Here is a 72,089-nt window from a genome sequence, read left to right on the forward strand (position 1 = left end):
ATAGCTGGTGTTGAGCACAGCCTGTTCAAAGCAGAACACGGGTATACTGATGGCACAACATGGATTTATATCTATTGTTTTCTTTCAAATACCTCCTAGTGCTCTAGGTAGAGAACAGAAACTGTTATTTCATAAACATTAAAACCACATTGTTCATTTAGATAGGTAAATGCAGGCACAAATATCAATCCTAGTAGCACAGACTTACTAGCCTCACACCATATATAATTACAGTTGCACACCGTTTGCAAGGAATATTGTATTCCCTGACTTCCAGCTTCGCTATTATGAATACTGTTACGTACCTGGATAAAATGCCAGTGCTGACAATGTTGGGAAGGTTCATACTTGTTAAACTGTCAATCAGTAAGTGATTTTCTTGTCAATCTGGGTGCTGCTGAAAAGAGCCAGATTGACAGGCTCATTCCATTTCAGCTTTCTTTTCTCTCTTTTGTACTTCCTTTCTCAGTTCTTTTACTGGACTTATAGGAAATTAAACTGTAAACTTGTCCACCTAAAAGGCTTTCTTATAACAATGCTGTTAGTCCTGGCTGAAATTGTTGGGAGAGCAGCATGTGTGCGCACAGATATGCACCCACGCACATATATGGGTGACTAAAATCTCATCCACAATACTGTTTTTTCTATTACTGTGATGGTAACAGTAAAAACCTTCAACTTCTCTCTAGACTATTAAATAAGGTAAATATAGCAATGTGGGGTTTTCCTTCAGTCTCTCTACCCTTGCCTGCAAATGTGGTTTGTCCTCAGCAGTGAAACACCTACCACTTTCTCTCAGGGTGGAAGGAATTTAAAGCTCTGGAAGTTTCAGAGTTGTTTTCCTCAGGAAGGTGAACGTCATCAGAGGGAAATACCTTGCCTTCCAACATAACTAGTTTGGCTAAATTAATTTCTTCTACCTCTGTCCACCTCAGCTGCTTGGGTTTCCATTCCTTGTCCAGCACTGATGTGGACATTTTTACCCTGAAACCCAAGCTCTTGTGATTGAATGGTCATTACTTTTACTTTTATGTTTGTATGTACATTAATTTGTGATTCCCTTGAGCATTTCCTGATGCTCATAATTTAGGTCTCTGTCACTATGGGGCTTTCAACTCATGCATTGCAAAGAAACTGTATTACCTCAGACTAAAAGAACGTTTCTAGGCTTTGCAAGTCCACCAGGTCACTAAATGCTCCCATAGCAAAACTGAGAGGAGCAAAATTGAATTTCAAAGGCTTAATATTTGTTAGCTCAAGGCCTTGAGTACAGGAACCGTCATTTATTCTAATAGCTGTGAGTACATGAGAGAGTTTCATTAACTGAGCCACTTTGGAAAATGATACATCCACAGGGTGCAGCACAGTGACCGTGTTTCCGCAGAAGATTTTCTTCACTGGAGTATCCATGCACTGGTGCTGCCCATCTGGTGAACTCAATTATCTCAAATCAAAACTAGCCTGAAGTTGCAAATGGCACAGAGCGGTTCCAGGGGCCACTTGGCATACCTGTGGCAATGCACAAGCCCCAGCTTTGGGCAGCCGCCCGGAGCGCTCTGACGCGGGACGTGGTGACAGTGCACCCTCCTCTGACGGCCGTGGGGACACTTGGGTCCCATCACGAGAACGCCGCAAGCTTGCAAGGCTGGTTGCAATGTTTGGTTGGTTTTCTCCTGTAGAAACAGCACTAGAGGAAACTGGGAGAACACGAGAGTTATAAAGGGGCGGGTTGGTTGCTTTTAACCCGTTTATGGTTCGCTTCTCCGTACTGCTCTGCTAAACTGAACCAGAAGCTGCCTGGCCCAGGGGATGGCTTCGGCTGGGCACGGGGCCAGGCTTACCCACGGCAGAGCTCTTGGGGCGAAATGAAAACGTGCTCGCTCAGGTTTTTTGTTTCAGTAAGGAGAGCACTTTAGAAAGCTGACCGCCGATTTAGGTGCCTTGAGTTGTCCCTTTGAGTTCCTGGCACTCTGCTGGGGAGAAATCCGGCTCAGCAAACGCATGGTGCTTTGCAGAAGGGGTTGCTGCCCAGCACGGGCAGGCTGGGGGACACCTGGGGCACAAGGGTGGCACCGGGACCTTCTGCGGGTGTTACTGCCATGGGTAATATCCACCCCCTTCTGAAATTAGAAGCAGGAAGATGTAAAAATGGGCCGCAACGTACAGAACTGCAGTTTTTCATAGCAAACAGGTGTTTCCCAAGCCTCTTGTGCTAATGGTGATTCTTGAATAAGAGAGTATCTTCAATTTATAGGGCAGGCTTTGGCTGCGGTGTGGGTATGGCTGGGATTAAAGGGAAAAGCCTTGGCACTTTGGAGGTTGGTCAGCTGCAAGACGCAGTTCCTGGGGCTCAAAAGCAACAGGGCTTTGATCCAGAAGGGCACGTTTTAGGGTAACATGACCTTCCTCTACTTCCACATGAAAAACAGAATGAGGATTCTTTAATGGAGGAAACTGTAGCCTGCCTCAGACTTCTTCATTTTCAGCTAAATCAGGGGCACACACAGTTTGAAAGGCCAAAGTAAGTAAAACTTCATAGTTACTGAAATCTTTGAAACCCTCCTCTCATGTCTTTGTAGAGATAGGGAACATTTCCCGTCACCTACATGTAGCCAGCCTTTATGTGGGGAAAAAAAATGAAAGAAGCAATAAAAATAAATCCTCTGTTGGGATCTGCCTACACCAGAGTTTGTGCCTACAGTTTTAATGTTTGTTTCTGTTTACATAAGTAAAAGGAGAACTGTGACAAGCTCTTTAAAGTGTGAATATTGTACACTCCTGGGATGTTGTAAAGATCTATTGAAGCTGTAAGCTTTTCTCCAAGCTCAGTGTTATTCCATAAAGACTGAGGATGGGATTTGGGTCCCCGAGGGGGGGGGAGCTGTGATAATCTATTATATTTTATGCTTTTGAAAAGAAAATAATGAATCAATTCCCTCGCATCTTTAGGTCAGATTGACAGCCAGCCAATGGTAACGGTTCAGTTTCCTTGCACTTATGTGCCCTGGCACATTATAATGTCAAACAATAGTAATTGGATTTGAAGTTGTTTTTCTAGATTTTAATCAGTATTAGAAACGAATCAGGCTTATTAATTTTGATACCGATTTATCTGTAACTCCCCATGCACTGTCATATGTATACTCTTGTTTTATGCTCTATAATTTGATCATTGCTTTAGCAATTATGAGGTGTGAAAGCCTTCTTTTAAATTCAACACACATAGACATTAAATGACCAGCCTTCTCATTGCATATGTGTAACCATAACAGTCCCTGTTTAGCAGATGAGACAGTCACAATCCACGTGGCCAGATGCACAGGTGAACTTCAGTAGCTCAGAGAGAGCCTCGTGGTTACTGAACCCACCAGGGCAACTTAGATTTCAGCCTTATTCCAAAAACTACTTAGTACTCTGTGTTTAGCAGACTAGTGTCAAAAGGAAAAAATAAATGTACTCCAGTTCTAATAGGAGAGCTGCCCTCATTCTCCACTCTGCCTAATATAAAGGTTTCAAACATCTTAATATTGGCAGGATGAATGCAAGGTGCCACTCATTTCTCGCTCTTTCGTGTGGGAATAGCTTTACTCTGAGCACCCCTAGAAACTGGAAGCCAGATAGGGTAATGCCTTATCTAAGGTATAGGTTTATGGTTATCGTTAAGCTACTCAGCACTGCTGAATGCTGGGCAATTTTGCCTCCAGCAGAAATGGGGCGGCTAGGATTTTTTCTGGAAGAAATTTAGGAATTAAGAGACTTAAACCAACTGTTTATATACAAAGAAGCAGAATGGTCATTTTTGCAAATGCTCACCTCAGCTTCCTGTCTTGCAGAAGTACGTGCAGCAGTATTAATGCACACGGACCCAGAAGTGTTCCCTGCTCAGCCTCAAAAATGAGGCTACTCACGTCTAAGTAATTAGCTGTATTCCTGCAGAACATACAGTCAGGCGTTCAGAGTCACTGTGCCAGACTCTGTCCTGGGGGAAGGAGACAAAACATAACGGGAGGGAGCTAGAAAGGGCCGTGCTGCCATGCTTTTAATCTTTTTTTTATACGTCTCTTTTGAGGACATTCACACATAAAATCTTGCTTCTCTCACATCCCCCCTAATCCACATCACAGTGCAAATCAGTGGCCAGGAGGTAGACTGGATAGGGGAAACTGGAAATATGACACAGTTCTTCTTCAGGTGGGGCCATTGACCACCAGAAGAGAAAGGCGAAGCGAAGATGGCTTTCTGCTTTGTGATGTCTCCCAGTCAAGCCTGGAGTCTTTCTGGAAGACTTGCGTTGGCTTTGGCATCACTCATGTGACCTGTCGGTGAGTCAGTTTAGAATCCTAAATTTACAGAAAGCTGAACTATGTGGGAGAGCAAACAGGTTATTCTCTGCTTCAGTCCCTAAAGTGTGGGCTTGCTGTAGGGTCAGATGTATGCCAGAGCCGGGGCGTATGAAGGAGCAGGATTAGATCTCCAAACAGGGCAGCAGAGGAGCAATACGCGCGTGACTACTGCTCAACCACAGCAGCTGGATCAGCTCAACTAGGCTGTGAAAATGTAGTTTTGGTGACCGTGACCACTTATTCCAACTTCAGAGTGTTTATGGAATTTTAGTCCAAATTGTAAGTCATATTTGCAATTAGTTTTTGAAATTTCAACGTCCAGTGATCTAAACAGAACATATGCCAAGGGATTATCTTGAAATTTGTAACAGAGCAAGACTCCTAGCACCTGAAGCACCATTCTGGTTAAATTTGCTGGAAATACCAATTTGAGTGCAACTTTTCACAAAGTTCAGACACATCCAGAGCTGAAGTTTACCTTCATGATAATCTCAGCTGCAAAGAACATACATAAAAAAAAAAAAAAAGCAAGGAGGTTGTTCCATGCTACTTTCTCGGGCAATAGAGCAAACATGAGAAATTCCCAGATATAAGAACTCCTCAGCCCTAACTGCTTATTTCTATTCTCAATTTGCACTTTGTTGCTGTTACAATTCTGTTTATAGCGCTGTGCAATAAACCACATTAGTGAAATGATCCCATTTATACGGAAGCAAACAAGCAACTGCTTTGTTGAAGGACAGGGACAAGCGGGAATCTCTTAATGAAACAATTTGATTAACAAAGGAGCAGAACCACCACAGCAACAAAACCAACCTCTGTGGATGCTTAAAACAAATAACTCAAATTATTTCATAGGACATTCTGTCAGCGTAGCCCTGGAACATGCCACAGATGAAGGGACAGTAAAATGTTGTTTGGGGCTAGAAGTGAGTTTGGGAGGAAAGAGAGAACTGAAGGACAGCGGGAAACACTTTTGCTAATTGAGAAACAGTAGTGTGGAATGATAATCTGATGTAAAGGATCAGAAATAAGTCAGAAACTTAATAATCAGTAAAGTCCTGATTAAGTCACTCCTTTCAGACTCTGACATTATGGCACAGATTCATACTTGAGCTAAGTAGTGCTTGTCTCACAAGTCCTAAGCCAAGTGATGATCAGGTAGACAAAGGTATCTCTGCAGTAGATTTGATCCAAGAAAGAAGCAGAGTAAATAAATGCGTTCAGCATTTTACCAAAATTCTGCACATGGTTAGTATAAGTCTCCTTTCACAGGGATAGGTCAGGTTGAAAATAATGGTGTTTTGTAAGAAATTCAATATTTACTCTTCAGCCTTTACCCACATGATTTGTTTGTAAAGGACTATCACACTGTTATTTGATTTTTATTAGTTTATTGTTTTCTGGGGCTTGCGGCATTTTTTAATTAATGAGAAGCATGTCCCTGTGATTTTCCCATGTGTTCTCTCACATCAGTGTGTGAGAGAGAACTTATGTACAACTTTGTTATTATTTCAAGTGACAGAAACAGATCAAGTTCAGAAAGTTACTGCTTTTCCAAATAACAGTATGCCAGCAACTGGGACATAACACATGTATGGCTTTTCCAAGAATAATGTTACTGATCTATCTGCATGTCCAAGGGAAGACAGTGATATGACCAGTATACTTAGGATGGCTCTACACTAGGAAGGAGAGAACAAACTTCCAATCAGGTAGGAAATCACAGACCCAGCCGCTGCACTTAATGGCATCCACAGGAGCCAGCTTGAAACGGAAAGATCCAGAACTGCATTCATCACATCTGAGCTCAAAAAAGCAGATGCCAACCAGCACCACAATGCTGGGTGGGACCATACTGCAACAACATCAAGCCTCCTATCTGCCTCTGGACCTGCTGCAGCAGCATGAAACATTTTGGGACTTGGTGAATAGACGTGTGATTTGCTGGTGAAGGTCCTCTCCAGTACCCTGACCTTCAGAGCACATGCCGTGAAGAAGATTGTGGCCATCATGGATGCCTGATTGACAAGGCTGCACCATTACACGTTCAGGGATTAAATCCTCAGAACAGATTGCTAGAGCATGTTTTTCATTTGGCCTTAATTATGCAGGAAGGTCACTGCAATTGTAGTCATTTTTTACACATCTCCTGGCATCTACCCAAATCCATCTTTCTCACTACTTCTTAGAAGCAGTTAAAATAGTTTCATTTCTTGCTAGAGTGGTGCTCTGTTGGTATTTTCCATAACAACGGGTGTTCAGATTGCTGCCTGTACTATTTTGGATACTTGTATTACTGAAGCATTCCTTATTCTAAGTATCATTTACCCTCCCATCCCAAAAAGTTAGCATACTTCCAGAAGTACAACTCTACCATAACACTCCTTTGAAAGGCATAATAATGAACAAAATATTTTTTTCTGCATTCACTGTTTTCCAGAGATGCTTTTTAATATTCAAGGGGAGGATGAGACTTACATTCAGCCTCTTCCCCTTTCTTTTGCTAGAAGAGCAATATGATCTATTTCAGCATTATAAAACCCAAAGTCCCATTACACTTAAAAATATTAAATCCATCCAATAAATTATCATTAGGATAGATAAATGCACTTTAAGCAGATCTCAGAAGACTATTCAGGATTCTCCCACGGAGCTAATTTTAAATGAGTTTTGCCCTTCCCCTGAGATTCATATCTTTTTCTTCAAGGTGGCTAATTACAAATGTAGCTGTAGAAGTATGTACCTATCCATAATAACATTCCTTTCCGTCTTCAAGGAAAAGATCCTATTACAGATACTGGCACAGAGTTTCAGCTGTCAAATGAACAGATTACATAGTATATAGAAACCATGTAATGTTTATTCATGTCTCTGCCTTCCACACGAGAGGCAGGCCAGCTCAACAACATCTGGAGGGCTAGTATATTTGTACGCAGTTAATAAAGAGAGCAACCTGGAACCCACGTGCAGCTGCATAGATATTCCCATATACTCACACCTTGAATATAATATTGCATTATATTTGCCCTTATATAGATCCCCATATGCCTAACGTGTTCAAATCTTGACAAAGAGAACAGAATCAGGAGTGATCCGAGCGCTGCAGGGAAAGGGGAGACAAGTCTACAGCCTGCAGCAGCAGAGCTGTGCGGAAGGTTGCTGGGTTTGCTTTTTCATTTCTAATCAAAGTGAGTATTTGCTGTGTGGGTTTCCTTTGGGTTTTGTTTTGGGGGCTTTTTTTGTCCAACCTTAAAAAACATGCAAAGAAAACTGCTTTTTCATGACAATAGCAAATTATAAAAGCAATACACACCACTAATTCAGGTTCACTTCTAGATTCAAAATTTACTTAAATGTAGTTAGCTTGCTAGGAAGAAGATTTAAAAAAATAAAAGGAGATATTTTTAAATGAAATATTTGACTATTCTGCATAGTTGTAGCTTTTGGAAGTGCTCAAAATGGTTTCAGTCAATTCTAAGTGACGTATTTTGGGAATAAGATCTGAAAAACTTAATCCTATTCTAACTCTGAATGACCTACTTTTTACACCTAGAATGAGGATTTTAAAAAAATCTGGAAACAGTTGACAAGTCTAAGAGCTTAAGTGAGGACTGGGAGACTGGTTAAGTCTAGCAGGTCATGGTATCTGCAATGAGAAAAAGGGAACAGCTTTGCTGTATACAGAGGTCTGAAATCTGTAACTTGTTGCATGTCTAACTGGTTCGCTTGAAATAGCAAGCAGAAGGTTTGCTGGGATTGCAGAAAGCCTGAAAAGAATTGGCTCCAAAGCAGGAAGGGACTGCAAAACATTTTTGATTTTACAAAGAAAAATGAAAGAGAACAGAAAACTTTTCATAACACAGAATTCTAGGCTTTGCTGCTTAAGTGAAAATTATAAACACATATTGGAAAGCTGCAATTGCAGCATGTGATGTGCTCTGCAAATAAGTATCAAGCAGAAAGCATCACATAAAGAACACATGCAGGTCACGTGTTTTAATACGTCAGTTTCACAGCACTAATGCTTTTCCTTTCAAGAACAAACACTATAACAGAAACAAACAAAATTGTGAAGATGTTCGGTTGGCCCAGAAAGCAAAGCTATCATTTTAAGGCCCCTACTTGAAAATTTCATAGAAACACCCTTCCTCCTGCTAATACAGATTAATTGATAAAGAACTGTGTAACTTCTCCACTAACTCTTCAACTTCAAGCCCAATGAATGAACTTGATTGAGGATGTGCTGTTTCAGTAATGCCACAGCTTGATTATCTGTACAGAGAGAGAGAGAGACAGAGATGAAGTTACAGAAAACTTTGGGTCTTCCAAAAATGTACAATTCCCATGCAAGGCTGCAGAGGGTAATATACAGCAAGTGTTAAGTCGCCAGGCTATAAAGAAGAATATTGTGTTTTGTTTGGCAGAGAACAACAGCGAGCCCCAGATAAATTGGCAAAGGACTGAATGCCAAAGGTTTAAAGAATTACAACCTCCAGCCAAAGGAGAAAAAAAAATGAAGAAGGAAAGTGATGTTTTTCAGGATTGTGCCAGGACCTTAAGACTTGCTAATGTAAATTGGTTTTGAAGAGGGAGAAACATATTTTGCAAACAGAGGGGAAGGCTAGAAGTAGGACTTTGGCATTTTCAAAGCCTTGAGTTATTTGCAAAGACTCCCAGAGTGAGAAGGGAACCCACCAGCAGCACCAGTGATGGAAAGAATGATGCTGTTCACAGATATGGTGATTTCTGTATTAACCATTAGCCTAAAATTACATACGGATCATTCTTCCTTAAAACAGATAGTATGCTTGTTCTCTAGACCGATGAGTATTTCTTCATGACCTTCCTAGATCAACCTTGCGTGTAAAACGGACTGAAGATAATTGCGAGGTACTCTTTGTGACTGACACACATGTACGCGCCCTCATGGCCTTATTTTGTACAACAGGAAAATGTTATCTGTACATACAAGCTGTTCCAGGTACTGAGTGTTTCTTGGAATAACGTCAGTCCCATGAGACCATTTCAAAAGATATTTGCATCCAAATGCAGTCTTATGTTAAGAAAAAGCATTTTTTTTTCCTCCCAAAATTAATGGCCTGCTATGGCCTTACAAAGAAAAGAAAAAAAAAAAAAAGAAAAAGAGAGATGTCTTAGTCACACCAGAAAAACCGCAGCTTATTGTACATTCTGCTAAACCAGACCATTGGTGGATGGATTGATAAGATAATTAAAGCTTTTATCCAGGTCTTGAAAACCCTGACCTACAGTAGTCTTTCAAAGAAACAGTGAGCACAAACATTCACACAGAATTCAAGATCAAGCGGGTTCAGACACCCACACACTTTTCACATGGAAGAAAAAGTCTTAATAAAATAATCCTGAGCTAATACATAAAGACCAGAACTGATACCTAGAATCAAATGCATCTGCTGACCAGTGGAGCAGAATTAGTGCATAATGCATCGGGGAAAAAAAAAAAAAAAAAACAAAACAGACATTCAACCCAACTTTGAAACACACACATGGCAGACTATTCTCTGCCGATTTACAATCTTGAACAATGCAGCTTTGCTGTCTTCTACAGAAAACAACACATCCAAACTCTGCTATCAAAGTGGCAAAGGCCTGTATATTTGAAGGTAGTAAATAACTACTTAGGGAGCAAATGTGTCAACACATTTTCTTGTTTTGTGAACACTGTATAGCAATAGCAAGGATTCAACAGGCCTGATGTCAGTATAGCTGGGTTTATACACATCAGCTGAAATTTTCCCCGGTGTCTTTTTTCAGTGTGCTTTTACCACCACTTCCTGAATGAGTGCTTCCTCATCGTCTGTGGTTGACCTTTTAAAAGGCGTTTTGCTGTAGTTTCTGTATTACCCAGCTACTTAATTTTGAAAGATTTGTCCCTTTTTTATGGATAGTTACCTGGAAACAGTGTGATCAGTTAGTGCAGAACATCCTGTATGCTAAAATAATACACATGCCCTTCGGGTGGAATTAACCTGAGCATCAGATTGGCGCAGATAATTTAATTAACCGGTTGCTCTGTCTTGATCCTACACAAGGGTTAGAATCTTTAAAAAAAAAAAAAAAAAAAAGTGTTTTCTTCAGCATGGCCATTCCTGGGATGAGAAAAGGGGATTATGGACTTTATCAACAGAACTACTACAATGATTTTCAGAAACTGATTTTTAAAACTGTTTAAGCATGTTAAGCTGTCAAGACCTATCTTTGTGGTCTAAACCATGAACTGAACGATCATATTAGCTGTGCAATGGAGTGCCAACAGAGATGCGCAGCTACAGCACTGCATGGAGACGGTGTTTTTTCAGCTAAATACAGGTCAGCCACATCCATATGGTTCTGCACCAAACAAGTCCTGTCCTTCAGCAGAACTTAATTCAGGGGGACACCATCTGATGTGATTATGCTGCATCTAGTTCTAATGACGGCTCAGGAGTGTCCTCATCTTCTCTCTAGGATGAAATGCTGACATACCCTAAACTTTTTTCTTGAACTACAGACCCTTCAAGAATTTCCGTGTTTCCAGTCCTATCCCTTCTCAACTTCTAGACAGATTTATTTTCTGAAAAACAGCACGACCAGCATATTTGCTTTATATGCAACGCCTGAAGATGCTGGAGAACACCACGAGCACCTATGTATTCTCCGCGGTGCCAATACACCACTACGACAGGAGCTTCATCTAGGAAGCCCTGTGATGAGATAACATGTAGTGCGCTAAGGAGGGAGGTAGAGGCTGTAATACAGCTGGAACGAAGTGTTTTGTCATATACTCTCTTGCTATCCTATACACTGGAGAATGAAAATCATATCAATGTAGGAATTTAAGCATCCCACGATCATCCAAGTCGATGCTAACGTACTATCTAGTCTTGAAAACGCTGCAGTTCAGAAGCACACTGGATTTCAGAATTTGGATCTGTGGAGCACATTCAGGGAAGGTGAACACCTGGGACCCTGCCTGGTGTTCCTCTGCTTCTCTTATACCAGAGCCTTGAGCCTTCTGCATCGCATGAGGACACCTACAGGGTATTTCTTTTACAGATCAGCAGTTAGGAAACTCACCCAAGACGCAAGAAACTTTAGCTCTTTATCTTCCTTCCTGAGAGAATTCAACCCCACACAGCTTCTGACTTGTAGAAGAACTAGCCCCAAAGAAAGCAGGATTTAATCACGGCTCCAAGGCCAAAATGACTTGCGCAAGAAGCAGCATTAGCCTTTGACGAACTGTGATTTGCAGAGAAGGAAGTAAATTTTTTGCTTTTTTTTTTAAATTCAACACTCAAGTACCTGCTTTCAGGAGGTCCACAGTAAAGAAATTGGAGGGAAATGGACCTCTCAGTGTGTGTCTGCCAAGGGGTGCTTAAGAGGTAGTTTAAAAACATACATCAACTTTTTTTGAGGTGTACTTTAAGAAGCTGTCTGTTCAGTAGGCTGCCAGTGTAATTGCCTCACTTATGTCATAGAAAATTTAGGAAAACCACTAAAGAATCTGCATTCTTCCAGGCAATCAAAATTTAGGTCCAGTGATGCTAAAATTCACAACACTTAAATCCAATTTACCCATGTAACCCTCAGCTACCCTATGCAGAGCAGTTTCTTGGCTGCTGAGCAGAAAGGAAAAGTTTACCTGATAAAAGTCGACATAGTTAAAAGAGCAAAATCTTTCTAATGCTTTTTTATAGCATCTATACGATTTTAAGGGAATTACTTCTTCACTGGAGCATTTCAAATGATGGATCCAAACCACACAAATAGACTGCCATTCCACTTTATTTGGCCTGCTATTTCAATAAGACTTTTCCAGAAGACTAGTGATCTTAGGGGCTTGGGGAGAGGGCTAAAGGTTGCCTAAACCAGGCCTTTTAAAATCTCAGAAATGCATTCCTACCCATACGCAAAACAAAGGCTTTTTCTTCCATTTCAGGACAGTGACAATGTGCTTCAACTGCCTTACTTGTTTTGCGAGGGTGGGGTTAATAAGAAGTGATTTATTTCTCAATATGCTGCTTTCAAGTAGCACAAGCATTCTGGCATTAAAGGACAAAGGTCAATATGAACGTACGAGTCGCTAATATTTTACCCCGTGTTACACATGCTCTTTCAATATCTGGCATTTATCATGTCCACAGCTATTTTCACTAGGATCTTTATCTATTGTCTGCTTCAGACCATAAAAAGGAGACTCAGCGGTGGTATGAAAACTTAAAGAGATGGGAGGGGAGGGGAAAAGAAAAAAAGAAAAAAAAATCAGTAAAAGACTGTGTTTAATTTGCACTGGGTTAGGACTTGCTAATTGTTACCTCCCTGTTCCTATCAATAGAAGGAAGCAGTAGAACTCACCTAACTCACAAGGGCTCTATCAGAAGTACACAAAGTGCCAGGTCATCCCATCAAGTTTTATAAAGCAACAACTTATTTAAGGGACTTTACATTGGTAAGTAAATAATTCTGCAGTCTCCATAACTGTTAAATTTGGATTTCATGATGAATCAGAAAAAAAACCTCAGCAGTGAAAGTAGAGATAGTGCAAAAAAAAAAAAAAAAAAAAAATCATAAAGCAGCTGCAAGAAGCCTAAGACAATAGAACATTTGAAGGATGTATCCAAGTATTTTTGGCAGCGAAATAACACACTGAACCCCCACCCCCTACAGACCTCACCAAGCTGAGAAACTCCAAAGGAATTTACAAACAAACCCTCCGTCCATAACAAAACTTCAGGCAGAAGCGAAACAATAAATAGGATTACGCACAGTAGCAGGACCACAACAGCGGTTTCTAGCAGCTCTTCGGTGCTTCACAGGTAACAGGCACCACCATTTCACTGGCCTCACCACCTGGGGCTGGAGAATGTGGACAGAAGGAAAAAGAGCTGAAACAGCAAAAAGATCAAACAGGACAAAGTATTTTGCAGATACTTCACTTTGGTGTTTTGTTTTTTTTTTTTTTTTTTAACATAGCATGTAAGGTTTTACCCTGAAAAAAGTAGTCAAGTTTTTATCACTGACTTAACAGGATGTCCTTGCTAGACCAGCAGCCTAGGAACTCAACAGGAGTTAAGCATCAAATGCTCAAGGCTGCTTTAAATGGGGAACTGTTCTCCTTTTGAAAATCAGATAATATTTTCCAGTTGTCTTATTAAGCAATGACTCATTTACTCGCTACTTGAACATTAATACTGAAAAGACAGGGCACCTTCAGCGTGGAATACTTCAATAATACTGCTTTTAAATTGATGTAACTCGTACCCTGAAAAATGAGCCCTACGAGCAACAAGGAGAAAGAACACCAAAGAAAAACCGTTTGATAAGCCTTTCTCTCGGTACTGGTACCACATTAAGTGAGCTCTGCCCCTTCCCACCTACTGCCACCACAGCACGAGCCCCGCAGCACTGCCAGCCCATGAGAGAATGAGCGCGTGGCCCCTTTTTGCTGGGTTATTCCAAGTCCCAGCTCAATTCCCCAACCCAGCCTGTTATGTCACCTCTGCCTGGGTTACTGGCACAGGCTGAGGAGGTGTGAGGGCAAGAGAAAAAGGGGGAGTAAAGGGAGCGATGCTTGAGCTGACACTATGGAGAGCAAATCTCATCCAGTGCTCTCAGTCTCTGGGACTGGCCTTACTCCACCGGGGTGAGATGGGGATGCTCTGAACACGGTTTAGCCTTAAGAAACACACTTCAAATTCCTTCAACAGAGCAACAGTGATTTTAATGACCGTTCAGGAGTTCAGGAAAAAGGCAGCAGGAGTTCACTGTGTATTTTCTGAGCTTCTTTTCAAAGAAATCAGAAGCACGCTAGTTAAGTGCTTGCTAATGAGGCTTTCGGCTCTGATGTTTTGCCGAACGGTTTCGGCACATCTTTTGTATTAACTGTGTTTAGATTAACGAGAACCATCACGTGCGGGCAACCCTTGTTTATGGCATTTCATTGGGAAGGAGCAGAGCTGAGTGAGGTCATACCTCCTCTGTTTGTCCTGGAGGATGACAGCCCAACGAACTCCCACAGAACTTCCCGCGTGGGGAGGAGGGAAGAGGTGGAGCCCTTCATTCCTCTTTTGCTGGCTCCCACCCCCTCAGAGCCACAGCTTCGTGCCTACCAGAGGTGACTCCAGGGGCACAGAAAACCGGTGATGCCCACCAGCTCGTACGGCACGCGGAGCGCAGGCAGAACTAAGCCGCGTGCCGCCCCAGAAGCAGAAGCGATCCCCCAAAAGAAAGGGCACAGAGGAGCGCACCCAGGCTAACGTTGCAACATCTGAAACTCCCTAAATACCTTACCCGAAGGCCCTTCTCGCAGGGTTCCGTACTCCTGGTAACTCCCATACCCTCTTGTTGGAGAGCTCAAGTAGGAAACGCCGTGGTTGGGGCTGCACAGGCAGGACCTGCTTGTTTTTAAACAAGCGCAGATGAGACTGCCGAGGGGGAGAAGGAGGCTCTGGTGAAGCAATCTCTCCAGGACTAACAGGGTGAGTCCTATTGTTGCACCCTCTGATGTGACCAGCCGCTACAACAAATTTCCCTTCTCCCTATTTCCTTTCTATCACATATCTTAGTTTCAGTCTTAACGTTAAAATCCCCGCTGCTGGGATGCATTTAGCCCACACCTCAAAAGCATTGTTTCATTTATACACAAGCTCAGCCTACCCGAGACCTAATTTTAAATCAACCTGAGCTGAACTCTGTCCTGGCAAGTCTGCTACTGAAAGCTGAGCCAGGCCGTTTCAAGGCAGCGTGTTAGAAGAGATGCACCTTCAGTCGCGGTCTGTCTCAAGTCTTGTCCCCGCAGGAGCTATCCCAACTGTTTGTCAAGGTTCGTATCACTCTGGGCTTCAAAGAGCCAAACCAGTCATGGTATCGTGCACCGTTGCTCATTTGCGGCGCGCCTAGACACGCTTACCAAACACTAACAGCAAACGCGATAGGGACATGCCGAGACCTGCGTTACAATTCTCCTAGCCCGCTTTCAGAAGACATCTTAGCAATCTGAGAAAAGAAAACAAACAATGAACCCATACCAAAGTGGATTTGTAACAGTACTGGAAATATTTTTAATATTAAAAATAGAAGTTTGTAAAGAAACTTTTCATGTCATCATGAGAGAGAAACCAGAAGAGGCGTGTATGCAGTAAGTAATCATCGTTGCTGTCACATAAAGGCTTAACTCACGTTCCAAAATTTCAGTTCAACAATTTTGAAACTACGAGATGTTCAGGTTCTCCATAGCAACTTCTGTTTGGAGGTGCTGATTTGCAGAACTGCTGTTTATCTGCCTCTCAACATCAAATCCCAAATGGCTCTTTCAGATTGGGCACCCAAAATAGCTCATATCTTAAATTTAACCCATCAGTTTAAGACTTAAGGCACCATCCATCTGGGAGTAGGAAACTTCTAGTAAGGTAAACAGAACAGAAAAAGCTTTTGTCAAACTTTACAGATTTTTTTTCTTCCTCCAAGCCTGCTTGCCTCTGATACGGCAAACAGAGCTTTAGGCAGAGGCATGAAGAATAAAGTGGGTTTCCAAACAAAATCAGTTTAGGAGCTTATGGGATTCTTAGACCTGTCCCCTGCAGGCAGTCCAGGCTAAGAATCACCAGCCTGTGAGGGATAAACGAGAGGAATTTTAAATTAGGCTAAACAGAGACCCATCTTGTCCCCCTTGGACTGCTGCTGAAAGCTGAACAAGCTCTTTTTAAGGTACCGCATGCAAGAGACCTTCGCTAGGGTTTGCAGAGCAGCACAGCCTTGTAGCGATGCTTCTTCCTCATCCCGTAAGTCGAGCGCGTACAGCGCAAGTCCTTAATTCTGCAAAACACCAAGCTGTGATCTCAGCACCAGCGAGCGAGGCGCTGGTGATCTCGTGCTCTGCGCGCACATGGAGTCACAGGCTCCTGCTGGCTGTGGGTAGAGGGAACAGGGCTTTACGCACCAGTCCTGTGCTGCCAATGGCGTAGACCAACACCTGGTCTGATGAGAGCGTGCCACCTTTACTGGTTTTAATGTTTTCCTTTAGATGGAAGAAGCATGTAAGATTCTGCAGGGCAATTCTAGCAATATCCAGCTTTTTTTTTCTTTAAAAAAAAAAAATTGAGTGAGCGTCTAGGTTTTTGATGTTCAGGTGCATAGCACAATTTTTTAGACTGGTAACATATATCTGCAGTTACAGCAGCACTGTCTATTCACAGATGCCTTTAGTGTGTTACCACTCACTGACCGTGGAATGAAAAAACACTGCCAAAAAATAGGAAAAAAAAGGGACGGAAGGGAAACAACCAAAAAACCCTGCACAGTGATGCAAGTAGGGAAGCATGCCCCTTTCACTTGCATAATGAAAAGGGTAACGTGAAGACTGTCAGCACAGAAGAAGATTCCATATAAAAGTCTGGAAGAAAAAGACTCAAACACCACAATCTGAGCTGTCAGAAATCTCCCTCCTAATTTCGGCCTCCACAGAAAGGTACTAAGTAGAAACTTTAAAAGAATGTTGCTATTGTGTTTAAAAACCTTCCTGACCAAATGAGGTCTCAGTCAGCCACACAACAGCATGGTTTTCTGCCTCATAACCCTTCTTGCTCACTCTGATCTTCCCTTCACTTCAAGCCGGAATGCCTATTTATCTATCTACAGTTGGTCACTAGCCTGAAAAAGAAAAGAGAAGAATAAGTGCTTTTAAAATATTGAGTCAATTTTGTTCTAGGCTTAATACAGCAGCATGATACAATCTGCAATGATACAGAATTTTTTCCTCCGCCAGCTAAGTCTCTGGGGCATTTTATGGAATCAAATATTGTTAAAAGCAGCATCACATAAAGAAAGTTTTTAAAATAGATTTAAAAAACAAAGAGCAATTCAGCATATGCATTATCCATGTGGAGCTGGTTTGGCAACTGCAACATGGAATTACTTAAAGCTTGCCCACAGCTTGCTCCCCACCTCCCCCCCGCCTTCTACTTCTGGCAGCATGATCGTGGAAAACATTAGGCCTAGACTATTATTAACACAAGTATACAAGTTTCTAACCTAGGAAGTTATTCTTTATTTCTGCCTGATGCTATCCAGCTTCAATAGCTAGTTTTGCCAGGTCATATGTTTACAGCAAATGCCATTTCAAAAAGATACGGTATTCTCTAAGGTAAATTGAAAAGCATTAAACACTTCACTAAATTTACTGCTGACTGTGGTATATAACCTCTTTTTAAATAAGCTCATATAATTCCCCGTTCCATTTGCATGTGCTCTTACAGAGGTGATATGACTAAACAGAATGACATAAGTGAGCCAGAAAAAAAAAAAAGGGGGTAAAGATTTTGAAGGATTCTTTTACTAGCAAAAAAAGTACCAAAATTGTCACTTAGAAGGCAACGTTTTCAAATGGCTGCATCCATTCATAGTTTTAGCGAGCTAAAGAACCATTTTCAGGTGCAAAACTATCTCACTTAAAAAAAAAAAAAAAAACAAAAAAAAAACCTAAAAGAGAGCTAGTTAAATCAAGATACAGCCATAGAGGGGCAAGAGATTGCAGCTACTCTCTTACCGTGGGATGGGGAACAAATAACGTATTTGGTGATGCTGAGGAAAAGCAGCAGAGGGAACAAGGGTGATGGCTGTAGCTTACCTAATCCCCTCCCTCCGCGAATCCATCGTTCTGGCCTGTGCTCCAACCCTGCCCCAAACCAGATGTTTACATTTGCATTTACAGTTATATTTATTTAAGTCAATTTTCAATCATTTGGAGTGAATTGTAGTATGACCAAACATGGTCACATGTTAGTCTCCATTTTTGACATCTTCACCTCACAAATAGGTAATTATTACAAACTATTACATTTTTTTTAAAAAAACACCCCATGGTTGGTAAGTGTATCGATAATATGTACTATTTCTGCTGCCATGTTCTGAATAGTATCTTACAGACTGTATGCTTGCAACATCTATTAACCACATATAATATATAACCATATATAATCCTTTCTAATATGGTTCATTTTACAGATTTCTAAATCCCACTGAAAATTTGGCTAAAGAGAGCCACATCATCCATCTTAAACCACTAGCATGTATGTGAACAGAAGTAGTCAATTCTAGGCTCTGGGAAAGAGAAATTCTGGACTCTGAATTCCCTTTCAGATTTTTTTTTCTCCCCACACACAAATTCATGTTCCCAAAATGCTACTTACTGAAAGAATGGGAAGCTGCGAGTATGTGAAATGTATTTTCAGTGGGGCTTGCAAATCCATACAGCCCCAATTTCAAGTCCATTTTGAAGTAGCTCTTCTGCTAAAAGCAAAGGGCTACTCCTCTGGTTACTTCTGTCCTCCCTGAAAGACCAGCCACACACCGCACAGTCACTTGGGGAACAGAAACGAAGGAGGAATCCAAATTGAAAGAAAAAAATCCTGACCCTTCTCTCTCCCCTCCTCTCCCCTCCCCAAGAAATAGCTGTTGATATTCATTCATATTTATATTCCTGTTGAACAAAGAAAAATTAATAATAAAAAAATCTGTTTCCATCTGTACACAGACCTACAGCAGGTATTTTGGAGAATGTCTTGGTACAGGTACTGCAGCTCATGAAATAGGAGCATTTCATATTTCTACCTGAGCAGAAAGTAGTTGTTTACACCAAAAAACAGCCTGCAAAATATCTGAACACTGCATTTCAGAAATACTCCAGTATCCTGAGGTCTTCCTAAGACAAATCATTCACAAACCCCTTATGAAGTGACAATATCAAATGTTTTACAAGATCCTTCATTAAAGACTGGAGATGGTAGTAATAAATGAAATACAAGAAAAAAAAAAAAACCCTTCAGCATTGATAGCCAGCAGGAACATTTAAAAAAAAAAAAAATCTATTGTTATTCTTAGACTTCAGGTTTTTAAAAATTGGACAGTGACTGTCAGTGTTTGGAATAAGCAAAAATCTTTTCTTGGATAGGTAAAGCTAAAAGCAAATTATGCTTTAAATATGGATCAGTTCTTTAAGGGCAAGGGAAAGAAACTTCCCTCCTCCAGGCATAAACACTAAGCATAAAGTAACTTTACACAGGGCACTAGAGATCCTCAGATCTTGCGGCATAAGTCTGCACAAGCTGTACAAGTGTGAGCAACAGCTTTTCGGGGGGTGGGGGGCTGGGGGAATCGAATGCTTGTGTCCAGAGAACTTGCATAGTTAATTCAAGGAGAGTTGCCCGAGTAGTTAGGCTACATACAGACATGAAGTCATATATTTTAATATTACACTTCCCTTTAATAATAGAAGAGATAATCATCAATCCTCAGCAGGATATGAGTTGCATCGTCATTTTCAAGAAATGATTGAGGATGAGGCAAAAAGGTTAACCTTTTTGCTTATCTTGAGTGAGCTGAAGGTTAGTATCACTTATACATATTCCTGGATTTCATTCATACATTAAGGTCTCTATGTTCTGCTGCTTTGTGTTGAAGTAAGCCGAAGTCACAAGCTTGGATCTTTTCAATACCTTTATCTGGGAAATCCAGCTAATGAAGAATAGACCTTGATGTGCTTGTAATGGTGGCAGAGATTACAGGTTACTTGAACAAGAACCCTGTAACACACATGAACAAGGTGTATAACAACTTTAAAAAAAATACTAAGTTGTATATACATTACAAATGGACATACATGTTACCTTCAGTTCTATAAAGTGAAAACTTCAGCAACAAAATTTAGTGCCAAACTCTTTACAAATACCAGTGCACTTATGGTGTCACTGACCTCTCCCCACCCTCTTGGCACAATCCTACAGCTTTTCTACCACTTCCCGAAATCCAACTTTTATCCCTTTGCCCTAGAGAGCTGCCAGGTATTAGATTCACGTGGGAGAAGGCACACCTGCTCCCAGATGTTGTTTCCAAACCCATGGTTCAGTCAAGAACAGGAAAATGCAGCAAGTGCTCCCCAAGCCTGTTCAGGTCATAAAAAGCATCTCAAGTTCCAAGACGTGTCCAGAGAGCATGTATGATCCACTGAAAGATTAAATAAGTTAATTTTCACAGCAACCACCCACCTCCACTGCTCAAAGTCTTCCCCCATCCTCACAGAAATCAGCTGCAGACCAAGACCCTTTTACAGCACACGACAGATGCAGAGGGGCTGCGTGCTGTTGTTAGAAATATTAAGCGAAACAGCTTTCTTCTTGGTTTGTTTGGGTTTGGTGGGTTTTTTTTGTTTTGTTTTGTTTGTTTTTGTTTTTTGTTTTTTTTTTTTAAAAAGTGAGCTGATCCACTTTGGAGAGAGGTAACATGAGATCAAAAGCAAACAGACCAACAGACCATTTGGCCAGAGCATGGTTCTAGAGCATTTAACGATCTCAGCTCAAATAAAACAAAAACCTAACACTTCACCACATGGGTACCTAATGGAGTGAAGAGGTTCTGTCTAGCAAAAACACACCAACATGTCAGAGTCTACTGATGGCAATAGTCTTAATTCATATAAGACCACCATCACTCCCCCCCCAGTTTTATCCCCTTAAATACTGTATTTCAGTCCACTAATCCTACTCACATACTTGGCCTTCATTCCCAACAGAACCAGCAATTAATCCACAAACTATTTAAAATTAACAGCATCTTAAACTACACAGAATCACCATCTTCTTGCTAAACTTCAGAGTCTAAAAGATAACAAAAACTTGAAGCAGGCAATTAAGAGTTCATACTACTCTTTGTAAAACTGAATTGTAAAGCTTTTTTGTAGTCATATATAGGAACAAGTTAGCATAGTATTTAAATCACTGGGCAAATTTACTATTAAAAACGTTTATTATGCAAATATCAGGGAAGCACTGGTCAGCTTGACTGAACTGCAGCAAAAAAAATTAAATCTGATTTTTTAATAGTCAGACAAACCCTAATGGGAGTTTTACAGGTACTTTCCTGGAAGGAACACAGCACTACTACATGGGTGTTGAAAAATGCCACATCTCTACCTTACCTCTACTCACATTTAAGAACCTAACCTTTACCTAAGAGTGCAAATGGAAGGGAAGAATCCAAGATGAAATGTTCAGGAAGATTAAATTAAGATCTAAAAAAAACCCCCCAAAACCCACCAATACTAAAAAGGCATTAAGAGAACAAAACTTTTCCCCTCCTATATATTCAAGTAGTCCTAGTTCTAGTGAAAGTTATTCTCATTGGATAAAAAGTCAAATTAGTCAACACATGACATGCCTTCAGAAGAGCCTTCGATGAATACATCATTTGGACAGAACAAATGCACAAACAATTCAAAGTAGTGCATTGGAATTTTAACATGAATGAATCAATTAGGCCACAGACCACAATCCCAGAGTTTTATGGGAAGGATAGAAAATAGGTTTTAAAAAAAAGTAGTAAGATTAATTTTTATTAAAACAAACAAACCAACCCCACAGAAACCCCCAAAAAGATTGGGTAGCAATGCAGTTCTGCAAAATTCTGTGCTCACTGCCCTGAAATCTTGATATGAAAGCTTGTGCATTTCATTAAACATCAACCTATAAGACAACTGTTGTAGATTGAGAAAGGAAAAAAAGGAGTGCACACATTCAGGTCTCTGTTTCAATTCAGGCACCAGAACTAACTTCTTTTTAAGGGTGACAAAGTTTTACGTTGCTCATCATTGTAAAAAATCAGAATGGGTTACAAGTTAAATCCAAACTTTCACTCCTTATCTTGCAAGCTTTGAAAGACAACCATGTAGAAATTTCATGAACAGCAAAATGCATCAGTCTTTTGGGTAGATTCTGATGGTGGGAAAGGTTCTTGGACAGTACAAGGCATGTGACTGCAGAGTTTTAAACCTTTACATTAAAACGCGAGTTCATACAACCATCTTATTCCAACATCTCTTCACCCATTTATTCAGCCTGTTCAAATCGCACGTACTCGTATTCCTGTACATTTATTTGCACCCCATGCAGAAGCCACTGAAATCTGTGGAGTCAATGAAAGCAACACAGTTTGACTTGTGTGTTCACCAGCTGTCCGTTTAAATCCACTAGTTACGCACAGATAAGTCTGCTGAATTTATATGGAGTTTTTCCTCTTTGTAGTTCAATGATGGACAAAAAGACAACCAAGTACAATTTTTTTTTTTTTTAATAAAGATAAAATTACAAAAAAGGTAAAATCAGCTCAGGAAAGGCAAATTACTTTAATAGATCAGTTTAGACATTTAACATAATAACTCACATCCATTTTTAAATACTATTACATAAAGCATGGTGAAGAAAGGAATTTCTGCCTCATAATTAGAAAACTCACAATACAACTTGCCAAAAACCAGAACAAAGCCGTTTGAAAATAAATACGGTCCATGCCAAATAGTACAAAATGAAATCAGCAGTCTCTCTCAATACGAAAACTTTTCTTCTTTTAGGTATTCTCCAACTCTAGTATTATGTTCTGCAACTGATGAGAGGCTATCTTTTGTTCAAGGATTGCTGAGCTGTTCTGATTTTGCTCTGTACAAAGGCAAAAATAAACTGTTAAGTTGTTTCATTTTTTGTATTAACTGTTTTAGAAATGCAATTTTGAATTACTACTGTCATGAGTCTAAAATATTTAGTATTATGAGGAATTGAAAGTGATTTCTAGAGGATTTAAAATATTATAAAGTATTGATTTAATACACACTTCAAAAAGGTGACATTCATTATTTATTAGTGTTTACCCTTTGGCGTCTGTCTTTTCACCACTGCTGTCCTTGGATTTATCCTCCTCCTTAACATCTGAAAAAAACCAAGATCTTAAATATACCAAAAGATGCAAGAAAACCTTAAAATACTTCAGAAGGAAAAAAGCATGACCTAGGTATATTTTTTTATATACACTCCGAGCCAGGGGGAACTAGCTTTTAAAGAGAAATCCTCACTGGTTACATATTAACATACAGTGTTAAATGCATCCATCCAAGGGAGTGATCTGGGCACAATGCCAAGTGATTCAAAATACCTCAAGGCAAGTCTCTCTTAACTGGCCATAATGATGGTATGCAGTAATGAGACCTGGATTTCCCCTGAGCTCCTTGCGGTAGTCTTTGTAGCCCTAAGATGTAGCCTGTTCTTGGAAAAGTCAAGAGTCCTTGGAATTACACCATCCCCAGAACTCTCTCCAGCTTCTGTTTCAGAGAACAAACTCTTTGTCTAACATATTTAAAGCAAGAACCTTTTTTATCCCTATTTTCATTAAGCTATACAAATCCCTGGCTCTAAGATTTCAAGCTTGTGGAGAAGCAACAATAACCCTAGGCTGAAAATACTATTCTAGTGTGAATAGCTGTATCTTGAAACTGATTAATTTAAAATATATGCTTTAAATATGATGGAAAAAATAAATCATAATCTCAACAGCTAATTAACTGTTAACAGAAAATGCATCTTTCTCCTGGGAGAACTGACATTTGCAGTTCTAAAACATAGGATGAATCACACCAGAGTCCTACCTGCTTTTTTGTCCTCCGTCTCTTTTTTGTCTTCCTCTATCCTGGCTTTCTTTGCTCCTTTCTTATGATCTGCAACATTTCGTCGTCCACCTTCCCCCTCATCTTCAGAATCAGAAAATTCTTCATCACAGGCTATGCGCTTATCAGATGCTCGAACTAGGATTCAGAGTTATGAAATTATTTGAGCATAAAGTCCAACTACAATAGGCCCAATAAAGAAGAACTACCGAATTAAGAATGAGTAATAACATACTATAATCATTTAATGCTGAAGAACTAAATTATGGATAAAAATACTATCTTTCAAGATACTCTGGGACTCTCACAATGACTTCCAAAAATAGCCTTACAGAAACGCAGGGGAGGGTGGGAGTATTTTAACATGTGTCAGATGAATTTCAAATACTGAAAACTAAATCACAGGAGAAAATGTTATGGTTTCAACAGTTCAGAAAATGGACAGTGCACCAGTAAAAGCTTACAGAATTATTCCAATCACATCAAAAAAGGTTAAACATAGCAGGAAACTCTTAGCTATAGCTGAAGAACAACTCATTGTCCATACAAAGGCTAACGGTACTGAAGTGAAGTAACGGGTAGTGTTGCAAGTATAGAAAACCTCCCTCTCTCAACAAAAAAGGAAATAAAAGAATTTTTTTGAAAAGACAGTATCTCACTTTACATCAAGGGAGAACGTTACTTTTTTTGTGACTAGCAAAAGACAGAAGCCAAGTCCTGTATTCCTTTAGTAGAAATTCATCTGAGACTTCTGGAGTACCTATTTTAGATTTGAAATAGCCAGAGTGTTTCATAAGATGCAAAAACCCACGTTCTTTCAGCACTTCTCTAGACCCCTTTAACAGGTTCAGATTTGTGCACAGATACCACCTTAAGAAGGCCAAACTGGCAGACCAGTAGCACAATTTTTCCTCAGGAAACAGAACTGCCAGTCTTCCAATACTGCACTACTAGGACTAAAGTTCTGAACAATTCAATCTAAAAAGACTCTACCTGGACATGCTCTATCATGAAAAGGTATTTCTTACTAGAAATGCGTTTGTCTGGATCTTCTCCATCCTCATCTCCACTGTCTTCATGAACAGCATCTTCAGGAATGGCCTGCATCTGTACACCAGGTGCATGAGGTAACATGCGCAAGTTTTCAAATAAGCGTTGCCTGCAAGTAACAAAGAAGGAAAGTTATTACTACACAGAAGTGGAATTTCTTTGGATTTTGTATTAAATTCTGAAAACTCCGCATTCAAAGTTAACCTGCTTTGCTTTAAAGTCATTGTTTCTTTAAAAAAAAAAAAAAGCATGCCATGTTCAGAAAGTTTTGTAACTCTAACGGATCGCTAGTATCCACAGTGTACGTGAACATAATTTTCTTTGAACTTTTTAAACACTTATTTCAATCAACTTCAATCATCAGTTCCCCACAGGATCAGCACAAGTACTGCCCACCTGGGCTGAAGCAAGTGGCAGCATTAGTCTGTTTATAATAAGCTACAGTATCAAGTTGGATAATAAACTGTCCTCTAGTTTCTTAGAAAGTCAGACACTTAAAGCATGAAGACTTCCCAACGGCATGCAGCAACAATGTCAGGGTCAAAAGCAATCCATCTGGATAAGATTCCTAATTGGCTGCTTCAGGGAGAACAGAGAGAAGTTCTCTCCTGTCTAAGCAACCTGATGCAACGGACCCCACACTCCAAAGCACCACGTGCAGCAACAGGAAGGACACTGGGCTTCTCTTGGGACTCAAAACTATCATTCCAAAGAAGTCCAAGTAGAGAGAACAGTTTGGCAAGTGTCAAATATCAGCATTTGTAACAACTATCTTAGTATACTTCTGCACAGTTTGAAGAGCTAAAGGGCAATTGGTATTTTTTTGGAATCCTTACAGTCTTTGCCTCTGTTCAAATCACATGACCTGGCAAAGCAGTTTTGCCAGTCCAGGGAGTCCCCTAAAGTCAGGTCTCTGGGAAAGCATAACACTAACTGAAGGAAGATTCTCTGAAATGATGGGTCATTGCTCTTCTTGTGGGTGCTAGTATGGGGATGTGAGATTGTATCTCTGTCAATAGAAAACACACAATCTGTGCCCAGGGATGTGTTAAAAAGCAAGCAAGTTTTGCAGCCTACTTGCATCATGAAACCTCAACAATACCCAATATACAGCAAGCAGCCTGGCAGATCACCAGCTGGAGCACTATATTACTACAGAGAAATTTTGTAGAATTACATCAATGAAAAAAAGGGGTTTTTTTCCCCTTGCACATTATTAAAAATTTAAACCCTTTCATTTGATTGTGATTTATGTGTTTGTTATGAACACCAGTCACAGTCTATATACCAACCACTTAAAAAATTAGTATTTTAACTGCTTTGGTGAATTTTGCAATTTGACAGTTTTGCAGGTTATAGCAGTACTGGCAAACTTACACAGATAGTTTCACATCTTTATTCAGCTGTTCCTAGTGTATTGGGTTTGTGTGGCAAGGTTTTGATAGCGGGGGCGCTGCAGGAATGGCTTCTGTGAGAAGCTGCTGGAAGCTTCCCCCATGTCCGACAGAGCCAATGCCAGCCGGCTCCGAGACGGACCTGCCGATGGCCAAGGCCGAGCCCATCAGCGACAGTGCTAGTGCCTCTGGGAGAACAGATTTAAGAAGGGAAAAAAAAAAAAAAAAAAAAAAAGTTGCTGCGGCACAGAAACTGCAGCTGGAAAGAGAGTGAGAACATGTGAGAGCACCAGCCCTGCAGACCCCCAGGTCGGTGCAGAAGGAGGGGGAGGAGGTGCTCCAGGCGCCGGAGCAGAGATTCCCCTGCAGCCTGTGGGGAAGACCATGGTGAGGCAGGCTGTCCCCCTGCAGCCCAGGGAGGTCCACGGGGGAGCAGATCTCCACCTGCAGCCCGGGGAGGACCCCACGCCGGAGCAGGTGGGTGCCCGAAGGAGGCTGTGACCCCGTGGGAAGCCCGCGCTGGAGCAGGCTCCTGGCAGGACCTGTGGCCCCGTGGAGAGAGGAGCCCACGCTGGAGCAGGTTTTCTGGCAGGACTTGTGACCCCGTGGGGGACCCACGCTGGAGCAGTTTGTGAAGAACTGCAGCCCGTGGGAGGGACCCCACGCTGGAGCAGGGGAAGAGTGAGGAGGATGAAGCGGCAGAGACAACGTGCGATGAACTGACCCCAACCTCCATTCCCTGTCCCCCTGCACTGCTGGAGTGGAGGAGGTAGAGAATCTGGGAGGGGAGTTGTGCCTGGGAAGAAGGGAGGGGTGGGGGGAAGGTGGGTTAAGATTTGGTTTTATTTCTCATTACCCTACTCTGGTTGATTGGCAATAAATTAAGTTAATTTTCCCTAAGTCAAGTCTGTTTTGCCCTTGACGGTAATTGGCGAGTGATCTCTCCCTGTCCTTATCTCGACCCATGAGCCCTTTGTTATATTTTCTCTCCCCTGTCCCGCTGGGGAAGGGAGTGATAAAATGGCTTTGGTGGGCACCTGGCGTCCAGCCAGGGTCAGCCCCCCACACCTAGTAACCAAAAGAATTCCTGTGTGCACCATTAACAGCCAACCTAGAGCAGGGACAAGCCACAGTAAGCAAAGAGTACTTTAGGCTAACCAATTATCTCTTTTCATATGAGTACGGAATTGATTGTATGTATGCATTACTCCATCCCTGAAGTAAAATATTTGTTTACAATCAAAACTTCAGGATGTGAGGAGGAATAAACCAAGTATCAAAAGTGGCACAGGCTAAAAACACACACCCACTATAGCTTGGCAATGAGCACTTCTCAAAACTTGTGGAATTGTCAAACCACAGTCACTCAATTACCTGCACACATATCACTATCTTTGCACAGTTTTGTATGTCCAAGCTCACGTGACTTTTTATTTTTATAGCCAACAGCTACAAAGAATGACAATCTCAGTTCATGTTTAGACATGAAGCTGAGAATTAGAAATCCTAATCATCACAGCATACCAGCTTCTTTCCTGGCACGATAAACTTTCTACAAAATTAGAATGGGAATCCAAATACAAGTCATCTCTTTAGTTGCGGGAAAAAGTAAAAATCCAAGCTGGGTCTTAAAATTGTCATATCTGTAGTCATAGGACTTCATAAGCACACATACTGTTGTAGGAACAGGCTTCTAAAAATTCCTTCTGACAGAAATGAAAAATATATCGAATCTATTCAGTACTCATTTTTAGCGTGTAACAGAGAAAGCATACAGTTTTCAAAACTGCCTAACAACTAAACCTCTGGAGAAACGTGATCCACATGACCTACTTGATATACAAGGTAATCACTACTTACTTGATCTTCTCCATATATTCTGGTGTATTCTGATTAGTCATATTTGAAGGACTAATATGAAGCTTGAAGTCTGGTCCGAAATACTCAAAGTAGTCATTGTATGGCAACTCTATAAACCAAAACACAAAAGACAACTTTGTGACCCAAAAAAGATTTAAAACATTTTATATACAACAGTAGTTTTGACAGGATTTTACCTAGACAACTATTGAACCCGAAGCATTCAGGTAAGCAATACTTAAGTACTACTTGAACTGTTCAGTGTTTTTCCTCTAAATTATTCAACAGATGAACTTAAATTTGTTATCAAAATACAACAAATACAATGAAAAGCAAGAGCAAGTTCTACTGTAATCACGTTAGAACGTATACCGGAACAACATAAGTAACAAATTTGATAAAATAATTTAAAATGCTACTTATGCAGAAAATAGAAGATCAACTGATGATTTCTTATAGCTCTTTCCAAAGTTAGTCTAGTTTGAAAGGTTTAAGTGAGCCATTCAAAATATTCCTTCAGTAAAACATATAATATGTACTACCACGCTGAAGATCACAGCTAGTTCAATATCCATAGTAAGCACTGTACAGTGGTTCAGTGCTGCCCATGTCTGTCCGTTCCCCCCTTCCCTGCTTCTGTATTTTTCACAGATAATGGTCCCCTGACTGGAACACCTAATTATCAAAATGAAGTCAATGAACACATAATATCCCGGAAAACAGTAGTATTTTATATTGAATATAACTGTATCTTCCCAGATGAAGTAACAAAAACCTAAAAAATGTAGAACCCTTACAAAATACAACTCCAAAATCCACTTCTAACTGAACCCTTTGTCTTGTTTCTTCATTTATGATTATTACGGGATAAGTGATCTTGTTAGGTGGATAGAAAGGAGACAGGAAGATCAAGTTGCTATTGCAACATTTAGAAATGCACTGTTATTTCTCAGGACAGATTAAAGATGACAGGGACCCACAAAGTTGAGAGGAATGTTAAAAAAAAAAATAAAAAACCTTAATATATATCCATCAAATGGGACATGCTAATGGAAAAAAAAGTCTCAAGATAAGGAAATACTACTGTCTCTTCAAAAGCTTTGGCTGACAAAGAATATATATTGATGTGCAAGATGGAAAATATACATCTTGAAAGGTACTGTCCAAATATTCTTTCCCCACTGACAGCAGTGTTCCACTGAAGTCAGATGGAAACACCATGAATCCAGCAAGAGATACATGAATAGCAAAAGGTTATCAGCAAAAGTTGCAGTCCAGCATGAAAACTGCCAGTGACTAATGTGCAACAAAGCAGTCCAAATACCAATTTTATAAAAAAAATTTCCAAAAACATGTCCAGAAGCATATTTGGCCAAAAGTAAAGGGAGTGCAGGATCTTTGGGGACCTTCCTCAGAGAAATTACTTCGTTATTCAACTATTCGAAAGAAGTCTACTATTGCTTTATTGACTTCAAGTTTTTTTAAGATAGCTCGTATAGCCAAAATTGAGTCAAATGGAAGAGCAGAAGTCAATATACTTTTACAGTTACTTTTAAGTCATAGATACAATGAAGAAACAGTTATGTTCTACTATGTAAAATGGACACTTGCATACTCGTTAATTTCTTACGAATAGCATGTCCATGGTGCCCAACTTACACAGGTCTGCACTGTTACGATCAAAACGCAGTACATATTCTATCATACTGATAACATTCACATTAAAAATAGTGACAAGTAAGATTGCCTAAGTTTTACATGTTTTGAATTTTCCAAAACCAATCCAATCATTTAAAGCTTTTGCTAAGCCATAAAAAAAGCCCCAAATGCTTAAGTTTATTTAGTGCATAAGCTACTGAAAATTTATTGGCTAAAACCTAACAATAACTTTCCACATAGTTTATTCTAAACTGATGCATTAGTTAGCTATAGAAATATTTGCTATCTGTTCACTTAAACTCTCCCATGATTATTTCCTTAATAAAATACTAATTTGGGTATTAATATTTACCATTAGGAATTTCACAATCTAAGGCAACAGCAGTTTCATACGTCCAGCATCGAGCAACATTACGAATCGTGTATCCTCCTCCTCCTAACATCAGCAATGGCAAGTTAAAAGTCTTTACAACTTCCACACATTTAGCATGACCTGTCAAACACAAAAAGAGTTGACAATATATGCAAAATATCTATTAAACAGAAAAAGATATAGTGAACTATTTAATCAGACATATGCAGTCGCACTTATCAAGTAAGAACTGAATTGATTCAACTAAAACAGAACTGTGTCCCCCTAGAGCTAAGCACAACCTCACAAGAAGTCAAGACCTACAGATAAGAAACGTACAAAATACATCAAACATTATCCACCCCAGTCTTCAGAGACTTTGCATGATGGCCTATCGTTGCTGCTCTGAAATGCTCTTAGACTGTTTTAGTGTTTTGTCTTTTCATAACTGATGTCAATACACAGTAACAAATGTAGGGACAATTTCTCAGTCAAATGCAATGGGGGAAGAAGGGAAAACAGTAAATCAGTACTTGGTCCTTTCTACTTCTAAATTTGAACCTGTATTAGGGGTTGCTAAGTCTTGCTTACAGAGTGAACTGGTGCCAAGACAGTACACACTCCAGGGAGATACAGCATACTGAAAGGCATCTGTAGGAGGCAGCAGCTCTCTTGGTTTCCAAGATATGTAAGATGGAAAAAAATCTGAGCTGTATGGGCAACTGAAGTAGCTTTGCCACCTGGTGCAAATCAAGAAAAGAACCCTGAAACACTGCAGACCCAACAGATACTATACTGCATTTCGTTGCCTACAAGACTCTAATTGGCTCATTAACACAAAACCAAGAAAACCCAAAAATGAAGATTCAAACAAGCTGGATTCAAGGCTTAGCAGAAGTTCAACATACATTCACATTTTATCACGTAAATAATAATTAAAAATTAATAATAATACTAATATTTATGTTGTTTCCTAAATTAACATCTCACCCCAATTTTGAGAATCACCCAAAAGGGTAGAAATGTAAGTAATACTAAAATAAACTAATTCTATGAAAGTTAATAAAAATGAATGTTAACATAAACCTCATCATAACAAACATCACTATAAATTTAACAATGCAGTAAGTATTCTCATTTCAGTAATACCTATTTTACACCCAACAAGGTGTTTGGCCTTTAGTATCTGTAATCCTACTAAGTGAACCACTTGTTTTGTTATTTGCCCATCATAGTAAGCTGCAGCAGGATGACCGTCATCATCCTGTCATCCAGCATGTTGCTTTAAAACTACAGCAAGCCTGTGCAGAGAAGAAAGGGAATCACTTGAGTGGCTAGGAAGAACATGGAAAACCAAGCTTCTTAACTTTTTTAGATGGACAGAAAGAAAGAGGCAACTTCTGGGTTTCTTTTGGCCATCCCTGTATAGCAAAGAAAGAAGTGATTAATCATAGTAATGAACAAAATCTTTGTGACTCCAGTCCTCATCATGCAAGTGTCTTGAAAAATAGTATGAAGGGTAGAGGTTTCTATTAAATAAAAAGTTACAGACAACAAACACTTTTCTGCTTACCTTTAACAGTAAGATTAAAGCACCCCAGCCTGTCACCAGATAGTGAATCTGCTCCACACTGTAACACCACAGCACTGGGCTGGTACATCTCCATTACTTTGGATATAATCTATAATCAATATAAACCAGCAAGTCATTAATTCACATTATGAAAACAAATCCACAAAATCAAACTAGTATCCTTCCAGAGAGCTTAAAAAAAAAAAAAGTACTCACTGGTTTAAATATCTGTCCATATGATTCATCATCTATACCATCCCTCATTGGAAAGTTGACAGCATAGTATTTGCCTTTTCCAGCACCAATGTCCTACAAGAAAAGATGACAAATGCTTTATTACAAACACAGAAATATATGATGGTATCATGGAAAAAAGTCTACACAAGTCTGCTGAGCTATTCTGTACCATTATTCACGTCTGCAAGAGGAAAAGAAGCGAAGTACCTTACTGGATTCCCATTCTCCCATAAAATCATTTTGGAGTGTAGGAGTTGTACACCAAGACTAAATTTGCAGTAAGTACACTTGATTTTTTAATTCAAAGATTGAGGACAAAAAGACAAAATATAACTGATCAGTTTAGCCCAGTAAAAATAGTTAAGCAAAAACAAGCAAGAAAACCAAGAAGTGCAAGGTGATATGCATGTTTTCAGTGCTGTACAGAAGATTTGGACTTAAGAAGGTTTTAAAAACCATATTCTTTGCTCCAAACATAGGATGAAGAACTAGCTGCAGCAAAAGGGAGAGAAGAAAATCAAACAGAGGCCACTTACAGGTGCCCTTGAAGAAACTGAGACTTTTTAAACAAACAAACAAAAAAATGAACTTGCAGATTATTCTCAGTTCCATCAGGTGACAAGGCAGGAACTGTAGTAATCTATCTTACCAGCTTTCCTAGACAACAGATGTATTAAAAGAAAAAACTCTTTGCAAAAAAATTGAGTGAATAAACCCTGAATCCACTTCTGTTTTGATGATCAGCTTAAAACCTAAAGATCCCTGCTTCTCACACATTTCTATTTCTTCCCTGTAGCTCATCACCAAGACAATCAGAAACTGATCCAGTTTACAAGGCAGTTCTCTGCCACTAATAAAGGTGCAGTGGGGAAGACAGTAAGATTTAACCTGTTCAGTTTGGCTGTAAGCTACTACCAAACAGCAGCTCTGCCGAAAGAGCACACTTCAGGTCCAACATCCTTAAAAAACTACAAGTCACTAGTCAGATGTCCCAGCAATACAAATACTAAATTTCTCAACACTAGCTATTGAAAGAGTCACGGACCTTTTTCCTCTTCCTGAACAAAGCCTCCTTAGCAGTGAATGCAACAGTAAGGTGTCGCTTCCAGTAACTATCTTTTATTGGGGGGGGGGTGGGGGGTGGTGGTGGGGAATGGATGGAGATGGGGACAAGGATGAATGGCCCAATGCAGCATAGACACAATGTTAACAGCTGACATTTTTTCTTCCAGCACATTATTAACATTTCACAGTATTGTAAGATTAGTAACACTGAAGAACCCTGCTGAACTCAACCCTGATTTGGAGCATTACAGTTACCCAAAATCTCCCAAAGTGAATCACCTAGGCTTACAGATGCTGATTTTTGTGAGGTGATAGTGCCTTGCTTTCCAGAATTAAAAAAAAAAAAAATAAAAAAAAATCATTAAATCAATCTCATTCTAAAACATACCAAAGCCAAATGTTCACTAAACAGGGTAATTGCTTTCCAGCCTGAGCTACTCAACAGACATACTTTGTAACTGATACTTGCATTGGTTATAAACACTAAAGAAACAATATAGCATTCTGGTAGCTGCCCATTCATCAATACACCAAATTTCCTCACAGAACCTGGGCCTGTACATAGCACTACAGTCTCAACTGACCCATTTACGTATATATATATATACATGGCCAGGTTGGACAGGGCTTCGAGCAACCTGTTCTAGTGGAAGGTGTCCCTGCCCATGGCAGAGGGGTTGGAACTAAGGTCCTTTCCAACCTAAACCATTCTATGATATAAGACAAGATTAATGCTATCATCTAAGATGTGTAGAAAGTCAAATAACTCACTTAGAACACTGGAAGTTCAGACTGCACAATACCTTCAGTAGAAAATGGATAAATGCAGCTAAACTAGACAACCTCTGCCAGATTCAGCTCCATTGATTGAGCTGCAGTCACAAAATCATCAGCTGATTCATGATTTGTTCCTGCATCAAATAAGCGTAACCTGATCAGCAAACCAGACCAAATAACTAAAGAATTACAGAAACAAGCTTGAATGGAGCCCACGGACAAAAACAAAGATAAGATCTGGCTTTTAAAGTTGATGTAAATAACCAACAACAGCAGATCAAGTTGAGCAGAAGCAAGCAGTACAATACTGGCCTCCAGAAGAAACACTGACTTTTCAGAAAATTAGTTCTCCCTTTAGTTCAATTAGCTTTGCAAGCTCTGGAGATAGGAAAAAGCTAATGTTTTTTTTCCTATGGGGATGTAATAATTCCAATAAAGCCTGCTGAAGTCTGTATGCAGACAATGCTCATTTCAAAATACTAGCTAGCAGCACAGAATAAAAGTTACCATGCCTGAGGTACTGTTTTTCACTGACACTGTGCTAAAAAAAATGCCAATAACATACAATATTATTCTATTTATTCCAGCTGCATTATCTTTAAATTCTTTGTCCTGGGTGTGATAAGGTGAAGAGTCCACAAACTTCTCTGTCAATGGGAAGCACTGTTTCTAAAAAGCCAAGATATCTAACCCTTAAAAAAAAATTCTAGCCAAATTCAGCAACAACAGCTTGTCATGATAAACATCCTGGTCTGAGCTGCTTTTTGTTTGAAGCACCACTACCACCTTGTGGCCAGTCAAGTTAAACCACATGGATAAAATGCCTAATCTGATTTCTACCTAAACCAATTTAGAACACAGTTTAACAGAATGTAACAACCGTAATAACATTCAGCTCCAACAACCACGCTGAAATCAATGCTTAGCGCCCCACTGATTTAAAGCTCAACTTTCATTTACTCCTGTGTCCTCTGGGTATCATCAGCATACTGGGGAGCACACATTTCGGGAATATTAGCAGGAACACAAATAGCTGCATCTCTTGAATCAATTTCAAGACAGTAAGAAAACAGTGAATTCTTTCCCAATGCAGCATTTTTGTAGGTCAACTTTTTAGAAGTGCTTACAATTTTTTAAAAAATTACTAACTGTATGTACAAACTTAAGGCACAAAGTTGCTAATACTAGAGTGACTTATCCTGGGAGCACCTCTGATAAAAAGAGGTTTAATATGAGAGTTTGAAGCTAGGAATATATTAATCCTAATACTTGAAATACTCTTTCAGGTTGTGAAGTGGAACAGTTTCCTGTTCTAATGGACAAGAGTCTGACATGAGGAATGACTAACTTCAAATTAATATGAAGGGCCAGGAAAATTGGTTTTCATTCTCAGCTTTGCCAGAGATTCTACAACAGCTTAAATGATAACTCTTCACAGGCCAATGCTCCTTCCCTCAAGCTAGCTATAAGGCTTAGCACCCAATCGTCTGTGGGGCATGTTAAAGTTCTTCAGCAGTGAGCATCATGAGAACTAAAAACACACTTTATGACATAATAAATATTCCAAAAACAAGCCAACTGCATTACTAGGCAAACAGAACACAGTAAATTCAAGCTGCAACTGAAGCTTTGCGACTATTAAAGCGCTGGCATGAAGTTATTCTAAGATCTGAAATAAGTTTTGAAGCCATGTGATCTCCAAACAGCTACTTTTCCCTGTATGTGCAGAATTGAAATGTACAGATAATGATTATAAATATACCACACTGACTTCCTAGAGACAAAATCTGAGTGAACTAAACTAGTTCTACATTTGAACTAAAATTTCAGACAATTTATCTGGAAGTTAAGGTGTTGATTTCATGTACAAGTGAACAATTTACTTCCCCACTATCCTGTATTTTTTTTCCCTAAGGTTCTTCAACAAATCTGTCACACTAATGTATTTTCTGAAAACTTACTGCTGTATATTATTACTGGACATAGTTATTGTAACCTAGTACTAAAAGAGTAGGTACAAGGAAGAGAATAAGAGGTTATTTATCACCTAATTAAATTTCATGTTCAACCTTACCCTAAGGTCCCCTGTGCCTGGAAAATATTCACCATACTTATGGAATGATACAGTCATGACACGATCTGTGGTATAAAATGCTTCTTCAACACCATCACCATGATGGATATCAATATCAATATACAACACTCTTTGGTGATACCTAGAAAAAAAATAATGTGTGAGAAATCATCATTAGCTGTTACATTCATAATATACTGATACTTAACAAGGAAAAGCCTAATGAAAAAAACCAACCAAACACTGAAATCTAACATTATGATCATTTTGACGATTTTCGTTGAAGTGACCATATGCTCTTAGAATTCTCAGTACAGTTTGGATAATAATGAAAATAAGTTTCTTCATCAAAATAAGTAATTTAAGTATGTAGTGCATTTAGTTTACTCCAAGTTGTCTCACTCCATAGAAGCTATACCTTGTGTTTCTGTTCACACCACTTTCTGTTGTTCATATCTGCTGAATTCGCCCCTTTCACAGGGCATTTCTTTCTGCCTTCTCAGTAATTACCAACACAGTCTGCACTAAAACATCTCTTAGTGCACGCTCCAAACAGCATAGTGCCAGGAGCAGGAATAACCCATGTTCCATAAGCCCGCAAAAAATAAATTTAAATACTTATTTTCTACCAACTTTTCTTTTTCACCTCTGCAACTTGTAAAGACAGGCACATTCTTACTTCCAAGTGTATCGCGCCTACTGTTAGCATGAAATTATTACACTGCTGCTTAGTATTTCCTTAAATACTGCAAGTTTCAGATCAGTTTATTTGAGATGGATAAAGGAACCAGTTGTCTGAAGCCTCAGAGCATTGGCAACAACACTAAGTATCCCTTAAATTCTACGTTGTTCAGCAAAGAACAAAGTCTACCAACATCAGAAGACGTATTTTCATCATGCTTTGCATAGTGCTATAGAATGTGAGTCTGAGCAGCTATAATCTCAGGTGGACTAAGATTTTCCGTTTAACAAGACACCGAATGGGACCGTTTCCTATGGTTACGTAACCCATAACTATTTGAAAGTTTCCTTCCTTCACATGTACATTAAGCTAAAAAATTCAAGACTGGACCACAGAAAATCATTATCGCTTTTCTCAGACTGCAGAGACAGATCCTGAATACATGCTGTACAGTAAAAGGAATGTCTTAATTAATACGTTAATATTAACTATTTGTTAGTGTCCTTAGAAACTTTTTCCATCTTTAAAAAACACTTCCAGACTACAGTGCTTTGCCCATCCCTCACCAGCAGATTCAGCTGCTCCATTCGCAAGAGTCAAATACCTAGAATATTTTTTGTAAATAAAATAAGATTTATGTGTCATTAGAAGGGATACAGTCCCCTGAAGCAGTACAAGTAACACTCAGGATTTGAAATTTTAGTGAAGCATTACTTCTTGAAGTTAATTATATGATCACTTTTTCATTACTCCTCTCATTTTTTATTTTGCAGTCACAGCAGCACAGCTGTTATTTCATGATTTATTCATAACAGCCACATTAATTCATGTAACAATCCAAGGAAGCTCAGTGCATGATCTTCCCTGAATATTCCTGTTTGGTTTAGTAATGACTCAAATGATAGGAAACAAGCAGGCATATTGAGAAACCAAATGGCTGTATGATTGGGAGCATAATGACTGCCCTAAGGGGTCAGGGCAGTGATCCATCTAGCACACTATTCTGTCCCCATGAGTAGCAACAGATTAACATTTACAGAAAGCACATAAGCCTGTCTGTCCATTTTCTGAAGTCTGCTACCCTAGTACTTCCCCACCATCTAGAATTACAGCATATGGCCTTTTACAGGGTACATCACTGCTTGGATCTTTAACATCCATTTACAGACCTCTTGTCCGTGATTATGTCTAATCTCTTTCTTGAATCTGTGGTTGCTGTCTGCTTCGTTCAGCCTCCTGCAGCAGCAAGTTCCAGAAGTTCACTATACTCTGTGTAGAAAAGTACTTCTAAATATCTGTTTTAAACCCATCTCCTATTAGTTATCTTTTCAGCTTGCCTGTATTTTAAACTTCTTGCTGAAGACAAACCAGGCAGAGCTTGGAGTTTACTTAATTGAAACTGTACGAGTTCAACATGGGCTATGAAAACTCACTGAAATAGTAATTACGATCCATATCTTCAAAGATTTAAATACTTGAATTTGACACTTTCTATAATTTTATCTTGTTTCCATCAGAAACTTACTTCAGCAACTCAAGGATGGCAAGCACGATATCATTGACATAACAGAAACCAGATGCCTCCGATTTCTTGGCATGGTGAAGTCCTCCAGCCCAATTAACAGCCATGTCTGTCTGTTGTCGGTTCAATTTTACTGCCCCAGCTGTAAAAAGATATACACAAAAATGAAAGGAAATGCAGTCAGAAACTTCTGAAGGTCTTTAAATCTGTTACATGAAATAGTATCTTATTTTCTAAATAAATTGGTCCTAGATCTGATCTCTTACCAATACTGAGATACTTGATATATCTCATATTTGACAGTCTGTAACTTATATATGATTATTATTTCTTTATAAAAAAAAAAACACCTCATATTTGATAGTATATTTAAAACTAAAGGAAAGTTTTAAGTTGCTGACATAAATGTAATAAAGCTACAAAATACCTGGCAAACAACCTATACTTACCAACAGAGCCTCCAGTCGACAGCTGACAAAACTCAAACAGGCCATCAAATACAGGACAATCTTCTCCAACATTAACTGTGTAAGAAACATATTACATGTCAAAAACACCATTCCAACAGCATTGCTATACACATGGATAACGCTTACAGATGTCATGCATAGCTCATTCAGCATTTTGACTGCTCCGCTCCCTGCCCCACCTCATCCTTGTCAGGCTAAATTTTAAACACTGAAAACAATGTAAAGTCTTTATAATCTAAGATGACTCCAAACTACCTTTTTTTTTTTTTTCTTTTTTTTTCTTTTCTTTTTAGTTTCCACGGGAAGCTTTGTCTCCTCGTTAACAAGTTAGACAATTTTTAGATTTTTGAAGAAGTGCTGATTAACATAGGTCATGTTAAGAAATGCACAATTACTTGAAAAAAATAATTTGCTGAGAATAAGGCATCATAAAGAGGTTACAATATTGCCTTTTAAATTGATATAAGAGCTATCAAACTGCATTCCTAACAGTACTTTGAGCCTATTCCTATAATTAAAGAAAAAAACTAACAGAAAGGGTGAACAGTGAATAATATACAATTTTTACTATCTCCCTCCAAGAGGAATGAGTAACTCCTTTTTTTGACTCAAACACATTTTCACACATTGATTTTTACTTCTCTACTCTTCTAAAGGCCATTCTTTTTCAGAAAGATTTTGCATTAGAACAGATTTTAAGACTCTTGCAAACAGCTGACAACTAAAATTCAATCTGTGCATTAAGCCTACAGAAAGTATTATTTCACATTTAGAATACACCCTGTGAAAGGCGAGGCAAAACTCCTTCCGTAAGCTTAAAGAAGACTTTTGCCAAGATGGCTGCTTTTAATAGAAAAGTCCCCAAATCAGGGTAGCTAAAGGCAGGCATGTGTTACTCTTGTTACAGTGTTTCTCTAACCCACCCACACCATTAAGCCACATTCATACCTCTGTATTGGTGAATATTTAGCTTTAAACAATGCTAACCATCAAAGCACATACACAAAGATTTACCCTAATGTTGACACTTACATCTCTGCATTTGCTTGCTGTACTCAGACATATTGTCAGGCCTTATTGATCGGAGAAATTTGATGTATTCATCACTATGGTACTTGGTCATTTCCTCAGCAGTAGCTTTGTGGGGTCGCTAATAACAAGAACAAGTTATAGAAATAATCAGAGTGCTCTGCAAAATCAGCTAACAATTTGCTAAAACAGACAACTCAAAAAAAAAATATAATCTACTTTGAAGGGAGAACAGTTAAACTGGTAGTAGTGCTGTTTTACATAAAGCAAGGGCTACTCTGTTGTTAGTATACAACTTGATTAATTCTTCGTGCAGTTACCGCAATGTCTGCCTAACACCCCACTCCCCCCAGTCATAAAAATACTGGTGAAAATTCTCTACTGGGGCTTTACCTCACTTCTTCCAGACATGGGCAACAATCTGCAGTCCTCACCAGTCACAAAATACTGCTTCACTTCCAAGAAAGAGAGTTCCAAATACACCATTTAAGTATTTTCTATTTCCATTCCCACTTCCCTCCATTTATTTGTGTGACAATACTTGAAGCCCTTTAAAAATAACTTAAAATGCTTCAGTGGACATTCTGTTGCTTATACTCACATAAATTTCCATTTTTCTGTATAAGCCATAATTTAGCAGCAAGTTGTGGGTCATTCGGATCCTATGAGGTTTCATTGGATGCCCTTGTCCATAGTAATAGTTTCCGATATCACCTGTCAATATTACACAAATGAATAGCTATTCATATTACAAAACAACTTTTCATTGCTACTTAAGAGTCATTCTTAGAAGATAAGCAAGCAGATATGACTCCAGGAAAAAAAAAAAAAAAAACCAAACAAGAAAACCTGATAAAGGGACTACTGTCTGTTTCAAAAAGGCCATGAGGAAAACTGCCCATAAGAAGTTGTATGTCAGAAGCAGAGGGCAAAAAGGTGGCCAAATCTAACACCTTTTACTACAAGCAGACAGTAGTGGGGGAGCAAAGACGCCTACAGGACATGGTTTCAAATCAAGAGTGAAGAAAATAGTGGGCCAGCACTGAAGTATAAAGTAATGGGAAACTGAACTGGAATTAAGAGGGGAGTAAAAAATACTGATGACATAGCCACATTATACCACAACAGAGGCTGTAGTAAAACCTGCCATTTTGTAGGAGCTGATTTTAAGATACTGTCCTCATCCTGCCCTTAACTACTAACTCTAGCAGTTACGTTCCAGAAGTTAGCTTCAGATCCATTGCTGCAACCACATGCACAAATATTCCCCAAACACCTGCTGCTACAGATCCACAGTAGTTTAACAGAACCTTATAATCCAGATTAGCCCGGCTCTGTCAAATTGGGGAGCAACTAGACACATGATTAAGATAACAAAACTTGACAGTCATTTCTAAGAAAAGAATGGCTGCTATCATGGGCTAGTAAGTTTTCTCCCCAGCTTGGGTACTGTTAGAACATACACGCCTCCACTTTGAACACTGACATTCTCAAGACACAGATCATTTTAAACAGAACTAGCAGTCTATGTGTTTCTGGAAATGTTGACAGGCCTAAAAGGTATGTCCAGTTGTCAATAGCTTTCAACTGGAGAATTCCATATCAACTCTTCGCAATAGCGCCTCTTTTCTTTTCGACCAAATTTCCTGGTAGGATTAGTGAACTTAACCTTCTTGAAATTTTTGCTTTTCTTTCACACCCTCTGACATGCTCTGCCTTGTCCACTGGGAATGAAACACACACTGTTTTCACAATGTCGTACTATTTTACAAATTTTGTTAGTCAGAGATAAGAAGAAGCACCGCTACGAAACAGCTTTAGTTTCACCTCTTCAATGTGAGCCTCAGCTCAGGAGGAACAGAAAATGTCAGCTTGCAGTAGCATTCACCAACTACCAAGAAAAGCAAGCATTACAGTAAGATTGTAAGTCTCAAAGCATTCTCAAATCCAGCTTCCAGCTTTCAAAGTGACAAGGAGAGTAAGGACACTTAGGAAAACAGATATAACCTAATGTAATGTAAGATGAAGTTATCTTGAAAAACAATCGCTCAACACCTAGCTCTTAACCATCCCATAACAATGGAAATACCAAGTTTCAGCATTAAGAACTCTGAAGAACTTGGACCCACTCCTAACTTGGGTATTTAAGTGGAAGATTAGCACTTGTCAGTTACTAAGACCCGGAGTCTTGCAGATACTTATTGCAAGCCTCCAGTTTTGGTCACATGCAGGTCAAGAGCAAAAGGTATTAAGAGAGTATAACCACACTCCTTCCCACCAGCAAGAACATTTCCTCACATTTTACAAAACAGTACGTTCCAAATTTGGTGTTTATGAAAGAGCTGTGATAGATCTTTCCAACTAATGACTAGAAGATGGAAACCAACCATTTACTAGCCCTACTTTGTTTTGTGAAGTTACTGATAAGTCCCAGATTTACAAAGCTTCAAGCTAGTAAAAGCTTAAAATTTTGAAGCTTTTAAGACAATAGTGACTTTCAATAACTTGATGCTTCTGAGGAAACTTCATTCCAAATGCATTTGTGGCTTAAAGACTGTTTATGTATTTCATACCTTTTCTTTTTTAAACAGGCCATTTCGATTTTAACTATTTCAACTTGTATAGTCATCACTGATATTTTACTCAGAATGCTGATGGATAAGGAAGCAGACAATTAAGAATGATTTTTCTACCTTATATAAAATGTAAGGCTTGTTTTCCCTTAAGAAAAAAAAAAAAAAAACAACACATTAACAAGCTTCCCAAATAGACTTGCAACATATCCTTCGATATACTGCAATTGATCAATTAAGCAGATTCAAAGTTAAGCATGTTCTACATACCATACACTGCAGTGTACACTTAAAGAAAAATCAATCAATTAATAAATTAAGCATAACTTTTAACTTTTGCTTTATTTTTTACCAGAAAGGAGAACTTTTAAAAGAATTGGCAAGTTGGTAAATTTAATGGGAGCTTATTTAATCAAATATAAGATCTGTGGGTGAGTATCTGGCAGAAGCATATTGATCCTTCCACATTAGAGGTCAGCAGTAATGACTAACAATAGATATCAATATAACACACTTTAGCAACAGGCAATACTATTTACATCTTTCAGGTCTCAGCATCACCAACAAAAAAGCGTTTTGGCATTAGACTCATAAAAAAAACCAAACTCAAACATAAGACAAAAAGCCCATTAAGTTTCAAGGGACTGTTGTGACATGTATGTTAGCAGGAGTGGGAAATGAAAAGGTATGCAAGAGGTTCCTCTTTCTTCATTAGCACCTTGATTTCCAGTCAACATCACAACCCAAAGGGGACCCATCTTGGAGACACCATCCCATGGTGAAGGCAAAGGTGTCAAAAGTCTCTCCTCCTTTACCCACTGAAGGAGAAGGTGCCCTTCCTGGTACAAACACTTCATCCACTGATCCTGAAACCTATTTCTCTCTTCTTCATGTTTCACGGCCTTACCAGAGTACTTTGGGGAGAAAAGCAAGGTGTACCAAGAGCTAGTGTGTGTGGGGATGGGACACCTCCCTCACTGATGGAACTAAAAAGCTCTGCACATAGCACCAGACTAACTCTGGCTAGAGTATGCGTATATATGAGAAATGGGTACAGCGAGGCCAAGTGCACAAGACTAATGTTACAGATAGTATGAGTACGTGATTCTAAACTTGTCAATACAAAGATAAAAATCTAAAGAAGCGTTACGAGCATATTTTATATCGCTCACCAGCGCGAGTGCATGTGGAAAGTGCAAAAGAACGTAACTGAAAGAGGAAGCGGAGGGAAAAAATGCAAAGTAGTATATGCAGAAAGTTGGCAAAACTATTAATCTTTCAAAGCAAGGCTTCAAAGACTGAAATTTACAGTTTTATACCAGTAAATATATCAGCTAAATGGCTCTCATTGAGAGCTAACAACATAATCTCTGAAAAGTTGAGTCCTTAACTAAAAAGAGACGAACCAAGTGCCCATTCAATGCTAGCACAAGTTTACTGTCCTGCACTGTTCACCACATGATGCAAAATGTGATACCAACAAATGTCCAGAAAATTAAGTTGTTACATACACTGTCATGTTCTGGGTTCAAATATGTCAAAAAACAACAACAACCCCCCCTACATTTCAATTCATACAAGTTACTTGCCTAAATTCTGAAAAGAGCTATCAAATAAAAATAGACCCACATGATTCCTCTGATGAACATAAGTTTTAGACACTCCTCTATCTGAGACTTCAGCAGGGTCTACAAATGTTAAGTATTCTAATACATAGAAAAATACAAGAGGCTACATGCCCTAAAGGAACTTCAATTATGTCTGACAAACACACAACCGACCAACAAAAGCTGCTATGTCCCCAAAAAAGTATGTCAGTCTCTCTAGCTACTAAGATATATAGAAAAATAACAACTTTAAATTAGCCCATTACAAAACAGTCTTAACAGCCTGAAGAAAGAGGAAAGATATGACATTTACTTATCTTTTCTGATACTTTGTAACTTGTAAGTTACACTGCTTTGCAACTTTGATATGGATAAATTGTTATGTATGCTGACCGTATTTCTACTTATTTTAAGTACAGTTACCATGAAACCATGAGGTACTTCAGAACTGCACTAATTGCAGAAACCTAAATGCTACAATGGAAACCACATGAAAAAAAATCTTACTAGCTGTAGTTACATTTGGATTGACTTCTGCAATACTAACAGGTGAACTCACATAAAGATGAATGTAAAAAAGATCATCAATGCCTGATCAATCAAACAAACAGCTATTCAAACAGGCCTGAAATTATTGCACTAGCATCTGAAGGGTTGCGTTTTTTGTTCTCGTTTGTAAAATTAAGCAGACAGCAGGAGACTAGCAAAGTCCTTACTTTTGAGCCCTGAGCAGAGGTTGGACACCACCACCACCGTATTTGGAAGCCACTGCGCAAAGCATTGATGAATTTCCATGAAGCACTTCAGTTAAAGTTTACATCTGCAGATAAAATGAACTTAAACTAGAAGTGCTAATGTACTTAAACAATGTCTGAATATAGTAGCATACTGCCCTATTGAAAACAGGTTTGGTCTCGTCTTCACGGGTGGAACCAACCACATTCTGATGCAGATCTCTCAAATTTTTCATGAAGGTAGAGCCTTTTGTACACCCACATTAAGTTATGCACAAGAAGCAATCTAAACAATACTGCTAGTGCATTGGCATGGAATAAATACACTTATTAACTGTAACCATGCTAGTTGCTGCGTGATTCTCTAGAACTGTGCTTTGCTGTACAGGAGCACAGAGTTGGAAAGACCATCTGGGTCCTGTCCTCATTGCTATGGGCAACTGTATGACACGTACCTATTTTGGAAGAGGCCACTGAACTACCTGAGCCACATGCTGCAAGACTGTGGCAATGACCTGAAGACACATGGTAAGAGGCTAAAATAAAAGCTACAATATCCTTCCATATCTAGCATGGTTCTAAACAGTGTGAGGAACAGACTTTGCTAAGCTATAGCCATATATACATTAAGACTAGAAGTATTTACTAAAAATATTTCAGACAAGACGACTAAAGTATTTTAATTTGTACATTTTTAGTTCTTCCCATAGTATACTGGCTCAAACTTAAACAACATTCCTAACCTGAGCGTGATCACAAGCAATGCAAATTCTGCAAACTGGATGTGGCTGACAGTCTATTACAAACTAACTGCAGAAAATGAAATCAAGCTTCATCTATCCAAAGTTTATTGGTTCTGGGTACAGCGTGAAGGCTATTAAAACAGTTAATTATCAGAAAACATTAACAACAACACACTCCGAGAAAACTTGGTAAGCTACAAGCTAATTTAAAAAAGCAACTTTAGATGACAATCACACTGAGTTTCACAAAAAGCATGTAGGAATTTATTGCATCTCAGAAGATATGCATATATGCTTCTAGTACTTATGAACACTTTTTAGTGTATACTTTTAGAGAAACAGAGTGAAAGTATGTGTGGAGGGGCAATTCTGACAAAAAATGGTCCTCTACTTCGGTTGTGACATCCTTGGAGGTATACCACCACCTCAGCTGTGTGCTTGAAGTATCTTTGTATTTTTTGGTTTTGGGTTATTTAAGGCTTCAAACACTCCCCTCACTTTGATTCAAGACTTTGCTGGTATGACACAGTTACAAAATACTCTGAATTGCCACATGAACCACAAATTAGCATTAGAAATATTTACTGCAGGTATTAACTCTAAAATTTCTTCTAATAACTCTATTTCCAAAAGAAGTGTAAAGTAACTGTTGGCCTTGGCAATAAAAAATAAATAGGACATCAAAAACATTCCAAAGCTGTTCATTTCTGTCACATAGAAAGCACTTTTTTTAAAATCACTTTTACAACAGATGCTCTTTTCTCTACATTATTGTCAACTGCATTTATCCTAGTCTACATATTCAAGCAAGATATGAGCTGCAACTGCTTTTAAGCCGCCATTACCCTACCACTTCCAAACTTCTTGCTTCTCCAGTTTCTCCCCCCCTCTTCACCAGTATAGCTTTTTGGCTGTTAAGGAAGCCTGATACTAGCACCAAGTACCAAAATCCAGGGATCACAGAAGACCTGAAGATATCAATATCTAGTAAACTATAGCCACCTGACTTTATTAAAAAAAAAAAAAAAAAAGGGGGAAAAAAAAAGAAAAAAGCATACTGATTAAAGAAACCAAAACCATGCAAGCATTTGCAGAGAGAAAGCTACTAAACTCTCACTGCAATCTTCCTTTCAACAATGCGAAAAGTGATTCCTCTTCCCTAGGAAAAGTAAGATCCCAGCCTCACCAAAATTATCCCTAACAGGGGCCTCCTTTCCCCTTTAGGCTGAACAAAGAACCAGAGCTAGCAACAAAGAGAAGGGGGCGGCAACCACCACTCTGCCTCCTTTAGTGTGGTAAAAAAACCAAGACAGGCCCCACAAGATCTGCCATTTCTAAAGAATGGCAGATTTGCTACAGCAACAGACACCTTTGATATCTTAGGGGGTTTAGCCATTCATCTTCATTTACAAAATGGTGAAAACACCAAAGCGCTACGGCCAAACAGCCTCAACCTCCGTTTCCTGGCTACTACCAATACCAGTCTCAGACGCCAACTTAAAGGATTGTTACAATAGGAGGCAATTTAAAAAAAATAAATCAAATCTCTTAACTCATCTGACCAACGAGTTTACCCTCCCAGTACAAAAAAGGAAAAACAAGTGCAAACTCAAGAAGAAAACGAAAAGTTCTCACTGCTGCGGCCAGACAGAACCGCAAACAAGTTGCTGGAAACATCTGCGACTAAGGACGAGCTTCGTGCGCTTTTTCGACGCGACTGACAACGCAGATCACAAGTCACCGTGTCCTCATCGGGCGAGCGTGCAAACCCAGAAGGCCTGCAAGCAACTCGAATTTCACTATTATTAAACACCTACGCGCGCAGCTTTTGTGTTTTGCTAGAAGAGAGAGGCTCGTGGAAGCCCAGCCCCCACTCCGATCCACGTCCGTGGGTTTTTTTTTTGGGGGGGGGGGAGGTGGGTTCCCCTGTCCCCTCCGCACACCCGACCCCAGCGTGGAAGCCCGGCGAGGGGCAGGCCCCAGCGCAAGAACCACCAGGTGCCGGAGCTACACATGGCCTAGACTTTTTTTTTTTTTTTTTTTTTTTGCAGGGGAGGAGCTAGACACGGCAGCGACTCCAACGCCTCCGTGCTTAGCGGATGAAGGGGAGTGTCTCAACTTTTCTTCTTTTTTTTGTGGTTTTTTTTTTTTGGTTTTTTTTTTTGGGGGGGGGGGGGGGGTGGAAGGGGGGGAAACAATAGACGGAGCACTCACCGCCGGGCCCGGCAGCCGCTCCGCGGCAGGCCAGGCAGCTCCCCGGCTCCGAGCCCACCACCACCACCACCGCCGCCCCCCCCCCCCCCGCACACTCCCACCGCCCCTTCCCCCCTCGCCCGGCGGCCCCCGGGGCTCAGCCCCCCGCGGCGGGGCGAGAGTGCGCAGGGCCGATGGCGGGAGCGGGGACCCCCGGCCGGGGCCGCCACGGAGCCGGGGGGAAGGGGCGCCCGTAATGGCGGGGGCCGGGGGCAGGCCGCCCCGGGCGGCAGTTACGAGGGGCTTCCCCACACACACACACACCCCACCACCGCTCTCACGCTGCCGCGCCGGCCCCCGCTCACCGTCATAGTAGTAGCAGACTTTCTTCTTGCCGCCGCCCTGACTGTACGCCATAGGGGCCGCCGCGCCGGGGCCGGGGCCGAGGGGAGGGAGCGGGAGGCCGAGGCGAGCGCCGAGCCGGCACGGAGGGAGGGAGGAGGGAGGGAAGGAGGGAGGGGGCGGGAGAAGGCGGACGCGGGAGAGCGGGAACTCGCGACGCCGGGACGCGGGCAGCGCCAGCGGGCCCCGACCATCGGCAAGCGGGAGGGAGGGGGCAAGCGGGGCGCGCCCAATCCGCCGCCGCAGGGGGAGGCGAGGGAGAGAAGGAGGCAGAGAGGACGCCTGCGAGCGAGCGCCGGCTCTCGCCCGCCCGTGCCGGCCCTTGGCGCTTAGTCGCGGACGCAGACAGGGAAGGAGCTAGCTGGGAGTCCTCATAAGCGAATTCTTGGAGGAAGCCCTTTCCTCGACCACCCCCATGCCGCGCAGTGGTACGGTCCGCCGGCGGGCGTCGGGCTCCGTCCCCGCCCCTCCGTGGAGCCTTCTTGGCGCATGCGCGGCGGCGTCGCCCCGGTCCAGCGCGGTGCGGGCCCGGCCCGGCATGGCGGCCGCGGCGGGGAGAGCGGGAAAGCCCCGCTTCAGCGGCCGACCCCCGTGCCCGGACAACAGTGGGGCCTTCCGCTGCTCAGCGCTAGGGTCACGGCGGCTCCCCTCGGCCAGCCAGCCCGCCTGTGACCGGCGAGCGCTTCCCGCCGCCTCGGGGCCGCCGGCCGGTACCTCCCGGGGCAGGAGTACGGGGCGAGCGCAGATGCTCGACGGGCTGCTGTGGCGGGCGGGGGGGGTGTGCAGGAAAGAGTCTGCCGTTTTCCACAACAAAAACGCTTTCTGTTGGGGGGCGTTTTGTTTGGTTTTTTTCAGTCCTGGGGTTGCGTACGGCTTTTTTTTTTTTTTTCCCCCTTTTCTTTTGTTACCTGAAGTCCTGGAGGGTTACAGAAGAGCTGCCATTTTACTCTCGTTTGAGAAGCAGCTCAGCTGCCCGCCCATCCGCCAGGTACCTGAGGGAAGGGGCGGCTGCAGCCAGGCTTCGTTCAGGCTGATGCAGAGCCAGGAGGACTCCTGACAGCACACGGGCCGACTGACACGCTTGCTGCTCAGTATCCCTATTCTGGAAGGAGTTGAAAGCGTGCTTCCCAGTATGCATGGCAGTTACTTCTTCCAAAATTAAGGCGTGCTACCCAAGAGCAAAGTAGTTGTGGTTTTATATAAAGGGCTTGACATCTGAGTCAAGTTTCAGTTTGAGATCCACCAGTGGTGTTCTCTGCCTGCCTCAGCTCAGCTACAAACACAGGAGGAAGAAATACAGAAAGTTTAACAGGATCACGTTTCTGCCTAGCCAGTTACTGTAGCTTTCTTGTATTTGCATTTACATAGGGGTTCACGCTTGTTAGAACTTGGTCTGATATATCTGAGTCTGGGGATGTGTATCAGTTACACAAAAGATTACTGTTTCTTCAGCTGACGTGAAAATCCAGTATTTAGGGACTTGCACTCATTGTAGAAGTCTTGACCAAGGTTCCTTGATTTATTGGAGTCTCTAAAAGTAGCTAGAAACCCTGACTGTTAACCACATGTACCTTTATATTAGATTATATAAGTGCCTACTTATTATTAATGTCACTCATCAAAACCAGTACATGCCCAAACACAGGTTACATCTTTGTTCCCAGAATTAGGTTGTTTTCACACCTGGAGATAGACAACAGGAAGCTGGGTCCTTTTAGCTGATAAAAATTGTTTTTATATTGTTAGAGAGAACCAACTGTAAAATAAGTTTATGTTAACCACATGTATACACACAACACCCTGAGGATAAACCTAGGACACACTGAAGTAAAAATGGATTCTGTATTTTTTTCCCCCTCTTCGTGTTGTAACAAAAGGATACTATTTTGTCATGTAGCCAGGTGGTGTAGCGTATTTAAAAAAACATTTGCCATATTCCATTTGGAAATTTCTTTCTTAGAAGGAACATACAAAAATGATTTCTACAGCTTATACAGCTGATATGTACTTCTTGCTGCAAACTGCAGCAAAATACCTGCATGACATTGTAAGCGATAATAGGCATGATATTATTCACTTACCACTAACTTCCTTTTAGTTTCAGCCTGCTTAACGCTGTCACTGCTTGAACAGTTAAACTGGACTCCCAAAGCTCCATACACTAGTTACCTAATATAAAATAAAGTATTATACACCTCTTTGACCATTGAAATTAAATTTGGTTTTGAAGTTAGTTGATGTTTTCTAATTGCCTGATAAACATTTGTATCCAACTAATGTAATAGCCCAAGTCTGCTGGCTCAGAATGAGGAACAGTTTTACTTGCACCGTGAAGGGAATTCAATACAAGCAGTGATTTATTGTCAGAGTTCTTAGGGACTTTATCTAAAGAAAAAAGTTCATAATTACATTAATAAGGTAGGCAATTAGTTTCAGATGGGTACTCAACCTCATAGAAATAGCTTATTTTGGTTTAAATGAAACTGAAGTGACATTGGCTAGATCAAGAGAAGCTGCTTTGCTTTCAGGGTAAGAATGACTATAAATGTTCTTCTAACAGCTGAATTTATGTAAGTGTAGTTCTCATTTAGAGAAGCTCCTAGAATAGTAACTCATACCTGAATCAAGCAAGTACAAACAAGTATACAAAGTTATCCTTCAGCCAGAGAGATAAGACTTCATTCCCTGAATTTGCAATAATTCAGTATTACAGGAAGGACACTATTAGATTTAACAGGTCAGTAAAGCCTAAATATCAAGTTTCAAAGATATGTATACAAGGGTGATTTCCTAGCCCAGTCTCACTTCTAGAAATGCAAGTTTTGCAGATACATTCAAAGCTGCTTGTTAAGAAAACAGCATGGCAGCCATGCTACGCAAAAGCTAACGACATGGAAGAAACTCTGGAGCAGTCACTCCCCACGGTAAGCAGACGTGAACATCTGCTACTTGAGTCCTATGCCAGTTCCAGGACAGAAAAGAGTATATAACAAAGCATCAGTGGGAAAGGTGTCTATTCTGTTTTAATATGTAGCTGCATAGAGACACAATTTTACAACATAATGGAGATATTTTTATACCTTCCTGTAATTGCTTGTTCCTGTTACTGCATGACTTTTAGCTTTATTTCACCCTTTCTCTGCATCATTATACTAGCATTAGCTGCTTCTTTCACACCATATTTTTGTTGTACCTTAGTGTTTATTTAGTAAGAGACATGAAAAAAGGTGCAATAAGGATCTTTTAAACAGAAGAATAACTTACAGCTTCAGCATTTGCAGCAAGCATTGCAACAGAAAGTATTACTATTTTTTACATCTCTCCTAATGCACCTCTCCTATGAAAGCTCAGTGAATGCTTATGCAAACAGTGAACAAGAAATCCGCTATAGGTAAAAGTTTAAACCTTTATTTTTCTTATCAAAAAGTGATCAAGATAGCATTCTCAAATCCAGAGGACCACCGCCCAGTAAAAGCCAAGCAAACTAAGATATTTTAAAACAGAGGGCTTAAATGAAGGCTCTATAGCACCTATTTTTTTTTCCTCCTAGCAGCTGCTATAGAAGAGTGGCATTACTCATATACCACAAATCATGGCCAGATCACCTTCCTTCTCTCTCCTTGCATAATCTAGAAGCAGAAAGATACAGCTAGAAAGCTTGCCATCACCTAGTTCATCGCTTACCTAAGCTGCGCAACCCCATGCACACTCATGTACATACAGCCACCTCAGTTCACTTTAGCAGAACTCAATAACTAATCAAGTTAACAAAAAATCCAAAACCCCCAAAAACCTTTACAGAGCAAAGAAATTGTTCACCTAACAATTGATGAGGCTTCTCATTATCAAGGGCCAGAAAAAAAACAACCTTTTAAACTACCTTACCCTAGACTACACACTCAAAAAACTCCAAACAAATTTAACCTAGAGATACACACAAAATCTATTCATTAATTTACCTCCTCATAGAATAGTTATCCCTTATACCATTAACTACAACCCAATTCTTCACACCCCCCCAATCCTTCTTTAACCCTAGCCATACTCATACTCACCCCACACACACTCATACTTTTTTATCTGTGAAAGTAAGCATTTTCAGGTGCTACCTATTAGCAGCATTCACAGCTGCAAACTTGTAAACACACATACATAAAGGTAAGGAGAAAGACACAGACAATATTATTGACTTGTCCTGTTGTTTAGTAATGCTAACAATCTCTTGACAGCACAGAAGAGAGTTAACGTGGGAAAAGTAGTTTTCTCAAGGCATTCATAGACCTTACAAGAGTTCTAGAAAGCATAAGGGTAAATAGGGATTTGGGCTGCTTTCCTGAGAAGGAAACACAGGTTTCATCATGCAGATACTTTACTAATGAACTCACTTTATGCAGAATGTCAAAGTCATTAAAGAACACATAGATAAAGAGAACTAAATAGAAAATTAACTGTGAGGTTCAGATTTTCTCTCTTGCTTATTTGTGCAATAAGCACTGGCAATATTGCTATCTACTAATTGCTTTTGAATTTCAAGAGGGTAGACTGCTGACTATTCTTCCTTAATTGTTGCTGGAAAGTGCTAAGACTCATAGTGGTTTTGTATTAATGCTACATAATAGTTGTTACTGTCAGTCTGGGAGCTAAGGGAACTTGCCCTGCTCCTGAATGCTCATGTCAATAGTAAAGCATGGCAGTGATTTCAGTTTAAGTGGTAGGCCAGTGCATTCTCTGATGTGCCTATCATTTCTCTGTGTAGTGTCTTCATCTCTGTGTGATGTGTGTAAACACAATACATCAGCTGTATATTCTGCCTGGGGCAGCTGTACCCACCCATTGAATCTCTTCTGTAATTGACTGAAACCGGTTCCCTGTGCAGTTGTGTGCCTGGCAGTCCGATAGCCAGGAAAAGTCTGTCCTCAGTGCACAGCATGTAAACACCGATGCAGTTTTTATGCAAAGTGGCACGATATAATGCAATAGCTCGAATGCTCGTCTTTAAAAAGAATGGCTATGTAATGTTTCTAAAGCACATAATCATCAATATTCAAATCTTTTCTTTTAAAAACTTAATTTTTTAAAAGTTGTTGGGAATAGGAAGGTGGATTGAAAGAAATCTGCAATGCTAGGTATAGTACAATGAGAGTAATGTAATTAACCTTTCCTGTTTGTATTGAAAACTTTGACAGACCTGAAGAAAATGGTGTACGCGCACCTTTATAGGAACTTAGATGGCTGTCACTAGCTTTTGCAGTAAAAATACTGTTTCTTGGTGACTGCTAGAGTGCCCAGTATACAGTCTTCCAATGTTCATTGTTTGCAAAGAGAGATCGGTTTAAGTTATGCTAGCTTTTGGTGAGATGACTGAATGATGTTCTCTATATCTGGTAATGCCTGAAGACAGACAAAAGTCTTTTTAAAAGAAAATCTGACAGATAGTTATGACATTCAAGACATATAGATGAGAAAAGTAACCATCCACCACAGTATATTTCCCAGAGCCACAGACCTCCCTATCAAGCACAGTACTTGTGACTTACTGGTGTCTGCTTTACTTTGCTTTACCCTCTCTACTTCTGAGCTAAATACTGAAGTTGGGTGGAAGGTAAACTTGTGTAAAGTAGCAGACAGGCCTTCTCAACCTATAAATGATGTTTTAATAGCTCTGTATGCTTACAAATTGCTAGGGTTAAATGTTTCTGTTCTTAGCAGCAGTCTAATTTACAGAAATTGGTATGGACAAACACAGGTAAGTTTTTGTTCTCAGCAAGTAGTGGGAAACTTGTACCTTGGTAGTGGGAAACAGTCTGCTGGTAGAAAGTCCCCAGATGAGGAGCATGTCAGGACATGGATAAGCAGCGTGCAGAGTACCACTGTTCTCCAGCCACTCTGGAAGAGTGAGTCCTGAACTGCTATAACCTATAAATCACTTCCTCATTTCTTCTTCTGTCTCAGGGGCTGAACAGGTCACAGCTGATAAGACATTCTCATCCCTGCCTGATTCACTCTCCCTCCTGACTCCTTGATTAACCCTAGATATCTCAAGAAAACAAAAACCAGTGAGCCACTGGCCATCTATGCAAACACCCTGCCAGTGCTAGTTTTTGCATATCAGGTGTACCATGTGAAGTGTTGTTAAAATAAAGTTGTATCTGTGTAAGGAAAATGCACCAATTTATCTTAAATCAAATTGAAAACCACTTTATACTGTAGTGAGGCACTGTATAAACACTATTTCAATTCGACAGCAGCTGGTTAGCTTCAATATAAACTGATTCTAATCTTTGGAGACTAATCTGATATAAAGCAGCGTTCACATAGTTATTTGTATCAATTAGAAAACAATTTAAGGTAAACAGGGGCAAACTTCTCATATAACTGGTGCCTATCAGTTTGAATTTCCTATCTGATTGAGTCTTGGCAAGGAATAAATTGCCAATGAATAGAAACAGACAAAATAAATGGAATTCTGGAGTCTGTAGACAATTCACTGCTTGGAGAACAAGACTGCTCGCCACTCCATTAGCCATACCAGTACAAGGTTAAAAAACCTTGTAAAAAAGGGTGACCTGCGGATGGATTTGTCTGAGGAGTTGTGCAGTTGTCAGCATGCAGATGAGATCCTTGGCAATTCTCTTTGGCTTTATTTTCGCTGTGCAGGAATTACCAGCAAGCTGTGGATCAGCAATCTCATTATTGCAAAGTCATGAATGTTCCTTCTCTCCTCATCTGTTCTTAGCGTGGATATATCACAGGTGCAGTGTACCACAACATTTCTTTGCAGCACTGCAAACCCGAGTGTCAAAGAACAGAAGCAAAGGTGAAGAAAAGCATTTTTACAAAATGGGTACCGAAGAAAGATTTTCTTGTTAATTCTCATAAATCTAGTCAAAAAAGGTTGTCATTTAGAAGTTTTTAAGAAACTATGATTTTTTTTAGGTAGCCCACTGAAAAAAAAAAAAAAAATTTATTATCTCTTCCAGATGCCAAAATACCCATTCTACCCCACTGCCCCATCTTACATTATAGAAACCGTATTAATTTCACATTTTAGGACCTGTGATTTATTGGTAGCTGTCTGTAATAATGTATCGCATTGTACCCAGATGAAAATACTGCATTGTATATACTGTACATATTTTGTCCTTTTGCTAGCAACACTGCCTTTAGTAAAGGAAGAAAGTTCTTCTCTACACCTTTCTGCCATCATTTTTCCTGGAGCCACTGATGTGGATGTGCTGGCTGTACACTCACTTCTCTGCCAGGATTCCTGTTTCCTCACCTCACCCCACTTGATAAGCAGATTTCTTCAGGAATATCACATTCATGCAGGTGGTGGCTGGGAGATCAAAGCATCTGAAGGGCAGGCTGAAGCATGTTTCTTGGCACTGAAGTGATTGAGGAGCAAACTAAACCAGAGTTTTTAGGTTCTTGCAGAAGAATAAAAAAAGAGAAAGTCCCTGTTACATTTTTATTCCCCATTAAATTGCCCATGCCATCTTATTTGCTTTTTTAATCAGTTTTAGCCCATGATATATTCAATGGGAGCTTTAAATAGGAGACACCTTAGAAGGCTGTCTGAGGGCTGGCATGGCCACATCGATCTTGCTGGCCCCTACAGCACTTTCCTGTTTCCAGATTTGGCTGTGCACCCCAGCAGCAGGCCAACTGCACCAAGAAAAGTGTCTCCTTCATGCACCACCCCCGTCTCCTTAGTCCCTTCCTTGGTTTCTGTGCAGGTCAGTGGGTCCCTTGGCAGATCCATCGGAATGCCATTGTGGGCAAAGATCAGACAGGCGGGGGTGCGGGAAGTGCCGCAGGGTGCTTCACCGCTGAGAAGACTGTGGGGACCTGTGTTCCCCAAAGGGAAGAGCGATGCAGTGAGGCAGATCTGCTGAGTACTCCTATTACAATAACATGTAGTGCCCATTAGGCTGAAAGCTAAGAAAAAGAGAAATATGAAATGTAATGGCATAAGGCAGCGTAACAGAAGGGTTGCCCTCTAAAATGATGAGAAGGAATGACAAGGAAGCAGTCTGCTTTAGCAAGAGCATAGCTGAGAGGCTGTGATTAGTTGCATTTTACATATAACCTGACTCTAAATCTAGCCTGATTCTTTCATATCTCCACCGCCCAGTGGGGTCTTTCACTCCTCTCAGCATCACAAATTCCAAAGTCTCCTGGTAGGCGGTCACTTCTGTATTTTAGGTTTTCAGTGATACTTCCTGCCTGAAGAGATGAGGCAAGTCAAAAAGATGCATTGATCTGATGAGAGATGCAGAGGGAGAAAGCTGATTCAGGTCCTGAGAATGAATTCTTAAATTCTAAGCTTTAGCTAGCTTTTATCAAGCATTTTTTTTCCTCCTTTTCTTCAAATGTGATTTACTTAAGCCTAAGCGTCTACTCAAACAGCTGGTTTAGCAACTAAGCTAATTATACCAGCTGAGGATCTGGACAAGTTACATTGAAGTGGCTCAGGTGGATTTGGACTGGCAACATAAGGGTGAATTATTTATGGCTTGGTGGGCCCATGACACCTCCGGCCACCAGGAAAGAGGTGCAACATATAGATGGGCTCACGGTCGAGGGGTGGACTTGACCATGGATACAATTGCACAAGTTATCCATGAATGTGAAACATCCTGCAATTAAGCAAGCCAAGAGGTTAAAGCCTCTTTGGAATGAAGGGCGATGGCTGAAATATAAATATGGGGAAGCCTGGCAGATTGACTATCCCACAAATTCACCAAGGCAAGCGCCATGTGCTTACAACGGTGGAAGCCACCACCGGATGGCTGGAAACAAATCCTGTGTCCCATGCCACTGCCCGGAACACTGTCCCGGGCCTTGAAAAGCAGGTCTTGTGGTGACACGGCACCCCAGAAAGAATTGAGTCAGACAACGGGACTCATTTCTGAAACAACCTCATAGACACCTGGGCCAAAGAGCATGGCATTGAGTGGGTGTATCACATCCCCTATCATGAACCAGCCTCCGGGAAGATTGAATGATACAATGGACTGTTAAAGACTACGTTGAGAGCAATGGGCGCTGGAACCTTCAAACATGGGGATACACATTTAGCAAAAGCCACCTGGTTAGTCAGCACCAGAGGATCTGCCAATTGGGCTGGCCCTGCCCAATCAGAACTTTTACCTACTGTAGAAGAGGAGAAAGTCCCTGTAGTGCACATAAAAAGTATGTTAGGGAAGACAGTCTGGGTTATTCCTGCCTCAGGCAAAGGCAAACCCATTCGTGGGATTGCTTTTGCTCAAGGACCTGGGTGCACTTGGTGGGTGATGTAGAAGGATGGGGAAGTCCAATGTGTGCCTCGAGGGGATTTGATTTTAGGTGAGAATAGCCAATGAATTAAACTGTGTGATCTTAGTTGCTATATAACCCTGCCACTGTATGTTACCATTACTATAATTGTCATATGCTGTATCAATGGTATTACAGTAAGGATCACTTAGATTAATGAAGAATGAACTTTGATAAAGCTGTGTAAAGGGCAGTAGTGATGGAACCAGAATTGACTTCAGCATACAACAATCCAACATTACACACCATCCTCCTGCTGCACCCAATGGCACCCTCGCCACACCACACTGAAGCCCAATCCTGCTCTGCCGACTGAGTGGACTTTGCACCATCCCTCCTGCCCAGAAAGACTGGTATGACAGATGGAGCCCAAAGTCATGGACAATGAACTCAATGGACATTTTATAGGGATGGCCCATAGGCTAAGGGAATGGTATCTGTGTGTATATATGTATATCTCAAAGGATAGGAAAGGTGATGGTGATTAATTGGGATGTATTGGAAAGTGTGGGATCTGAGCATGACGTAAATGGTATAGAATAACGGGTGGATACTGTCCTGGTTTTGGCTGGGACAGAGTGAATTGTCTTCCTGGTAGCTGGTATAGTGTTATGTTTTGGATTCAGTATGAGAAGAATGTTGATAACACACTGATGTATTCAGTTGTTGCTAAGTAGTGTTTAGACCAAGTCAAGGATTTTTCAGCTTCTCATGCCCAGCCAGCAAGAAGGCTGGAGGGGCACAACAAGTTGGGAGGGGACACAGCCAGGGCAGCTGACCCAAACTGGCTGAAGGGGTATTCCATACCATGTGATGTCATGCCCAGTGTATAAACTGGGGGGAGTTGGCCTGGGGGAATCACTGCTTGGGGACTAACTGGGCATCGGTCGGCAGGTGGTGAGCAATTGCATTGTGCATCACTTGTTTTGCATATTCTAATCCTTTTATTATTATTATTATTGTATTATTATCATCATCATCATCATCATTTTCTTCCTTTCTGCCCTATTAAACTGTCTGTATTTCAACCCACCAGTTTTACTTTTTTTTTTTCTGACTCTCTTCCCCCATCCCACTGGGTGGGGGGAAGTGAGTGAGTGCCTGCATGGTGCTTAGTTGCTGGCTGGGGTTGAATGACAACAGGTGTACATATGAAGCTGCATCATCTGCCTACCTTCTATTCCAGGGGTGGGAAAGAAATAGCTACAGATTTGTTTAGCAAAAAGCTAAGGAAATAAGTGTTTTCAGATTTAGCACTTAAAAAGAGGAGATAGTGAATTTAGCAGTTAGGAGAATTTACCCAATGTAGTTGCTGCATTTTTGACAACTGGCAGATTCTCTACATAGTCTAAAGTTCAAGGAGTTTCCAAAGACTGATAAAGACTTATGCCAAAACCTGACATTTTTCAAGAGAAGAAAAACAAATCAAGTCACATTTCTTGGTGCTTTTTTTAGAAGAAAAATATTGTCTTCCATTGCATCTAAAGACAAGTACAGTCTCATTTTAAGCTGTTACTCTAACCTTTGAAGTGACTTTCTCAGGGGGCTATATTTCACAGCAAGTGGATATAAATAACTGAAACTTTTATCGGTGGAAAGTGTTAGTTTTTTTAATTACTGTGGTGTTTTTAGCCATGGCGAAGTCTGTTTCAGTGTTCAGTGTGCATTCTGGAGTACAGGAAGAACTCGCTGTACTTCCGTCCCTGCCGACTCTCGAAGCAGTGCAGACAACTAGCTGAGTCATCTTCCAAAAAAGAGAAAATGCGATCACCAATTGGGTGCTACTAACCAAATTCTGCAGCTGAAAAAGCAGAGAGAAGGAAACCACTGGTAGAAACTATTACAGTTTCTCAGAGTCAGAAGATAGGATGAAAGGCTAATAGGTTTCATGAAGAATATCCGTTCCGCTAACCTTCTTCTTTCTAATTCAGGAGATTTGTAAAATTATATTTTGTGTTAGAATTTGCCCAAGGAGCCATGTGAAGGAATTCATTAATTTTTTCAAATTCTTACCTTACTTCTCTGATGAGTAAAAAGTGGTTGTTGTGATATGGTCTCTACAAATTATGTTTCCTTTTACTTAATACCATAGCATTGTGAGCAGATAAAATGCTGACGCATTTGGACTGCTATGCTAGATTGCTCCTGGGTTGTGTCCAAATGAGAGGGCTACAGGCCATAAAATCTTGCTTGTGTCCATGATCTAGCCCCAAGTGATGATACAAAACACTTCATTTATGAGTAGGTAACTTAGCGTACAGGGTACCCTGAGAGAGGAGCTCTATCAGTGTGTCTGGAAAGACTTTCCTCAGCCCTTTTATCTTTTTACCATGCATGACCTGTGACCTCTCTATTCAGTACCATCCCCTCATGCAGTTCCTCAGCACCTACTCCAATCTCAATGCATCAATATCTTATAGCAAGCACACCGATATGATATATGTGGTAACGCATGATGGTGGGAAAGATAAGAAAGGGAGAAAAGATTTCAAAAACCTCAAAGGAGGGAGCAGCATACTCACATCCAAACTATTTAAGCTCATTTCGAGGTCCATGTTACCTTGTCAGGTGCCAGTCATAATCTCAAGTCAACTGCTCTGACATAACAAGAGTATAATCAAGTCCTTGCTGTCAAGACTTGGTTCACCATCTCTGACATTTCTGGAAGTATGTGTTGTGTGACGACCAAGAAGAGTTGATTTCCAGATGGTCGTGACTCACTGCTAAGTGAAGGAGCCTGGCTGGTAAGCGGGTGGGAGGAGATGGTGGAGGACAGCTGGTGGCAGGGAGCAGTGTTGCCTGCTGACTCTCATGGAGAAGAGCTTGTTGTCATCTCTCGGGTTTCTGTGGTCAAGGCTATGGCTGGGGAAGGACCCTGCTGCACAAGTTTAGTGCCACATCCACCGCTTTGTGGATATTCTAAATTATTTTCTCTGCCACCCAGTCCAGAGTTTATCACTGACATTTTTTCTTTCTTTTTCCCTGCTCCCATGCTTGCACAAATTGCCCTCTGCTGTGGATCTCCTGAAACACTTCATCTGAAGTAGGAAAGCCCCCTTACCCTGAGCAGTTATTTTTGTCCTTAGTCTCATTACAGCCTTTTTCTCCTTCCATGAGCACTACGTCCAGGTTTGTGGATACCTGACTGGGACATCTACACATCTACTGGGATGTCCAGGTTTGTGGATACCTGACAGGGATACCTAAACTCAGGAATGAACCAACTCAGGTCTATCATGGCAAAGCTAGGGCATTACAGAAAACCTCTCTAGAAAGAGGCTCTGGTTAGAGCATTTTAGTTTGAGTAACAGGCTGAAGAATTCCCGCACATGTGGCTCAATACCAAGTGAGCTGTGGGTTTTTTTAAGGAAAATGTCTCATGCTCACAGTGGAGCTTGGTGTGAAGGTGCAGTGACCATATTACAGTGCCTTGTGACATGTATAATGGTGAATTTGAGCCCTCTCTGGAGAAGGAGTCTAGACTTTCAGAACATATCTAGGCATTTCTGGAAGCACTGAGAGAACTAGGTGACCATCAAGTTTGCCCTGTGGTTAATAAACAGATAATAAAGAAAATAAAAGATAATAAAGAACCACTCTATGATGTTCTCAAATAGTTTTCCAAAAGTTAGGTATTTACTCTTGAAGCCATCATAAGGGAACTTTTACAGAGCTGTATTCATCATTAGGTTAATCACTACAGCTCTCCTGTCTAACATAGTTTCTTGGTTTAGATAATGTCCTTGGTATAGGAAGGAAAAGCTTTCAGAAAAGAAGCTATTGCAAGACAGTCTTTGAAGTACACTTCTGGCAGTACTTTTGCTGTTAACAGACATGTAGAATAGAAACAAAAGACTTCTATTTGTGTTTCTTACAAATCCTGAGGTCACAAATCTATTGGAATCCTATTCCTTCTGAGAGAGAGAGAAAGGAGGAAGAAAAAAAGGAAGGAAAGTAGAAAATACCCCCAAATTAAAAAATAATCAGGAAAAAAACCCCAAAACATCGGTATTTTTTCTTCCATCTGTATCAATAGCTGCTAAATATTTGCCTCTACAGCTCTGCTTGAGAGAATTTGTCCTTACTTGAGAGGTAGCTATGTTAATAATTGATAGCATTTGTTATTTATACCATAAAAAACCCTTTCATAAAAAATATTTTCCCAGACACAGTAGTGTCATATGATCAAATGACCAGGCATGTCAACAACACACGCATGGTCTCATGAATATGCCCCCCAACCTCCAGATTAATGTTGGGGTTCCCGAGCCCAGTCCTGCTGTCTAAGCTTCATGTGTCCTTGGCTCAACCTTAGCTTGCAAAGGCGGAATATCATTGGTAAGGATTTTAAGGTTCTTTTCAGACTGGGGATTGGGGAAATTTCATGGTATATTGCAGTCATTCCTCTTCTGTCTCTGATAAGCAGTGATAGAAGGGTGTTGACATTTAAAGCATTATCAATGGGTAGCTAAGTTGGTGTTCACTGAGAAGGATGTGGGAAATTGTTCCTCAGAACATTTTTAGTTAAGGTTCTGAAAGTGCCAGCAGATGCCACTACATCTGTTACATCCTCTTCCCCTGTTTAAGTGCATCTCTCCAACCACGTTAGCTGGAGATTTCGTTCTGAGGGAAACAGCAACAAACACAGATATTTCCCCTCACCTCCCAAGCCTTTAGGATCTGGAGAACACAGAAATAACATTTAAAAGATGCCAATATATCTTACCGCTTACTTGCCAAATCTAAACTGTGCATATGTTAACTATTAATATTTACGCATGTGATGCAAGAGAAACTTATTTTAATACGTTTTGGGTAAATGCCTAAAAATGTGTGTGCTAACAACAATGTGGCTGAGAGACCTAGGATTCTAAGGAAATAGCTTTTCTCCCACATGAGAAACATAAGGGACAAAATGCATTACATGGTTTATATGGCCAGTTTCACAAAGAGAATAGCAAAGGAAGCAAGCAGTAAATGACCAAGTAAGAAACAGCATTTCTTCATAATACTGCTTGCAATTATGGAATAGTTGTAGGTCATTCATAACAAGAAATGTTATGTGTGCTTTGTTATTTATTTTGTAGAAGTAATTAAACCATTTTTTGATATATATTTGTCTAGCGTGTTGAATTAGTTTTCTTGGCTTTGAAATATTTCTATATATCTATTAGTAGTGTTGTTCTCATCATCACATGCTTAGAACATACAGAATTAGGGCCTAAGGGCTGTGAATCATAATTTAAAATAATATTTAAGTTCTGTTGCTGATGTTGATTTATCAAGGCAATAATTTTCAACGGCTGCACAAGTTCTCTTTTTTCCCTTTTGTAGCATTGATACTACAGTAAATCCCAATGGAATAAATTCTGTGTTGCAGCCAATGGAATAAAATCAGCACAGTGTTTGCAGACAGTTATTTAAGTGCCAAATGTCAGGGAGTCTGTTATAAAAGTCCCCAAGAAGATCTGTTAGGAGTCAGGAGGATAGACACATAATAAAGGAGAGCCTGGGGAGGGGAACACTTATTTCAGAGTTATACACTGAGCAATATCTCCCTGTTTAATCCCTTTAAAGCAAGGTAAGCACACCAAGAAAGCAAGCAATTAAATCTAAAAAAGGGAGACTGGACTACAGAGCCAAGAATAGGCACAGCATAGGGCTCCTCATACTTGCTCTTTCAGGTTCAGGAAATCCGGAGTCCCTTTCTGCAGAGCCACAACAAAAGACTTGAACAATGTTACTTTTCTCTCCTCCAGACCCTTCCTGTGTCTATAATTTAGGTGGCTTCAGTGGCTGGGAAGACGTGGGAGAGTGCCTGAGGAAGAGGAAGGAAGCCTTTGCTTCCTACAGGTGGGCTTCCAAAGAGGGATCCCCCCTACCGAAAGCTGCAGCGGCCACCTCCTCCTCCCGGCCTCAGGACGTGCTGGCTGTCTGGAGCTGCCCCTGGACTCCTCCACAAGCTGATTCGAGTGGCTCAGCAGAAAAGTAAACTTGCAAAGGCAGCAGGTAATTTTGTCTTGGATTTGTGAATTGAATTTGCTCATAGGAGAATCCTGTGCTCAGGAGGAGTGACACAAAAGACGGGGTCACACCGCGTGCCTGGGAATGGGGAGAGGAGCGTGGTCAGGTAGCGTGAGAAGAACAGAGTAACGGAGGAGGTCAGGGGACAGAGGAGGAGGAAGAAGAGGAGGGGAGAGCAGGAGAGGTCGTGAGACCCAGGGACGAGCAGCTGTTAGTGTGCTGACTACTAAGCAGGTCATCACGGGTGAGAAGACCGTCAGGATCACCAGAAATGCGACTTTACTGCCTTCGCTTCTCAGTGACTCCAGTAGCCCAGGTGCGTCCCCACCTTTACTAATTTCAGGACTGGGTACACGCTTATATAACTGTCTGGCACAGGAAAAGTTTTATGGCTCGGGATTTGAGCCAGGCACCCTCTTCAGTGATTTTTGGTGGTGTTAGAGCCTTCTCTGCCTGTCCACATGCAGTGAATTATAGCTTCCCAGGGAGGAGATTAGTACCCTGTGGCACAGCTCGCCACCAACCATGACTGGCTGCTGCGGAATCTGTTTTTAATTTCACCACTTCTAGGACAAAAGAAGAAATCACAGAGTTTAATGCTGGCAGGGAACATTGTAGGGCAAACGGTCAGGGAAAAGAGCTGCTTACATTTCCATTGCCATCAAAAATTTGCTCCCCCGTAAGCATTCGACCTGCTAAGCTATCATGCAGATGGAGAAAGGCAGCTACAGACATGCCTTAGGGGAAAGGTCCAGGAGAAACTACAGTCAGCACCAGCTTTGAAGAGAAGGCTGTGGCTGTGGCTTCCAACCAAACAGAAGCAGCTTCTTGGAGATCCTTCTGAGTGTAAGGTCATATTTCAGGCAAAGCTCTCTCCTTGGTATTTCTTATTAGCTGGCTGGAGGTGGCTTCCCATCAAGCTGGTTTCCTGCAGACGGCCCCCGTTCACCATACAACCTGAAATTAATCCAGTCCCAGCTACCGTATGTCCTGGTTTCAGCTGGGACAGAGTTAATTGTCTTTCTAGTAACTGGTATAGTGCTATGTTTTGGATTCAGTATGAGAAGAATGTTGATAACACACTGATGTTTTCAGTTGTTGCTGAGTAGTGTTTAGACCAAGTCAAGGATTTTTCAGCTTCTCATGCCCAGCCAGCAAGAAGGCTGGAGGGGCACAAGAAGTTGGGAGGGGACACAGCCAGGACAACTGACCCAAGCTGGCCAAAGGGGTATTCCATACCGTGTGACGTCATGTCCAGTATATAAACTGGGGGGTGTGGGGCTGGGGGTAATTGCCACTCGGGGACTAACTGGGCATCGGTCGGCAGGTGGTGAGCAATTGCATTGTGCATCACTTGTTTTGTATATTCCAATCCTTTTATTATTGTTATTGTCATTTTATTATTGTTATCATTATCATTATTAGTTTCTTCTTTTCTGTTCTATTAAACTGGTCTTATCTCAACCCACAAGTTTTACTCTTTTTTTTCCCGATTTTCTCCCCCATCCCACTGGGTGGGGGGAAGTGAGTGAGCGGCTGCGTGGTGCTTAGTTGCTGGCTGGGGTTGAACCATGACACCGTATTTCCCTGCCTCACAGCAAAGGAAGTCTTACTCAAGGTTCTGATCTTCAGAACCTTTTCTGAGCTTCTGAGCTGCGTCGTAAACTCACCAAGACTGCATGGCAAGCCTTTTGTGTTTGCTGTAGGATCAACATCTGCAAAGTCTGCGTCTACAGCAGCAAACCAAACAGTTCCAGGGTGTGTTCCCAGACACTGCAACTCAAGTGTCTGTGCTGTACAACTGCCAGTGGTTGCTGGTCTTGACCCATACTAGTCATCAGTCTTCCAAACATAGGCCTTGGGCATGGGTCAGAAGTTAGTATGGTTATGGACCATTTCCAATAGGCAGTTTGGATGAAGCCATCCGGTTTTGAAAGGTAAGGTAATTTTATGTTATGAATGTGGGCTGTACTGTTCCAGTTGACTTTGATGCCACAGAGCTTTCCTGGGCTTGATCAACTTACTAGCAGAGACACAGGAAAAGAATTGATTGTATTTTGGGCTTCCTGTGTTAATGCGCAGTGTTCAGTATTAGTGCTTAATTTGGACAGAAACAAGCCTAAATAAAGGTCCCTCATGCATAAAGCCTATCTCTTTGCAGGTTTTATTTCAGAAGAGTCACACCAAGAGTTTATTATGTTGCTGCCCCATGCATTACAAGGGACATTTTTTAATTGACGTGACAACACAATTAAGCAAAAAGTTTCATGCCAGTGGGGCACAAAATGATGTCTTTCTGGGGTTGTTTTTGAAAGCCATTCAAAACAGAAAATGCTAAAGCTCTCCTTCTTTCTTTTTCATCAGGAGGAAGAAACATTATTTCATTATTTTTTATTCTCTTTGTTGTCCTCAGTGTCAATTCTGACTTTAAAGCCAGTGTCTTCCATAAGACTTTGCTAATGATTTTCTTCCCTAGACCATGCAACCACTTCTTTAGACTGTACTTCTTTTTAATTGACTTGCTAAGCTTTCTTCCAAAAGCTTCTTTTCTTTTCTTCTCCCTTTCTTTTGGAATTCAGAGAAGGCAATTTGGACTGATTTCAGTCTCTTATAGATTTTGGAAAGATTCCAGAGGCAAAGATAGGACTAAAACAAACTGGCAAAATCGATTATTTTAAAGTTTTAGCTTTTAGTTTAGGCAATTTTGACAATAATGCTGAAAGGGTGTTGGAAAATGTCACAGTCCGGTCAGGAAACTGCAGTATAATATGTGGTGAATAAGTAACACACCAAGTGACACTGATAAAGGACTGCTGGGCAAACTGATATCCTCAAAATGTTTTCAAATTATTATACCCCAATTTCTGCTCCCATTTACATCTAACTAACTCTGCAGCAGTTTCACTGACCTAACATCAAGATTGGATTCTTTATTCCCATACACAATTTTTTCACAAAAGGTGAGCCTCATTGGAGTTCTTTCAGTGAGAAATAGAGATAGCTGAAGCTTTTAGTGAAGGAAAGGACACCAGAAGCTGAGGGATCACTGTGCCTGCAGTTTGCCTAAGCGGTGGGTGCATGGCACAGACTGCTGGCACATCTCCCCTCGCGGCAGCCGGCAGCATGATCCCAGCTATGGGAGGACTGGGTGTCCGGGCTTCTTCCCAGTGAGACCTATAAGGAGGGGAGAAAGTGGGCTGAGACATTTCGACATCCCCTGATACCGATATATTTACTAGTAAATATGTTTATTAGTGCTTTAAAAGATATAAAAGTAATTCAACAGCTCAGACTAAGCACTTTATGTACATCTTGCATGAAAAGAAAAGGATTCAAGTATCATCCTTAATCCTGAGGGTTTGGCTGTAGTCCTGAGATTACCACTTTTTCTGCTAGTGCAATACTAGCATCATCGCAGTTTTCTGCTAGTGTAATACCTTTCGGCTTCAGGCGCTGATGTCATGCAGCTGTGAATTAGGTGCAATGTTCTCCCATCACCCAGCTATTCACTGGGACAACTGGAATGTACACGTCAGTCCTCCTGGGAGGGAGGCTGAATTAGTAACCTTCAAAGATGATGATGTTCAAAGGCTGTCCTATCCAGCAGTATTTGGGATAATTGCAAAACATAAAATTACATTTTAAAGGACTTTCTATGAAGGAAAGTGGGGTAGCATCACAGTTTACCTGCATGCTTCCTGAGGGTTGTGTCGTTTCTTCTTACCTGTGACTTTGCTGTGAATTTCTTCAAGCATCACCTCCCAAACAAACAAAATAGAAAAGCTCATGCCTCTTAGGAGTTTTCTGTTCCTTAAGGCATTAATATGCTAGAATACATAGCTGGATGTTTGTAAAGCCAGGAAAATAGAAATAAAATGGCTTGGGTTAATCCCAGGTGAAATGTTGTTGGCTGTCATGAGAACTGAGTTTTGTCAAAGGCAAACCTTGAACCCACAGGGTAAATTGCTGAATATCCATAACCGGCCAATTCCAGAGCAGAAATAGGTCATTACTTTGTAATAAACCTAATTTGATCATACTTGAATCATTTTGTTTCCATGCAAGGTGTATATAAAATGCTCGGTCTGAGCTGATGAGCTACTTTTATATCTTTTGCAGCACTAATAAACACAGCAGCACTTTTTCTTTCTGTGTTTGTCCGCTAAAAGGTTCCCTACCACTACACGCTTTCCTTTATTCTCAGAAGATGAAACAAATATTTGATTCACACTGGCTGAGGCAGCAATCCTAAGGCTAACATTTTTCCCCATATAGGCTAACCCTGCATTTATGTTACTAAGTAACAAAAAACTGGGATAGCATAAAGTGCAGACAGCAAAAAAATGGCAAAGGCGACACTTCCTCCCCAGCTTTTGAGGAGGGCAGTGGGTGCTGTTTTCTCACCTTTGTCTCCTCATTGTTCACAAGCTCCGAGTTTGTTGCCTGTTGTCTTTCACGGGGCACGAGCTTGGCAGAGTCGAAATGCCACACACCACTATTTTCGCCAGCAGAAGAACTCCTGGGTCTCTGGGTGGATGTCTAGAAAAATTGCTTTTTATGATATTTTGGTTCAGCTGGCTCTGCAGTGGAGGGCTGCTGCAATTGTTTGAACAGTTTGCAATGAAGAGGGCATAAGGAATAAATGTTCGCTGTCTCCCTTGGGAACGTAAGGAATGCATCTGCCTGTTAAATGTCTCAGAGTTTAATTCAAAGAGTGAAGTGATCTGCCCAACGGTATGCACCTTATCCTCAGAATTTAAAATACATAGTCCCTTAGGTTGTTCAGGTTATGCATTTACTTTTGCTTCTTGTTTGCTCTTGACTCTCCAAGGATTGTTCACCATCCAAATTAACTCCTGAAGTAGGTATAAAATAATATCTCCTTCTCTCTTCCTGGTAAGTGGTTTGGACAGCTTATGCATAGATTAGCCTTCTAGCACCATTGGGATTCTGCTTGAGATGGCTGAGTTCAGCTACAGAGGACTAAGGGAGACTCTTGGATTGTTTTGGGTGACTTCAGCCTTCACATGGCCATTTGGTTAGCTCAAGCTTCCTACTTGGTTTATGGCTTGGCATTCTAATAGAGCAATGAGGCAAATCCTTGACTCATCCTTCACTGGCACCGCCACTTTGATTTTAGTAAAATAACGGTAAAGTGACGAACTGTCCAATACTTACCCTACCTTGAAGCTGCCTGTGTGGCTCCAAATTGCATTTTCTCAGTCTATCAATATTCCAGTCTAATGGATTTGAAACAACTAAGCACAATTCTAGTGCTAAGCGTAAGACTGATTTTTCAAGTTGTTCTTTTTTTTTTTTTTTAAATGAACGACTATTTGGATGTAAAGTGTTACAACTACATCTCTGCAACTTCTTACTGGAACAGGCACAATTAATAGGCTTGCCAGACATTTAGACCTAGAAAAAAATACCATTCTGTATCCAAAATAAAACACTGTTTCCAGTGGCAACCTCATTGGCTGCTTTAGCAGACAGACCAGGTGCTGGAGGAGCTGGGGGGAGCAAACCACCCTCTCAACATGGGATAGGACTCTTCTTTTCAGGACAATGTAGGAAGGATACTCAAGCTATACTTGCTTTGTGTAAAATTGCAGAGCCACAGCTTCTAACGCAGGTTATTCTATACTAAATTACTTTTAGAGCAAGGCAGAAATAATCAGAACAAAGCAGGCTATAGCTGCTGTCTCCTGCTTTCATGCCTCCAATGGGAACTAAATTCACTAAAATGGACTGTAAGAAATAGCCGGGGTTGGCTCTGTTCCTTTTCACCTCTGTCTGAATAGCTGGCTTCACCCTTCAGCCGGGTTCAGGCAAACTAGCCCGTTGAGGGCAACAGCCATCTTCCCTTCAGGCTACTGGGAAAAACTTTAAATCCCTTTTGTTTAGAAGTGGTGAAAACTGCAGAGGCCATTCACTGCCAAAGCAGTTCTGTGGGGACTAAAGGACTGGGAAATAGGCTAACAAATGATAAGAGGGAGGCTTTGTCCCGCGGAGCAATTTTTGTCCTCAAAATGCCTCTGACCTGAATTCAGAAGGAAATGCAGGATATCCTGAGTGCAGCCCTCTGGGGTCACCTGGATGCTAGCACAGGAGACAAAGCACACCGGGTGGAGATGCGTGTCCATCCCACGTACGCCAGGGCGACTAATCCACACGCGCAGCAGCCAGGCTGCGAGCTGAGCCGTGCAAAGGGAAGGGGCAGCGGCGCTAGGCTGGAGGTCCGCAGGTCCAGCAGGACCCTCTGAACTGGCCAGTAGCCAACGCTGGAGCAGGAGGCTTTAGGTGTCAGGTACTGAGCGTCGCCTGAAGCTGAGGAGAAGCCAGGCACTGCAGCTACAGCAGAGACCACGGGGGCGAAAGCAGGAACACCACGGCAATGAGCCTTGAGAAGTCAGCGTGTCACCACCACGGCCATCTCACGTCTGCCCAGCCCGCTCCAGGATGGACTTGGACTTTGCTGCCAGCACCGACTGCAGTGAGGAGTTGTGCTGGCGCTCAAGAGACCAACAGCCACTGGAGAGCTGCAATTGCTGCAGCTGCTCCTCCCTCAACACCCATCTTCACCCACCACAGACACAGTAACCCTGAGTAGCCCCAGGCCTTCAGGCACCTGCACCCAGGCACAACTTCTTGGCCATTGCTGCCATCACTCTCCTTCCATCCTTGTCCACCTCTGGTGTGAACATGTGAGCCAAAATCTAAGCATGCTTTGTGCGGCACATCATTCCATATCTTTTCTTTTCTTTCTTTCTTTGGTCTTTGCCACTGGAAAGAATGGGAAGTTTCTCTTCAACAGCATTTTACATTATTGTTGCACTCTAAACTACCTACAATTTTCTATATTTATTGTCTGTATTTCATCTTTTCTCTGCTGTGTCTCAGAAACCCATGCCTGAGAGGTCATCATTTACTCAACAAAATGATAAAATATTTTATTGCGTTCTATTTTAAAATCATAATGACTAAATGGTGCCTCAGTCCAGAAGTGCTGAAAGCTCATAAGCCATGGATTATTTAGTGCAGTAGTTGATGAGGGAAATTATTTACCTCTGAAGATTCCAGAATGGATGAGGGATCATTTTGTGGGTTTATAGTAGGATGGCATCAGTCAATGGGAAAAAGTCATTTCATTGACAAGCAATTACTTAGCAGGTCTTTGACTAAAAGACAAAAAGTTACAGGGTGAGTGATAACAGGAAATCTCTTCCCCCGAGGAAGCTTATTCATATGAAAACATTTCAAGCAAAATAAAGCAGATGGTACTGGCATAGGCGGGATGCTGAGCTAGACTCACCTGTCACGGGCATAGCCACCCTTGTCCGAAACAACTGACCATCAAGTACTGAACCACATACCAACCAGACCCAAAGTCTTTTTTAAGTATGCTGTACTTGCTACAGGTTGTTCAGGAATTGTACCAAAGAAGGATATTCATACAAAGTGTTTGCTAATGTTACGTATTCCTGTACCTGCAGACATTGCTCAATCTGCAAACTTGATTTTGAATAAATTATTTAGCAGTAATCAGTCACATTCAATCAAGAATAAATCACTGGTTACATATTTAATTTTACTGTCATAGTTCATCTTGGATTATAGATAATCCAAAGGCTGAGATACAGTCACATTTCCACCTCAGCGGAAGCAAAGACCACTTCACTGCATTTAATATTCATAAGGGAGCAAAATCCTCTCACTTTTGTGGAAATTTCACTCATAATGTAAAAAAAGACTAATGTCAGCTCTCACCACGTGACAATACTATAACTAGGGAGCAGTCTCTGAAATTTGGAGGAGATTGTTTTAAAACAAATAAAAGAAGTAGTTTTTACCCAGTGGATGGAAAAATATAAGAGGAAGGCTGACAAACTGGAGTGAGGAAAAGGAAACAAGAGTAATGCCAGTTAGGAAAATATTTTTCACAATCAGCGTGGTTAAATCCAGGAATATGTTGCCCAGAGAGGCTGCAGAATCTCCGTCCTTGGAGATTTCCAAAGCTCAGGTGGACAAGAGCCTGAGCAACCTGCTCTAACATTGAAGTTAACCCTACAATGAGCAGGATGTTAGACTAGGTGACTTCCAGAGATCCCGACCAACCTGCAATAATCTATGATTCTGCATACTTCTGGAATTTGTTGCTGAAAGGGGTTGAGGGATGCAGACCATATCAGCAAATTAAAAAATGGATCATGCAAATCCATTGACAATGTGTCCATAAACAGATAGTAAGGAATCAGGCAGGGATGTGCCTTCTAACATCCCTGATGATTATGGATGCTGGGGGTAGACAAAGGTAGTGGATAACACTACGCTCATGATGTCTCCCTAAGTAACACCTCCTATTGACATAGCCGAGGGGAAAATACTTGGCAAACGAACAGTTGGTCTGATCCACAGGATGTACCTTTTTAACATTAATTTTTCTTATTTAACTTATTTCTTGGCTGCAATACTACTGCTGCTGTGTCTCTGATACATTTCCTGGATCCTTCACTGGAGTCCTTCCTCTCATATGACCTGTCCTGAGTACTTTGATCCCTCTTTTTCCTAAGTCTTTTCTGGGTTTCCCAAAAACCTCTAATGAAAACTAGACCCAAGTGTCTTTAAAAGCCTGTCAAGTCTGACTATATTGAGTACGCAATGAAATTCATCACAGAAAAAGGAGAGCTGATGGATTCGCCTGTGCTGTCTTTGGTCTCATGATAATCGAGCTGCCTTTTTCTTTTTTTAAAACCAGCCTCTCCTTTCACTGAATAACTACCACTTACTGCCCTCTGCTAGTGCCTTGGAAATAGTATTGGTTGTGACTCTGAGGATGATTTTGAGTCATGGACTCATCTGCCATCACACCAAAGTATCCAAGGTACTTCACTATGGGCCTCTGCT

General features: G+C 40.8%; 1 protein-coding gene across 1 annotated transcript; it reads right to left on the reverse strand.

The window, feature by feature from the left end:
* Positions 1 to 22,463: 22,463 nt before the first annotated feature.
* On the reverse strand, positions 22,464 to 48,014 carry HDAC2 (histone deacetylase 2). The gene is made up of 14 exons (XM_030000765.2): positions 47,804 to 48,014; positions 40,190 to 40,302; positions 39,592 to 39,709; positions 38,539 to 38,613; positions 38,093 to 38,231; positions 35,886 to 36,027; positions 31,949 to 32,041; positions 31,733 to 31,841; positions 30,160 to 30,300; positions 28,149 to 28,257; positions 24,873 to 25,003; positions 23,827 to 23,982; positions 23,056 to 23,113; positions 22,464 to 22,846 (listed from the first exon to the last, which is right to left on the reverse strand). The coding sequence occupies exons 1-14, from the start codon at positions 47,853 to 47,855 to the stop codon at positions 22,816 to 22,818; spliced, it is 1,467 nt and encodes a 488-aa protein (XP_029856625.1). The 5' UTR covers positions 47,856 to 48,014; the 3' UTR covers positions 22,464 to 22,815.
* Between the last annotated feature and the right edge of the window lie 24,075 nt (positions 48,015 to 72,089).

The sequence above is a fragment of the Aquila chrysaetos genome, chromosome 2 (assembly GCF_900496995.4).
Source record: "Aquila chrysaetos chrysaetos chromosome 2, bAquChr1.4, whole genome shotgun sequence".
NCBI lineage: Eukaryota > Metazoa > Chordata > Aves > Accipitriformes > Accipitridae > Aquila > Aquila chrysaetos.

Bases quoted from the DNA above. Each gene is read 5' to 3' on its own strand.
- HDAC2 (XM_030000765.2), bottom strand. From the start codon at position 47,855: ATGGCGTACAGTCAGGGCGGCGGCAAGAAGAAAGTCTGCTACTACTAT. The intron at 32,042-35,885 runs GTAAGGTTGAAC...CTTTTCTTGTAG, and splicing joins CAGGCACAGGGGACCTTAGG to GACATTGGTGCTGGAAAAGG. The intron at 23,983-24,872 runs GTAAGAAATACC...TCTGAATCCTAG, and splicing joins TCCAGACAAACGCATTTCTA to TTCGAGCATCTGATAAGCGC.